A 72,089-nucleotide genomic window follows, 5' to 3' on the forward strand; every position below is an offset into this window, starting at 1 on the left:
CGACATTTTAGCATGCAAATGAAGGGGAAAACTTCAAGATATCGGCCCTAAAAATCGGCAGCACATATCGGCCATCGGCTGATCCTGACCTCTAAACATCGGCATCGGCTATAGAAAAACCCATATCGGTCGATCTCTAATGTCCAGTCTTGATTATGTTCTTTAAACTTTTACTGAAGCTATTGGTGAGCTCGTTTACAACTATTCAGAAGCCACACTATACACACACTTTACGTCTCTTCTCATATACGTCATACGTTACGTCATACATTCAGACAAAACAAATCATTATTCTATTACATCTCCCCCTTTTCAATCTCTTGTTCGCCTTATAACAAACAAATGCTTTATTGGCTACGTTCACACTGCAGGGCTCAATGCTCAATTCCGATTTTTTGAAAAAATTTGATTTTTTGCAAGGCCGTTCACATTTCCAATTAAATGCGACCTTTTGTGATCTCCTGTGTGAACGTGAAATGACCCAGAAGTGACCCGCATGCGCAGAAGAGTCTTTTTTGCGGTAGTAGCTAACGTTAAACATGGATGTCAACAACAGTGTAGTCAACAGCGGCGCTCTTTTTACAATATTAATGTTATTTTCCCAACTGAGCCAGCACAATTACAATCTTCTCGTTTTAAGAAGAAAATTAAAAAGAAGGAGGAGAGCAAGGTTTTTGGCCATGGCGTTTTGTGGAGCAGTGTTAGCAACGTCGTTACAGAGAAACGTGTGGAGTGGTGGGATACTGATGTGAGTGGCTCTTCTCGTTCCTGCCTACTTCAATGCAGAATTATGACGTTTGTAGTGTATCAATGACGTACGGGTCGGATATATGTGGCTTGGCCGTTCAGAAGGAGGTCGCATTTCAAAAGATCGGTTACGAATCGGATTCAGGACCACATACTCAAGTGGCCTGGGTCACATTTGAAAAGATCGGATCTGTGTCATTCAGACTGTCATGAAATGATCAGATACAGTTCGCATAGGGGCAAAAGAAATCTGAATTGGGTCGTTTCAGCCTGCAGTGTGAACGTAGCCATTGTTACTTCAAGCATACACGTAACATTTAGGCAAAACAATTCCTTACATATGTAGAACATACACAGTCTCTAATGAACCTGAATTAACTTGGGTTTACTGTGAACTGCATTTAACATCTCTTAACATTTCTCAGAGTACCCATACTATACGATTCGGTCTCTTATCTTTCTTCTCTCATTTATAGGTCCAGGACTTGTGGTGGTCTGCTAATCCTGCCAGACCTGGATCGCACCAGTCCGTCAGGAGATGGATTTGTTCCATATTGTTCTGGAACATCTGGTGTCTTGACAGTACTCAGTGTTGTTGGTAGTGCGGCCTCATGCTGTGGGGTATTTACAGATGTTGTTATTGGTGCTTTCCCCACTGGCACTTCCTGTAGGTGGCATCTGTTTCGGCGTAACATGCCCCCTTGGTCTGTCTCCAACAGATAAGGTCGTGGTGTGACACTTCCCTTCATCACGGTCGCCTTTATCAGCCAGGATTTTTGAGTGTCCACTTTGGTTAGGACCTGATTCCCTGGATATAGCAGAGGTAGGGTTTTCACACCATGATGCTGGTTGTAGTAATAAGCTTGTTCCTTTTTTTTGGCTGCATCATTTCTCTCGATGACTTTTTTGTTTGTCCATATAGGTAGCAGATTACTATCAAGGGTGGGTAAGGTTGTCCGAATTTTCCGACCCATCAAGAGTTCTGCTGGACTGGCACCTGTACTACTGCATGGAGTAGATCTGTAACACATCAGCGCCAGAAGGGGGTCTTTTTGCTTTAGAATTCTTTTGGCTATTTGTACGGCTGTTTCAGCATGCCCATTACCTTGTGGGTGATGTGGGCTGGAGGTTATGTGTTTGAAATCTAGCTCACAAGCCAGTTCTTTGAACTCCACACTGGTGAATTGTGGCCCATTGTCACTGACCACCTCCTCAGCTATACCATAGCGGGCAAAGGTGGCTTTTAGTTTTCTCACCTGTGTACTGGTAGTTGTGGGCATGTGTAAAACCTCTAGAAAGCGTGAGTAGTAGTCTGAAATGACAAGGTAGGTCTGTTTGTTATGTTCGCAAAGATCAATTCCGATACTCTTCCATGGCCTTTCGGGAAATGGTGTGGAAATGAGTGGTTCTTTAGGCTGAGCTCTTCTCATTTCTTGGCAGAACTGGCACGACGAGGCTTTAAGCTTAATTTGGGAAGATATACCGGGCAACCACACCGAAATGTTTTCTCTTTCCCGGCATTTGCTCAGACCCTGATGCCCATCGTGTATGCAATCTATGATCTCCGCCCTCAGTTTTTCAGGTATGATCATTCTGTTGCCCCTGGTGACAATTCCATCTAGAGTGGAAAGTTCATTTCTCACGGGGAAAAAGTCTCTGGCCATCGGATGCAGAGGTTTTAGAGGTTTGGCTATTTGTTCAGGCCAACCTGACTGAATATATGTGATTACCTTTTGCAGGCTTTCATCTTTGACAGTGCTAGACCTGATGATGCCCATCTTTTGCTTTGAAGCTGGCATGTTGTCAATAATGGATGCCACATAGCGCTCTACATCTGAGTGGGTGTCACTACAGTCCTGTAAATCGTCTGAAGGGCTCCTGGACAGAGCACCGGCCACTATGAGAGTTTTCCCAGGTGCATATTCTGCAGTAGGGTTGAATCTCATCAATCTCATCAGCAGCCTCTGGCAACGGAGGTCTTTGGCGTTTATTAGTGGCACTGATGGCTTGTGGTCACTGATCAGCTTGAACTCATTTAGACCATATAAGTATTTTTCAAATCTCTCGCATGACCAGACAGCTGCCAGACACTCCTTTTCTATTTGAGCATAACTGGTTCCATCTTCGCTAAGTTGTCTGGAGCAATAAGCCACTGGTCTCCAGTCCTTGTCATGATGCTGCATCAGTACACCACCGATTCCATAGCTGCTTGCGTCTGCGTTCCATCACTGACTGTAGTCGTTGGTCATGCTCCGCCACATCTCTTCCGTGGATGATAATGTCATCCATGTAAACGTTCACTCCCTCCAGGCCTTCTAGAGTTTCCATCATTTTCCTTTGGAAGATTTCAGGAGTGCTGGAAATTCCAAAGGGAAGACGTTTGAAACAGTTCCTGGCGAATGGAGTAATGAAGGTTGTCAGTCTTTGACTGTCTTTATCCAGTGGTATTTGCCGTTCAGTTTAGCTATGATCTCCTCTGCAGTAGGTAAAACAAACCTTTCTCTTTTGACAGCTTTGTTTAACTTCCTGAGGTCGACACATATACGCACCTGTCCAGACTTTTTAGGAGCTGGCACTATCGGTGCACACCACTCTGTGGACTCCGTTACTTTCTCTATGATACCCTCGGCTTCCATCCTGTTCAGTTCCTCCTTCACAGGTGTCATGAGGGGGATTGGAATCCTGCGCGCAGTATATACTGCATAGGGCAGTGCATTTTCTTGTAATGCAATCTTCACTGGCTCTGTTTTTAGTTAGCCAACCTCCATTACAGCACTGTGCACCTCCAGAATTCTCTTCACCAGCCCCATCTGCTCGGCTACTGTTCGACTAAGTAGGTTGCTAGGGGTAACCATAACCCCTTCGTATGTTGCAGAAGAATACAATGTCCAGTCTTGATTATGTTCTTTGAACTTTTACTGAAGCTATTGGTGAACTCGTTAACAACTATTCAGTAGCCACACTATACACACACTTTACGTCTCTTCTCATATACGTCATACGCTACGTCATACATTCAGACAAAACTAATCATTATTCTATTACAAGAATCACAAACAACAAATCCTGAGGTATTTAAAAGACTTTCAGAACAGAACTGATGAGTTATACAGAGTTATTCCTCCTCCAGCATCATGCACCAATCACTGCAAAACCCTGGATGGGTGTTTTCTGAGTAAAAACCTTGCATCTATCCTCGTTTTCCTCTTCCAACATAGCCTAGAAGATTCATAAGAAAATGAATACATAAATTACCTTAACAGTAGACAAGCATGCACAGCCATATGAATGATTATTCCTATTGCATTTTGTCATCATATACCTAGCAGTGACCACATTTTCATGCATAATCTGCACACCTAGTACAGTTCCTGTGTACATTCTGAAGAATTCCTGCCATGGCTCAGACTTTGTTCTCCATTTAGTTACACCTGAATATTGAAATGAGAATCATTTTAAAATAACATTACAAAGATAAAAATTCAGACACGTCAACAGAGAAATTGAATGTTATGGGACCATTTTAAACCTCTAGTCAGATATGTAAGAGAAAAAACATACTGTCAATCCAATCCAAGGCAAGTTTATTTATATAGCACATTTCGTACACAATGGTAGTTCAAGTGCTTTACATAAAAGAAAGTAAAATAATAATGAAGAAAAATAATAACAAAAATAAAACAAGCAATTTTAAAACTTAAAAAAAAATTACTTATTTAAAAGGAATTTAAAACAGTTAGAAAATGATTTTTACATATTATTTAAAAAAAACAGTGAAATTATAGTGCAATCAGTTCGGACATTGCACAGTGCTCATTCAATAAATGCACAGCTAAACAGATGGGTTTTGAGTCTAGATTTAAATGTGACTAGTGTTTTAGCACATCTGATCTCTTCTGGAAGCTGATTCCAACAGCTGGCAGCATAGTAACTAAAGGCGGACTCCCCTTGTTTTGTGTGATCCCTTGGTATTTCTAACTGACTCGATCCTAGTGATCTGAGTGCTCTGTTAGGTTTATATTCAGTGAACATATCTGCAATATATTTTGGTCCTAGGTCATTTAGTAGGACCTGAGGACTGGTGTGATATTCTCAGATGTTCTGGTTCTAGTCAGAATCCTGGCAGCAGAGTTCTGGATGAGCTGCAGCTGTCTAATGGTCTTTTTGGGAAGGCCAGTGAGGATCCCATTACAATAGTCCACCCTGCTGGTGATAAAGGCATGAACAAGTTTCTCCAAGTCTTGACTGGAAACAAAACATCTAATTCTTGCAATGTTTTTTAAATGATAGTATGCTGATTTAGCTACTGCTTTGACATGACTACTGAAACTAAGGTCTGTCTCCAGAATCACACCAAGATTCCTGACTTGATTTTTAGTTGTTTGACCCCTAGAGTCAAGGTATGCATTCACCTTGAACACTTCATCTTTGTTTCCAAATGCAATGACTTCAGTTTTTTCCTTGTTTAACTGAAGATAGTTCTGGCACATCCAACTATTAATTTCATCAATGCATTGGCAGAGGGAGTCAATGGGGCTGTAGTCATTTGGAGATACGGCTAGGTAAATCTAGGTACCATCAGTTTAGTTGTGATAGTCAATAAGGTTCTTTCTCATTCTTTGACTTAGAGGAAGCATATACAGGCTAAACAAGAGAGGTGCAAGAATTGAGCCTTGTGGGACTCCGCATGTCATGGACGTCCACTTAGACTTATGCTCTCCTAGACTCACATAATAGCCTCTTCCTTCTAAGTATGACCTGAACCATTTGAGTATTGTGCCCTCTTGCGGAAGGAGTCTGTATCCATCAGACTTCTGAATTTGGAAGAAACCAAAGACAGATTTAACAGTGCAGCATCACCCTCCTCCAGGACCACCTGAAGAAGAATTTCTGGAATCTTCTACCATCAAGACTCCGGTGTTCTGCACTTCTTTCTCCTGCTGTTTTGTCTCCTCCTTGAATGCTTCCAACATGGCTCATGTGCACTACTTCTTTCTAAGAAGAAAACGAACAAACAAACAAACATGTATTTTATTACCAAACATTACTTATGTAGTAAAATGTATTTTATTCACATCAGATTCACCCACCATGGGACATATCATGCTGAAAAGAAAAATACAAATTAGTAAATTGATGTTTAATATGTCAAAAAGTAATACATTTCATCAATACAGAAAAGAAAAGGATCGTGCTTACCTGAGTGAAGTCAAGCTCCCAGTTAAGCGCCATACACAATGCATACTGCCAAACAGATAACACATTAACAATTTAGAATATAAATCAAACACTTAATTTGACAAAAAAAAAAACATATCAATCTTTTTTTCACTGGGATCAGCCTGATGTCTTTTGATGACAACTGTTATGGATGTGGGGTTATGCCCAAGATGAATGTGATGGGAAAATAAAACCACTTATTAGCATTAGCATGAATACATCGCAATCCACAGATGCTGACTGTGCAGGAACATCCTGGAAAATATATCGAAATAGAACATTAACAATATTAATGTGTATGTGACGTTAATTAATATCTTATTTTTAACAAGCTTCCAAGATCCTGGAATCATATTTACTGCGATTGAGCTTAAAAAAAGGGTTTTATATTTAAATTATTTATTTACATACATACATATACATGTATGTAAGTATATATGCATATGTATGTGTGTATGTATATGTATGTGTGTATGTATATTCACATAAATATATATACACATATAAATGAGAGGGCGAGAGAATTCAGGGTCAAACCACTTAACCTTGTTGTAGGTATAGACAGTAGCAAGTTAAACTTCCTATGCCTAAGCCAGAGAACCAAATGTGGAACTGAACCACTGGACTAATATTTACAACTTCAACCCATGGGTTCACAGTCAAGGCTTAAGCTAGTCCCAGACTAAAATGCATGTTTGAGCCGTTTTAACTGAAAGCATATCTTAAAATCTGTCAGTGCCATGCTTTTGTCTCGAGATGCACACCAGTAATGTTTTTTCTAAGACACATTGTAAAAGATACTTAAAATGTTCTAATGCCCCGTCTGTGCAACCAGGCCTAAAAGTTATAGGGAATGATGAACAGTTCCATTTAATTTAGTATAGATTTGACAACGACAACCAAGTATTTTGCATTGACATGCTTAGAACTTCAACTGGAACACAGGACAGTTTTTCCCCATTAAACTTTATGGAACAGAATTAGACCGTATGTAAAGCTGAACATGGACACACAGTATCTCCATAACCACTGGGATCTGTGGAGTCAAGGATGTGTATCCTCTTGACTTTCTGCAGCAAAACCTGGAGAAAACACAAGTTTCTACAATAAAAGTTGTTACTTCTTGGTTTAGTCAAGTATACAACCTTTATCTAGATGGGGGGGGGGGGGGGTAAGCTATTTAAGATTACCATAGAAATGAAGAAAAAAAAAGGTCAGACACACCTTTGGATGAAAATTATAAATATTTTCAAAAGACATTTCCAAAATTAAAAATCACATTATTTGAAGACAACAACCTACACACAGGGTCCAGTGACTTGACTTGCACAGAGGAAAATGATGCAGTCTTTCGAGAAAGCATCATCCTGTTGGAGACACAACATAAACATGAGTTGCCCACAGACTAAACACATTTATAAAATTACATTAAGACCACTTAGTGAATGCTATCAGGACACAAGGGGACTTTCAACCAGCATAACAAAATGTTTCTGAGAATCACCTATAGCACCTTTAAGTGGATGTGGGATTTTTGTGTTTGTAATAACATCATGGCTGAATAAAAAAAAAAAGATAACATTAAGGCAGTGCATTAAAATGAAACTACAAGTTTCTAAAACCACTTACAGGCAAAGACAGAAACGGATCACAATTTAAAGTCGGTTGCCAAGTGGCCACTTCATATGAATTGACAGCGTGAACATCCTTGCCCAGGTGAAAAAACAAACATTTTACAACTTATCACAAAAGCACAAATATTATGTAATATTAAAATTTTATTAAATTAAATTTATGCATTTAGCAGACGCTTTTATGCAAAGTGACTTACAGTGCATTCAGGCTATCAATTTTTATTTATCATGTGTTCCCGGGGAATCGAAACCCCAACTTTGCGCTTGATAACGCATAAATATATATATTAATATTTATTTGAGAAATGTCCAACATATCCACATTTATAATGTTTAAATTTATACATATAACTAAGCCATGCAAACAAATATGTTGTAATAAATAAATCAATACATAAATAAATAAACATTAATTCATTAGCCATTCACTGTTCATCCAAGCACATTTCACAGATGAATTCCCCTCGAATCTCATTGGAACAATCTATATGTGCCCACTTTTGGCACCCCTCACACCTTATCCAGTCCCCCCCACTAACTGAAGATAACTCCCCACAGTTAGAGGCATTCTGTATCATCTTTCTTCTTATTCTTCACTTCAGCTGCACTTTTGCATTTAACTTTTTTTTGTGTGCCTTTGTTTTGTGCAGCTATCTTGTCCTCCAACATTTTTTCATATGGCGAGGAGGTCAGCACTGCTGAAGATTCACATGCCCTCTTTCGTGGCCTCTTGTTTTTTATTCTTGGCCTAGGAGACAGCTCTTCTAGAATCGAGGAGGGGGACTGACTCGGTCCTTTAAAAAGGAATAAAAAATACATTAGAATACAGAAACCCACTGGGGCCTATCAAAAGAACACACACACACACACATATACAAACACAAAATTTAGTGATGAATAAGATGATGACGATGATGATGATGACAATGACAGTAGCCTAACAGTAATAGAGGTTGTCATAAAAATTTAATTACCAGCTGGATTGTGTTTTCAAGTGACTGGAAGGAAATTATAGTAAGCTCTTTAAAATACATAGTTTTTCTTACCATCTTCTTACCATCTTCAGCTGGCTTGGGAGTGGGCACTAGTGCTGGGAACCACGGATGATCCTGATGATGTGGCTACTCTCTCGCAAGCAACACAGCCTCGAGGGTCTTATGCGAGTGGTGGCCATCCAATATCAGAATATGAGGCTTCTGAGGAGTGCATCCAATGGTGTCACAAAAATGCCACTGGAGAAACAGTGTACTGTCCATCCACCCTGAGTCAGTCACTCCACCAGTCGATCCTGCTGGGGCACCACACAGCAGGCGCTCATTCATTCCTTTTCTTGCAAAAGTGAGCAGTGGTGGTACAAACTGCCCAGCGGCGTTCATGGAACAGGCCGCAGTAACAGTAAAGCCTCTTTCTGCACTTGTGACTCTGCCACCTGCCTCTTCCCCTTTGAAGCAACAATTTTGTTTGGCTTCTGCACATTCTGGACACCTACCTCATCCATATTCCACAGACGGGTGGGGTCAACGTTTTCGCCAAGCCTATGGAGCTCATCCTCATAAATACGGAAGAACAGATCCACCTTCGGTCTGTTGAACCCCACCATCCTAGAAATGCTCGTCGCCTGTGGAGTCCTGACAGACAGGGTTCCTTATAGAACCAGTCTTTCCCTGCCATCTTGCGCTCTGAATTGAAACTATGGTTCAAGTCTAACCTCTCTGCCAGGTCATAGGCCAGCCTCCTTACATCAATCGGTGAAAGCCCAAACAATGCCCTCTCCATTGATTGAATGTGCTCCATTAACTGAAGCTCGAATGATGATGTAAAAACTGCTTTGCGGCCTAAACACTTTGATCCAGGCTCCAAAACTTTTTTTGGTTACTGCAGTACTAATGAATAATTCTTCATTAACACTCAAGTCACTAATATTAAGTACTAAGGAATGCGTGTTAACTAATCAATATGTAATAGCATTTTTTAATTGTGTTAAGTATCAATTAGTTAATCAGTAACTATTCAATTCAGTCATGCCTCCTTAAGAACTACAATTAAGTAACTACTAATTCAGCTTCACGAGGAATAACTATTAAGTAACTACTAATTAACAGTGATGCACAGTATCAGATCGAGGCCCTTTCTTCTTCTTTAGTACTAATATTGTTAGATAAATGTACTACTGTTATGTGTACTATATGTAAATATTCATTTACATTCACTCGCAAATGTGCCGATTAATGTTTCTGTCTGTGTGTGTCCCCACGCTATAATGTTGCAGTTCTTGCAGCATTAAATCCAAGAGAGAAAACAATTCTAGTGAAAGACTACACAGAGATTCATGAGTGCACATGCAGGTCAAAATGTGAGCGCACACGCGCAATTTCTGTGAGTCCAGTTTTGTGCGAGAGAATGGATTGAGATTCCGTTTGTAAGCAGAGATCCGTTGCTTGTAAACTTGATGTGCTCTCGCGCTACAATATTAATACTACATTAATGATGATGTTGATCATTTTTTTGTTTTTTATGTAAGTATTGTCTGCAAGCAGAAGTTCATCCCCAATCTAAGTGCCTTGCCAACATGGCTCAGTTATTTTATGTTTATGTGATACCAAATGATTTCTGTATTTAACGGCAATGACTGAGGGAAAAAATTAGAATACAGGGAAGCCATGAGTCATTAAAAAAGAATTACCAAATATAGCTGCAAGCAGCGATGGCGGGCTCAAGCCACCAATGCCATCGCCCCCCCGGTGGCATCAGGTAAACTGTGCCCAGCGGGCACATGCATTCACAATATCCCTCTGGCTGTGAGGTTTTAAAGGATATGGCAGTTAAAGGGTTAATCCGAATCATCTAGACTTTAAAATCACATTCACAGAACAATATATATATATATATATATATATATATATATATATATATATATATATATATATATATATATTTAGTAACACTTTACAATAAGATTTCATTTATAAACATTATGTTAACATGAACAATATTTATATAGCATTCATTCATGTCAGTTAATATTCCAAACTTAAACATTAAAACATTGTTTTATTGTGATTTTTTTCCAAGCACATTTTACCAATTCCAAACCATATCAATCTTAATAACTACCATTATTTTTTATTTAATCATTTATGAGTGCTATACAATAGTCCAGGAAAGCTGGAAGAGAAAAACTCCTTATATTTATGTGTGCAGAATTATTAGGCATGTTTTCTTTTACAGATGAAATGCGCTAAAAAAGAGTTTTAACTCAAACTGTTTTAACTCAAAGTCGAAAATTATGAAATACCCATGAGAAATATCAAACACAAATGCAATGCAGAAATGGATAAGTTAAGACTTGACCATTGTACAAAAATGCTGACAGGGTCATGAGGTCAGAAAAGAAGAAGAAAAAAACAGGTTAAGAAGAACTGACAAAAATAATTGCAAAATAATTAGGAATTAATGTGAAGATTAATTTTTAGTCAATTCTGCAAGACAGACTTTCAGGAAAGGAGGTGGAATAAAAATGAGCTCCTAAATCTTAATCCCAGATTCTGGAAGATATATTCCTCAAACCATCGGACAAGAGGAGGAGGTGCTGGTCCTTCACGAGTCACTCTAATCTGTTCATAAAGCCTATATATAAAGTCTTAATATATAGTATTTCACAATACTTCATGGTATTCTAATTAAATCATTTTTTGGAATCTTAGATCTCTCAGAACCTGACACATTGTAATTCTGAGACTCCAGGAAAGTGCCAGTTCTGTAAAATGTTGGCACTGGAGACTAAATACTCCCTGATAGTTTCACACCTAATTCACACACACACACACACACACGCACACACACGCACACACACACACACACACACATTACCCACAGTGACAGAGGGACAGAGTGACATCAGATGTATGATAGTTTTTTAATTTTCTATCATCCATATAGTGTTGTATAGTCATGAAACTATGCATATTTCCTCAGAATGACTTGTCTTCTATGTGTACATTTTTTTGAAGTGTTTAGAAGCTGCACTTTTAAAAAATAAAAGACATTTACTGGTTACTTTTTTACCGTTATTTAAAAAAATCACCAGACAAAACCATTCAAGCCATTCAAAATTAATTCGCACCTGTTCTGTAAGATACATTCTTTAAACTGGTAAAAGAGGATGTGGTGCTGATCCTTCAAGAGTCACTCAAAACTTATCTGTCCATAAAGCCTATAAAGAATTATTCTTAATATACAGTTCCCAATACTTCAACTTGTTATTCTAATTAAGTGAGGGTCTTTTTATCAGTAAAATACATAAAATTCATTTTTTTTTTCTTTGAAAGATTTCTATAAATGATTTAAATCATACTTGTTTCTACAATAATTATTTAAAAGTAATCCTATAGCTCCATCTGGTGGCCATTATTGGTACTAAGAATTGCAAGCTTGATTTATAAGTTATGATAGTTTTAATTTTATGCTGGCTCTTGAAAATGATAAAGCTATGAAACTTACTGTGCTTCCTTCAAATGATGACTTCTACGTATCTAAAAAATTATGAAGAGTTGGAATTAAAAATTTTAAAGATATAGTAAAATAACTATTGTATTTTTTTATGCTACTTTAATAAATTGGTATGGCCACACCATTTAAGGTATCCTAAACCCATTCGAAATTTAACATCTTCAGTATATTGGCTTCATGTTAAAACAGTTTGGTGTGAACTACTTGTGTCTTCTTGGAGGAGAATTAATTCATTTACAGGCTGATTTTATCATAAATCCACAATAACATTTCTGAGTTCTGTATCAATCTGTGTTGTTGTTTGTTTATTTTTATTTGATTTTTTTTCATAGGAAGATAACTGACCCTTTACTCTCCTTTTTAATAAATGTGCTTATAAACCAAGAACAAGCTATTTATAGCTGTATTTATAAACTGCTTACTACTGACTATTAATATTGGGACAAGGCTTTATAAAGCATGAACTGACTATTTACTAATGAGTCCAGTTATTATAAAGTGTTATCAATGCATTTGCTAATGTTAACAAATTAGACATTATTTTACAGTGTTATCAAATCCCTTAAATGATTTATAAGTGTTTTGTAATGATTTTATTGACCTAAAAGCATTTGTGAAAGTTCTGCTTGCATTACAGCTTAGTCTTGATCTGTGAGCTGAACAGATTTACTGTTACATCCATGAGATTATGTAAATTCAAATAAATATCATGTCACAGGATGTCAGAGGTCAGTATCAAATTAGTTTGAAATTATTATTTGCAGCACAAATAAGGTTTTTTAGGATTTTTAAAAATCCCTAAAACTGTCAGAAAAGGATAAGGCCCAAGATTTCTATGTGAGTGGCTAAATTTATTTGTTTTTATAACTATAATGCATAAACTATGAAATTATACAAAATGTATAATAAAGTACAACAGTTATTCTTTTCCAATGTTTTTTATTTATATACTTTTTTTTTTTTTTTGGATTTACATTTTAAAAAATTTGCCTACTGCAATCATTCTAAACAGCTTGAATAAAACCTGTTAATATTTATTATAGACCACTGTAACTGTGTATAATCTAACAAACAAGTTTATTATGAAAATAAAAGTGTGTACACCAGATAAATTGGACGATAAAGAAATTGCTAACAATAATATAATAGAGCATGTTTTAGGTTTTTAGGCATTTAAATGCAGAAATGGACAAATCAAATGTAAAATAAAATGTAATTGATTTAATTAAATATAGATTAAATTTAGCATTACTAGCCCCGGCCCGACAGGTGTCGTAATACCAGTTTCGGCCATGGGAGGCGGTATGCAGGCAACATAACCACCAGCCAACCTGCAATACACGAATAACTCGCGCGGCTTGTGGGCGTGTACTTGAACCTGATGTCAATCATGTGGAAAGTACAGCCCACTACTTCATTTCAGTTCAGGGAAGAGAGCGCCACCTGATACAGGGAAACAACCGCACTCGGAATCACAAATCAAATCCGATAAGAAAAGGAGCCGACCCAGAGTAAACATTGGCACTGTTTTCAATCGCTGGAGACAACTGATGGACCTGAAAGAAATGAGGCTCGACTCCGAACTTGCAACATTTCTAACAGTAAGTTAGATGCTTTTAGTATTTCGCTAGAAGTTTGTTTTATATGTTTGTGTATTTGTTTTCGGGAAGTTATAACACAGAAATGTATCGAAGGCTGTTTGATAAACGTGCTAATGTTAGTGATGGCTAACCGTAGCTGCGTTTGATAATTAGCTAGCTATAACTTAACGTTACCCATTTTATTATATCATAACTAACCTGCTCTGTCTAGTCTGTTGGTCTCCGTGTCCTCTTTGCTTCGTGGTTTTTCTGTGCGTGAAAAAATTGATGTGTGGAGTGAAAGCGTGTGAAAAGAGTCAATTGCGTGCGTCTCACGGTGAATGCTTGAGAGTTGGCACATTAGTTCTCAAGCAGAATAAAGGACAGGTTGATTATTGCTGTTTAGCGTTTGTATTAATCTATGATGTGTCCCTGTTTGCCTACAGGGACATAAAAAAATAAATTAAAAGTGATACGTGGACCAAGGTGTCTGAGATTGTTCATTTTAAGTAAAGGATCCTAATATTTCATCCACAACAATATTTAATGAGGTTATAACTCCTTGTGGTTAGTCTGCACGAGATCAACAAGCTTGTATGCTTTGCGGCCGCTTTAAATACAAAATAAGCATTCGATCTACGTTAGAGCGTCTGAGCGCTCACAAATCTTTCTGCAGCGTCGTGAGCAGAGAGGCAAGAACGATTTTCGACGCTCTAGACGCCGGCGGTGTGAACGCACAGTTAGGCTTCAGCTATGGCTGTAGTGTTGTTGTGAAAGTAGGGGCGGAGCATAGAGACTATGCCGTTTCTCGTTTGTTACTCTAGAGTAGACCAATTCACTTTATTGAGGCATACTGCCCCCATCTGGTATGGAATGTGGAGTATGACTTGATTTATTTTGCCAAACATTACAGATGGCACTTTTAATGAAACAGCTTTATAATTAAGCTGTTCCCACAAACTAAATTCTGAACATTTCACTTGTTACAATAAATAGGTTCTTGGTAAATTAGGTGCCATAAAATTTACAAACCGTCAACATACTGAAGTCTTGTGTATTATAGCTCTTCCATTTGCAAATGTTCAAAGCAATAAATGTAAAATATATTGAAACAGTAATAGAGTTTAGATTATTTTAAATCAGTGATACAACAATCATGTTCTAGCTGTCTGGATTCATAAATAGTTCAAAGTAAATGTTACGTATATTTTCAATATATTTTTATGTGACTATGTATGTATGTATGTTATATGTATGAGAACTTATTTTACTTTTTCAGAGAATGCAAAAGAAAAGAGGCAGAGTCTGAGCCAGATTTGATCAAATTGAACAGTTGCACCACTTGCAGCAATAATGACTTCACGGTGGTCAAAGAGGCGTAAATTGAAATCAATGATTAAGTTCACAGAGTCAGAAATACTACAACAATTCTATGAAACCAGTGCACCAAATTCTGTGTCAGAAGAAAATCATGTTGAAGCAGTAAAAGGTTATGTTGAATACCCTAAAGTTGTCATAGACTCAGCTGGTTCAGATTGTAATGATTCAGTCACAGATGAGTTCCCTGGTGGGGTGTCTGATGAGGTTCTGTGGCATCCCACCAATATACACAATGTTAATAATGACACAGTCAACTTATCAGACGTTGACTCTGATACTGAGTCAGAAGCTCCAACGAGTGAGTTTCTTTTAAAGAGTTTGCGATATTGGGCCTTAACCTTCTCCGTCTCACTTGTGCACTTTTAAGTATTTTGAGAATGTTTCATCCAGAATTGCCCACAGATGCCAGGACAATTCTTAAGACCCAAACCCATGTATCTACCATAAAGATGGAAGGTGGGGAGTATTATAATTTTGGCTTGGCAAAGGGGATATTGTCGTGTTTGAAAAGCTTAATTCTGCCTGAACAACTGAAAATAGTTAAAGTACAGTTCAATTTAGATGGCCTTCCACTTTTCAAATGCTGTACACTTCAGTTCTGGCCAATTCTTGCCATTGTCAATTGTGACTATACTAAACATCCCTTCCTCGTTGGCCTTTACTGTGGTATGAAAAAGCCCAAGTGCATATTTGAGTTCTTAAAGCCATTTATTGATGATTTAGCTGATGTTCTTATGGGTGGTATTGTTTACAATGGTCAAAACATATTGGTAGAGGTAAGCTCTTTTGAGTGTGATGCCCCTGCCAGAGCCTTTGTTCTTTCTTGGCAAAATAAAATGGCATACCCAGAAACTGATGCAAAGTTGAGGACAGATTCTGATTTTAATGATATGATTGATGAAGACCCCCACTTGAACCAAAAACTTTCTCCTTTAGCTGGCTTGGTAAAAATGGTTACCATGTTTCCATTAGATTAGATGCACTTGTGCTGTCTAGGCATCACTAGGAAACTTTGAACTTATGGATCAGAGGTAAAGCACATACTACTAGGTTGTCCACCCAGACTGTAGCTGACATTTCAGAAAAGCTAAAGCTGAGTTTAGTCGGAAACCAAGAGGGTTATCAGAAATTGACCGCTGGAAAGCTACTGAGCTGCGCTCTTTTATGTTGTACACAGGCCCTGTTATGCTTCAGAATAGCATTCAAATGCTGATGTATGAGAACTTTATGCTGTTTTCTGTTGCAGTGCATTAGCTTTTATCCTCTGGAACCCCAGAGGCGATGACTAATTGTGCTCATGAATTGCTTGTCTCATTTGTATGCCACTTTGGACAACTGTATGGTCAACATGAAATAGTCTACAATATACACCAGCTCACTCATCTGGCTGAAGAGTATCGTCTCTTTGGACCTTTGGATAATGTGTCAGCATTTCCTTTTGAGAATTATTTAGGACAAATAAAACGTCTTTTGCGCAAGACTCACTTACCCTTACAGCAAGTTGTGAAAAGGTTATCTGAGATGCCAAGTCCAGATTCACCAAAGCCTCATGAGTGCAACTTAAGTCGGACACATTTTGACGGTCCAGTGCTCCATAGTCTTGGCAAACAGTTCAGAAAAGCTGTCACTGAAAAGTAGACTCGGTCAATAGTGCAAGGAGATAATTGTGTACAAATAGTTGGCCACATTGCTATTTTAAGAAATATCATTAAGGTAGATGGAGTATGGATTTTTGTCCTGTTTCAAAAGTTTCACAATCAAGAGTCATTTTTCTCCCACCCATTTGAGTCAACCAGTATACAGTAGGTTGTTCTAAAGTTTGGGAGTTGCATGACAATCTAGATATGGCCAGGCTCCAAGATATTCAGCTGAAATATTTCCTCTGTCCTTACAAGAATATTTCCATTGCCATGCCACTCATCCATATGACATAATTAATTGTTTGTAGATTAAAACATGATTGTGCTGTTGTAAGAAAAGCTTGTACTTAACATAATTAGTTCCTGCTTTTCCATCTCCAAGGAAAAGTTTACATTTCTAATCTTGTATTGTAGGGGAGTTATTTTGTTTTAAAATATGAAGCAGTGTTGCATCGTTCAATTTCAAAATGGTGTCACAGTAATTGTGCCACACAGCTGGCTGATTGGAAATAAGCTTCTTAAGCCACCATATCCACCCAAAGACACAGCCAAGATATGGGCTGCAGTGAAAAAATATGAGCTGCCTACTGAGGAATGGTGGTCCTATAAACCTGTTAGACACCTTGCAATTCGGGGTAAAGTGACATTCAGTCTGAAGTAGAAACTGAGAAGTTTAAAAAAAAGAAAATCCAGGTAACACAATTAATGAACAACAAGGGGAAATAATAATCATAACATGAAATTTATCTGAAGTTTTATTTCTCTATTAGACACAATCCCATTTACAACACATCTGATACAGAAGAGGAAGTTAAAAAAAGAAAGCTCTGCCCAGCTCCTAGACTTCTATTTCCAGGTATAACAGGGATGTTATTTAACTAAGACTGAGTGGCACAATATATGCAAGTGTTCCATTTATGTGGACATTCCAAAATGTAATTTTGCTAACATGTAAAATCTGTTTCACTGCAGTCTCCTGTTCAATCAGCTTCCAGAGTCCAGACCTTTGTCCAGCCCTGTAATCAAATTCTGCCTAACCACCCGTCCGAGTCCTCTGACCAGATGTGCAGCAGTACCCATGTACCCCTGCCAGGAACCATCTTCCAAGGATCATGAGGGCATCCATTCCAGAAGTGCTTTGGCAGTTTTGCAATCAGACCAATATTTGCTTTGATTTTAATGTCCAGCTTCCTAATTTCAGGCAGTTTACACCACAATACTGTTACTTTATCCTAAAATATAATTGGGTTGCTAATCTGCGAGTCTGTTCACTAGCAATAGTTTTTTCTTGTTGCAGATGCAAGGGATTCTGCAATAGAGTTAATGAAAGGCAAGTGCAGAGAAGTTTTCCTACTTTCCTTATACAGTATACATGTTAAATATGTTTTGACCTGTAATGTTTTTTATTCTCCACAAGACGTTGCTTTACAAAGGAATTCTCCTCAAAGCAACCGCTGCAACCGTTGTCTGTCTCAGTCCCTCTGCACAAGAGTGATGAGCTTGAGCGTGCAGAGGAGATATTAGCATCCAGTGAAGCAAGGGCAAGTACGGTTTGTGCTTCTATGTTGACCATTTTGTTGTTAACCCATTATTTATTTTTATTTTTTACATTTTACATGTTCTCTCTGCTTTGTGTTCACATTTTGTATGGCAGGTAAAACACTTCAGCATAATTGTAGGAACCTCATTGGAAGTTAGGGTCCGTCGCATGCTTTCTTGTGCACTGACCAATGAGCTGGCATCATCACTAAATTGGGCTGGGAAGATGGTTAAAAAGCAGTCAAGGCAAAAGAGGGCATTCAAGGATACGTTCTTGAATATGTGTATATTTGGTGAGTTATTACTATCAATGATTTTAATTGTTGTTCTGCCTTTTGTGTTCTCAGAAATTGACCTTACTTCATCCAATATTTCCCTGTTCCAGTTCCTCCATTAATGTATTAAATTGCATACATTTCATATCCTGTTGTTTTTCTCTTGTTAGATGCTGTGACTTTGCAGATGGGTGTGGGAAAGGTTTCCCAGTATGAATATAGTCAGGCAGTCCAGAAATGGCTCCGATGTGCACCGTACCGTGTGGGCGGATCTGCACTTCAAACAAGTCAAACTGTTCCGTCGGTGCCTCCAGATACAAATTAATTAGCTTTTTTGTTCAGTTGTTTATTTGTTTATTGGTTTACTGTTGAGTCTGTATGATGTTTTGTTTTTCTTTTTTCATGGAATTGAGTGCTTTGAGTTGAATGAATTAAAAGATCAAAGAATGGAAAATGAAGAAGAATGTGATTGAAACAGTGTTTTTAATTTGTTATTAATATAGTTGGTTGAATATTGATTCAATGTTATGAGCATGTTGTCTTCAATATTAATAATGTTTCGAATGTCGGAGCAAAAGTGCCGTTGAAAAAACATCACTTCGTAATGTTGAAGCAATATTAACACCATTGATTTGTGGTTGAAATATGAACATTATTTCAATATTAACTGAGGGTGCAAGTGTGACGTTAAAGCAACATCACTTCCTAACGTTATTTCAATGTAATCAGCATTGACACATCAACACTGACTCAACATTGGTTCAATGGTTACATGCTATCTGGGTTGTATGTACGTACAAACTAATTACTGTGCGTGTACGACTTAAGTACAGCCGTGTTTCTTATTAGTTACTATGTACATACAGTTCAGGAAAGTACCTTGTATTACCGCACATTTGCCTGTAGGTACAGGATATTTACCGTGTATGTACCATGGAAGTGCACGTACTGTATACCCAGGTATCTCATAAACTAGATTGACTACTATAAAATATGAGCCAGGTGTTTCAGGAGTTAAAGACATATGCTTATTTAATGTTTGGTTGATGTATATTTATTTGTTAAGTTGAACTGTTTTACGAATCCGTTGTTAGATGCCGAGGCTTTTCTCTGCATACGTGTGCAAAAACTTGATTTCAAAACAGTATCATAGCTATTAAACTATCTTGATGTGTTTTTAAATATGTATTTAATGTCAGAACAATCTCCAGCAAATCTGATTTTGTGGTGATTGTGGTTTAAAATGAAATGATCACAATCCTTATTTAAGTGATGAAGGATTTGGAAAGTCTGACAGTCATTAGTTGTTGAGTGCTCTAATGTTAACCCTGGCCGGTTTACATGTTTCAAAAGATTAATGGTTGAAAACATTACATATTCTTAAAACATGTAAGCAAATGTTATCAGTTACATTAAAGAAATTGAAATAGTTACACTACCTTTTAGATTTTAAATAGGGTAATTTGTGATCTATAACCCATTGCAAGTCCATAGTAACCTTCCCAAAACGGTGTAAAATAATTCCATCAGGGTCTCAGCTGCAGCTAAACGTTGAAACTTCAGGACCTTGTTGGCAGTTTGTGAGGAGTGTGTGTGAAAGCTGTGGTGCAGGAGAGTGTTAAGCATTCTAACTGAGAAACACAACACTAGGTTTTCATTCATCTAATTAATCATTTATTTTTTTTATTTCAAACCAAACCGATTGTTCGCATTTAAAAAGTCATCAGAATGTTTATTGTGTTTTGAAAATAAGTTATGAAAGTAAGTTTTTATTTCTTTATTGTTTAACATGCTAGAACCACAATGCATTGATGAGGTTATGTGTTTCTTCTGCTTCGGTTACTGTACACATATTCAAGAGAAACAATCTTAAGCTTTTAGTCTGTCATTAAAAACATCTTAAAGACAAAAGTTTTCACGCATCTATTTTCATTTGTCTCAGGACTCTTACTAAAAACACTTGAGTGTGGACATGAATCCTACATTGTAAAGTGAGGAAGTAAGTCTAATCGGTTGTAAAAGTTCTGTAAGACATTTGTAGCAATTGTATAAGAAGCACTTTTGGTTTCAAAGAAACCTTATGACAACTCATTTTCAATCTAATATAGGTCTTTTGTGTTTGTGACCTTGTTTATTTGTTTGTATATCTGTGTACTTGAGTTTGGGGTATATTTGTGTTTGTTTGCTTGCATGTTCATGTTTTCTTTATGTTTGTGTGTGTGTGTGTGTGTGTGTGAATGTTTATGTTTGTGTGTGTGTGTGTGTGTGATTGTATGCTTGTGTTTGTGTTAGTGGTGGGCATAGATTAATTTTTTAATCTAGATTAATCTCACTGTGATCTTGAAATTAATCTAGATTGAAATGGCTCATTCGAGTTCTGCCGAAAGCATTCAGAATATGTGTTACCCAAATAAAATTGACAAACAGTAAGTCTTTGAGAAGGGGTTTATCAAGCTAGATGGTGCATTAGAAAAGGGGCTCATCTCCTGTTTCCAAAATGCATCACAAAGTGCTTGAAAAAGCTGTAAACTCATTCCACATTGCACAAGGTGCAAACAACATTACGCCTGTTTCACACCAATGTTTAAGTTTTTTTTTAAGTTTGTAGGTGTCAAGGTACAGAAACCAAATAATAGCACTGGATAGTCTTCAATGTAAAAATGAAATATACAATCAAACCTACATTTATTCAGACACCTTCAACATTTCTCACATTATTACAGTTTTGCTATATATATCAAAAATGATATCTGGTTTCTGAATAATTTTTGGTTTGACTGTTAAAACTACAAAGAAATTCAGTCAAGAGCAGTGAGTGATTTTCATTTTCATGTTCTTGGATTAACATTACAGCAGTCAGTAGCTAAATTAGGCGCGGCCACTTTAAGAGATGATGAACGCATCCAATATAATACACATCCTATTTTTTACTTTCCACATCCCAACTGTTTACTTTCACTTGAGAAATAAACAACCGTTTTTTCGAGCATAATTTCCAAGGTGGATATTTGGACATATTTTGTATGTATTTGTCGGCACAAGAGCAAAAATAAGCAAATTCGATGTTGAAGTGTTTTGAGACGCCTTTCTCTGCGCGAGCCCTGAGCACCAGAACACCGTGGTGTTGAATTGGGCTCTTTCACATCTTTTTGTTCGTTCAAACTGTGATTTGTATTTGTTCGTTCAGGAGCAGGAGGGACTTCGAGGAGAACTTCGCAGAAGAGAGAGCATCTTTCTGAGCTTTCCTGAGCATGTTTTTAGGCTGGCCTCAGTGAGTCGTTTATATTAAATATCAAGGTGAAAGTCATCATAGCTTGCTTAGTATAGACCCAGCTCCCAACCCAACTTTGAGAATAGATTAACGGCGATATTTTTTTATCGCCCGATAAGAGTCTCACGTTAACGCAGCACATTAACACTGATAACGGCCCACAACTAGTTTGTGTACTTGTTTGCATTCTCAGTACGTTTATGTAGAGGATGAAAGATCTAGTAAATACAATTTAAATAAAAATTATAAATGTAACTTATAAATGTAAATAAAATAAACAAATTAACTCAAATTAAACAACATTTTCCTATATACCATGGACCATATACAGGTCTATGTCATAAAGTGTAAATTGTCACGCTTTGATCACTGAACACAAAATGTTGAGCTTTAGCTGACCCGCAGCACACCATTTACAACACCAGAACCCCTCAAAACTAATGAGTGTACAATCGAGTAGCAAACCCCGAAAACCTTTAGTTCACGAGTTCACCCTAACATCTAATCTGAAGGCGAATAGTAGGCATATTTTGGCGTCCTGTCCTGGGAGAGGGGTCCGGGCCCGGAGCATAGCCCGAACCCAAATAACTCCCCCTATCCCTAATTTGGGATAAATAGATTAGAAGTGAGGAGTTGGGGTGGAGGAGGGATGCCGAAAAACTGTGGTGGGACAGGAGGTAGGAAGACTGGATATATATACGCTTGTGTGCTATTTAAGATGATTAGCTAAACCACATGCACCTGTGCCAAATTGGATGATTATCTGACCGTGCTTCTCCCGAACTTTGTTAATAAAACCACATATGTTTTACAATCTTTGCTGATATGGTTGTACCAGTAATCACACAGACACCAGACGCCAGAAAAACTAAATAATTTCACATTATTTTATTATTCGTTTAAATCTATCTTTGCGGCCTCCGTTATTAGGGAGGTGCTGGGGGGGGGGGCTGTTAGTGGGTGTGTTTTTTTCTTTTCTTTTTTTATTCAATGTTTTGAACATTAACACTGAAAGCATACGTGACTGGTAGATGTACAAATACTGACTGAGATTACACTCAATTTTCGTTCATACTCTGTACATCATAAAACAAAATAAATGTATGTTTTATTTTTTCTTCAGTGTTGTTTATTTATTTATTGTACATTTATGTAATATTGACAAAATAAAAGACTTATTAAAGGATTTAGGCTACTAAAGTAAGTGTGAGTGGCTTATTAAAATCAAATTAAACAACAAGGAGTTTTGTTTAGATGAAAAATAAAGATCGTATAGGCTAACCTAGTTTGAAAGTATCTCATATACACAGATGTATCTAACGATCCTGAAACAGGACACATATGTTCAGGCTCAAGGTTCTGGTATAGAATAGCAAGAGCATCTAATCATCCGTCAGTTTATACTACAGAAATTATTGCCATATTTTTGTTTCTTCAGTGGGTTGAACACGTTAATATACCTAAAGTAGTCATGTTCAGACTCATTTTCAGCATTATCATGTTTAAAGAGTGACAAATCTTCAACTAGACGAGACATTTTGTCAGACATTTTACAGTTTGTTCAGAATACAGACAAAAACATATTTATTTTGTATGGACAGCTGCACATGTAGGAATAGAATGTAATGAAGTAGTGGATCAGATTAAAAACATTAAAACATCCAGACATAGAGTTTAATGCTCAAATGAGTAAATTAGAAATAAAAGGGGTTATTAAACACCTAGTTGGGGACAATTAATTACCAGCATTTGGTTTCCTCGATTGCACAGATACTATTTAAACTGAAATGAGCTGGAAGATGACATCATTGAATTCAATGATGAACTGCATTATTGACACACTATTTCCCTATTTAATGCTGTTCAGTTGCTTTGTTACAGTCTATGAACTGTCTTTAAATGAAGGTGACTAAGACTGGACTTCTTCAAGATTTTGGACACGCTTTGTTAGATTGTCAGAAACTTGCTCAGGAAGAGAAGAGTTTGTAAATTATACATTTTTGTATTGAAATGAACAATCCTATCAGATTTTATGTTGAATGGTGTATCATATTGACTGAAGAAAGACTTTGGGTTTGTCCGTTGTGAGATGGAGATGGCACATATAACATTAAAAATGTACTCTGATAAAGTATGGGAACAGCAATGATGAAAAGTCCAAACTTATAAACCCTAATTTTAAGATAATCGAATGAAGTGGTGAATATTAAGGCCCGTTTAAGCAGAATGAATATAGAAAACCTGGCATAGACAGGTCGGCAATAGCAGCCATCATGGACACATGTTCGTTTTCACATTCCTCTTGTGGATTTACTTTCTGTGGGAATTATTAAAGATTTTACCCGTCTTTCTGATTGTTTTGAGTGCACCTGAGTGTAACAAAACAGTTATATATATATATATATATATATATATATATATATATATATATATATGTATTTATTTATTTATTTATAATGATTCCAAAGCTTTTTGAAGTTTCAAGCCTTTTTAAAACCACGTTGAACCTTGCATTCAAAGAATCTTGAGAAAATGTTTTAGGGTTTCTACAATGATATTAAGACTGCATGAAGAGAGCAGGAAAGACAGAGACAAAACATTCTTCAACTTCAAGTTCTTTTGTGTTTATTCTGTTTTAGACCGTGTGACTACAACATGGGGAATCATTAAAGATTTAATTACTAATCATTTTCCCTGATTACATCACAGAGCTCCAGAGCCTATATGGATTATGCATATTGGATATCAGATGTATAAGCATATAGATAATCAATATCACTTAAACAGAATCAATTTCAGTCCATCTCTACTATTTATCCAAATGTACTAAATCACAGAGGACAGAAGCATGATGGACTAAATATCATTACTGTTTGCTCTTGTAATGTTCAAGAAATAAATTACAATAATATAACCTCTCTTCTGATCTTTTTATTAGAGCATGTACAGCAGAACTCTTCACCCTCTGAATAACTGTTCAAACAGTCTTTAGGAAGAGAGAAAGAGGGAGAAGGTGAATGGAATGAACGAGACTGTGAGAGAAAGAGGGAATAAGAGGAGGTTGGGTGCACTTCCGAAGTGTGAGTTGGATGTTGCATTTGGAGTTATATTTGGAGTTATGTTTGGAGTTGTAGGTGGAGTTGTAGGTGGAGTTGTAGGTGGAGTTGTAGGTGGAGTTGTAGGTGGAGTTGGAGTTGTAGGTGGAGTTGTAGGTGGAGTTGTAGGTGGAGTTGTAGGTGGAGTTGGAGTTGTAGGTGGAGTTGTAGGTGGAGTTGGAGTTGTAGGTGGAGTTGTAGGTGGAGTTGTAGGTGGAGTTGGAGTTGCAGGTGGAGTTGTAGGTGGAGTTGGAGTTGTAGGTGGAGTTGTAGGTGGAGTTGGAGTTGTAGGTGGAGTTGTAGGTGGAGTTGGAGTTGCAGGTGGAGTTGGAGTTGCAGGTGGAGTTGTAGGTGGAGTTGTAGGTGGAGTTGGAGTTGTAGGTGGAGTTGTAGGTGGAGTTGGAGTTGTAGGTGGAGTTGTAGGTGGAGTTGGAGTTGCAGGTGGAGTTGTAGGTGGAGTTGGAGTTGTAGGTGGAGTTGGAGTTGTAGGTGGAGTTGGAGTTGCAGGTGGAGTTGGAGTTGCAGGTGGAGTTGTAGGTGGAGTTGTAGGTGGAGTTGGAGTTGTAGGTGGAGTTGTAGGTGGAGTTGGAGTTGTAGGTGGAGTTGCAGGTGGAGTTGGAGTTGCAGGTGGAGTTGTAGGTGGAGTTGTAGGTGGAGTTGGAGTTGTAGGTGGAGTTGTAGGTGGAGTTGGAGTTGTAGGTGGAGTTGTAGGTGGAGTTGTAGGTGGAGTTGGAGTTGTAGGTGGAGTTGTAGGTGGAGCTGGAGTTGGAGTTAAAACAAATCCAGGTGGGTTGCTGCCCATGTAAGACTTGATCCAGTCCTCATACTGAGAAACTCTGGCAAATACACTGGGAAATTTGGGATCGTTACATTTTTCTCCAGTAAAACTTGAAATGCCAGACTGAATCCACAGAGGATCGTTCCTGCTGACCACTGGACCTCCAGAGTCTTCCTATATTGAGAGACATTCAGCATTTATATTTCCAAACAACCATTACAGACACAAGTATGCAACAGTGTATCCCAGTGATAGTCTGAAGCCCGTGTGTCCACCAGAGTGGGCAAGTGTACTCTCCTCAACTGTTTGCTGTGGGAGCACTGAGCATTTTATGCTTCTCTCAAATGGGTGCTTCCTCATTTCAACACAGCATCTTGCTTTTTTATTATTTATTATGAATTTTTAAAAATCAAATTAGCCTTTATCGTTTGGTCTATAAGAGGTATTTGTACCATTAAAATGTCCTTCTACACAGACTCAGGCTGCAATGGACATCATCAGCACAATATGACAGCGGCCATTTCTGGGACATTTTAGTTTCTTTCCACAGTGGAAGGAAGTGGAGTATGAGTGGAGTATATCAGTGTAATGTTTGCAAGTGACCAAAAACTGGTTAGTAGTGTTGTGTAAATTGCTTTGAATAAAAAATGGTTCAACTGAATGACTGGTTACTTACCAGACATATACTTTTCCCTCCCTGATTTAAGAATCCAGCACAAATCATATTGCTTGTGATGCTCCCTCCATAAGCATCATCACAGTCACTGTTGCTCACGATTGGTATCATCAGCTCCTGCAGGATATCAGAGCCCTGGGTGTCTGAAACAGACCAGAGGACAGATGTTATGGCTTTAAACCATGTCTAGGCAAACTGTTGAGGTCTACAGCATTGGTGTATAGGGTTGTTCTCTCACCTTCAGATTGTAGTGGTCCCCATCCAGTGACCCAGCTCTCTGTCCCCGCAGTAAACACACTACCAGCTGCCGCCAGACACACTGGCCTGATGTGCTCAGAGAAGTCCACGGAGAAGGACAGCTCGATCAGTGCTATGTCGTTGTCATAAGTGGAATCGTTGTAGTCAGGATGACTGATGACTCGACTCGCTGTCCTGTTCGTCTCGTGAGGGTTTGAGTCGGATTGGCTCAGACGACCGAAGTACATCTCAATGTCAGACTCATTATAACTGTTAAAACTGTAATAGAGAAATCTCACTATTATTAAACATTATTACACACTATAGATTATTAACAGACTAGTACAAATTCCCAATCTATCTTAAACTCAGTGGTGGACGAAGCACACAAAGTAAAAGAGTAAAAGTACTAACACCCTGATAGTACTCCAGTAAAAGTACTCCGATTTAACTCATGGAAAAGTACAAAAGTATTGGCTCTTTAATGTACTTAAGTATTAAAATTAGTGATTGATTAATGTTTATAATTTTAACAATTACATACACATTTTTTATTGAACATGTTTATATTAAATAATTCATATAATCACTGCTCTCTGGGGAGGGGGATTGTCAAAGACTATTAAAACATTCAATGTATTTAAATATCAGTTTACGTTCCTGATACGTCATGTGTGCAAACAAGTGAAAACACAAACTATAACAGAATTTAAAAATGAGGTTTGTGGCTTAAATATGATTTTCCTTTTCAATAATCGATCCTAAAATTCGCTCTGACTGGATCTCTTGAATCAGTGTGTTGCTTAAGATCAGCTTGTTCACATGTTTTTTTCAAGCACATGTTTTTAGGAAGTGTAGTAGAGTAAAGAGTATGATGCAGTGCTGGGAAGGTAGATGTGATAGGTCACAGATGAGAAGTTACTCTATTTAAAATGAAACTAGTTAGTGAAACTATTTCAATTGCTTTATTAATCTAACTGATTACTTTGGATTACTCTTCTAAATTTCTCATTTCTGTTGAAACATGTAAAGCAGGCAGGGTTAACCTTACAGTAATACTCAACACTGATTACTGTCAGACTTTCACAATCCTTCATCACTTCACCTTCATCACAAAACTCTCTCTTACACGCACACACACACACACACACACGCACACACACACACACACACACACACACACAATGCACAAAACTCCACATTTGAACATTCAATAGCAAACACTTAAACTAATAACACACTTCCAGTATCTGATTCAGAAGCACCAGAAGCACTTGGTTCATGAAACGTTCGTCCATAAAATGCATTGCTGTTCTGTTGTAAGTAATCTTAAAGATTCCTGAATGCTTCTACTTTCAGAAGAACAAGTAAAGTGCTTGTTCCTTCTCCTAGAGACACACACATCTCCCTGACACGACTGCTTCAACACTGTGCTACTGAAACCACGCTGCCTTTCTTTGCGTGAACATTAGGGCGACGATACGCAGATATTTCCACACAGTGATGTAGACGTGTGGGGGCGTGTTTAAACGAGCTGTTTTAGGAGGGTGTGGACGAGTCTTGACTTCCATTAAGAATATCTCTTGGTATTTGAGACTTTAGTCTTTGTAACTTCACTGATCTTCTTCATGCACTGAGAGCTTGTAACACTCCAATGAGAATGACAAAATACATATGACCCCTTTAACATTTTCCTAAGTAACTGTAATTTAATTACACATTTTTCTCAGTAACTGTAACTGATTTACTTTGCTCTCCAACACTGAGTAAAGGTACAGATGCTTGAAAATGTGCATAAATACAGTAACACAGTCCACGGCTGCTTCAGGCTTTAGCGGATACCTCTGGAGGAAGCAGTGCGCTGCAGATAACACCCAGTCTCTCGTGATGAGAGTCCCGCCACAGATATGACCCACGCCGGTCAAATGAATGCTGACCTGCCACGGCCAATCACCTTCTGACGCATTCTCCCCTCCAACACCCCTGTCCCTGGGGGGGGCTCGACCACACACTGAGGAGAGAGAGAGGGTGAGAGACTAACTCACACACACACACACACACACACTGAGGAGAGAGAGAGGGTGAGAGACTAACACACACACACACACACACACTGAGGAGAGAGAGAGGGTGAGAGACTTCCTCACACACACACACACACACTGAGGAGAGAGAGAGGGTGAGAGACGTCCTCACACACACACACACACACACACTGAGGAGAGAGAGAGGGTGAGAGACTTCCTCACACACACACACACACACACTGAGGAGAGAGAGAGGGTGAGAGACTAACTCACACACACACACACACACACACTGAGGAGAGAGAGAGGGTGAGAGACTTCCTGACACGCACACACACACACACACACACACACTGAGGAGAGAGAGAGGGTGAGAGACTAACTCACACACACACACACACACACACACACACACATGTGAGAGAGAGGGTGAGAGACTTCCTCACACACACACACACTCACACACACACACACACACACACACACACTGAGGAGAGAGAGAGGGTGAGAGACTAACTCACACACACACACACACACACACTGAGGAGAGAGAGAGGGTGAGAGACTAACTCTCACACACACACACACACACACACACACACACTGAGGAGAGAGAGAGGGTGAGAGACTAACTCACACACACACACACACACACACACTGAGGAGAGAGAGAGGGTGAGAGACGTCCTCACACACACCCACACACACACACACACACACACACACACACACACTCACACACACACAGGAGATCTGTGCAGATCCTCACCTTCGAGCTGGCAGAGGGAACCTGTGTGACAGACAAACACAGAGACTCAGTGAGCGTCTGGACAGAGCTGAGCAACAATCACTCGCTCTCTTCTCACATCAGCATCGTGATGTCAGTAAAGATGCTAACATAAATCTGCTGTGAGTTAGCGTTCACACTGACCCTGTTTCTGCTACACATTACTGATGACTAAGGGATTTGGAGAACGGATGGAGCAGGACACAAATGAAAAATCAAGATATTTCTAAACAACTTGATTTGAATTTAGTGAGAATTACAGAATATAAAATAAATGTGTGCCTGATTTCTCAAACAATGTGTGAGTAGTTTGCTCATGCATTTTTAATTGCATCATACAAGTTTGGATATTATTAATTCATTTGTATTATTATCATCAGTATTTTCTGCATTTTAAAGTAATATTAACCCATCAGCATTCTAGAAAAATTAGCCTAAAACACTTAAAAAAAGGCAGACCCAAAGGAAACTGTGCTGTTCTTCAAATATTTGGAGCACATTACATGCGTGGATTTGGTCTGTTTTGAAAAGAAACACTCTGAGGTTTCTTCCTGAACATCACTGTACAATAAGCCTAATTATTATTGAGTAATAGAGCTTTGAACTCACTGGAAAATGAAAAACTCTTTTCTCTAAATATCTCTTAATAATAACGTATTTAACCCTGAAACACACAGATTATGTGCAGTGGAACACTAACAGGTTAAAGTCATCAAATCTATAAACAACATAAATAAAAGTGTGGGATTTATGTAGTGACCAGAAACCTCAAAAGTTATGCATTTGTAAAGAAATTAACGTTTTACAGAAGTGAGGAAGATAAATTGTCCACTGTCTTTTTAAGAAAGAGTTCTTAGGAATGAAAGACTTGTCAGTTATGAATCAACTGAAAGACACATTATAAATGTGATGTGATGTTAGTGAGGATACCTGCAGCGTAGAGAAGTGTGATCGCAGCAACAGTGAGAGCGCTGTGGAGCTCCATCCTCTGCTCACTTCTTCATGAGAGAGGAAGACCAGCACAGCTTTTATCTGAGCTCTGTCTCCACCCCGTCACAGTCCTCAGCACGGATCCATCTACATGAATCATCACTCCAGCTCAGGATTCAAGATATCAAATCATCTGTGAATGATATGTGTTTCTGAGATCCAGTGATCTGTGTCTGTCCATTCTGTCTCTGATCACAGAGCTCATGTATTTATTGTGTTATTAAATGTCTGGGAATGATAGATCTGGTACGATCAATAATATATTTTTCATTAATAGTAGCATCTGCTTAATGCTTGAAATGTTTATAATTCACCTGTGTTCACTTAATTGGGATTTTGTGATGATAGAACACGGACTAATATAATATCTGTCTCTAAACATCATGTTCAGTATTTTCTCCAGTATGAAGAGTGGAAGATAGAGATCTTTATAAAAGTGTTTATATTTACAACATATATTTCATGGTCAGTGAAACTTTGGAAATATTTTCCTTGTACTTTTATAAATTAAGTAAAAGCTAAAGAGAATGAACGAATCACAAATTCTTGATTTTGTTGCGTTTTAGAAAACATCCAGAACATTTTCAGGAACTGTATATTCACGAAAACTGTTCTCTCTCCCCATGACAGGAATAACCAGATCACTTTCTATCAGGAGGAAAAACAGGAGATCTTGTGCTTCTATACTGCTCTCTGTACAGAGAGGGAAACATTTTAAAACCTTTTATTAGTTTATTGAAGTACACAAAAAGTGTGCTGAACTTCAGTGATTTCTATCAGTTTAAGTTACACAAACACTTTATTCACAGTACTTCAGGAATTAAGTTGATTCTAAGTGCTGTTTTACATCAGATTCTTCAGTTTATGTCCCTGAATACCTACAATCTTAATAAAACTGAAATATTGTTCAATATGTATCTTTGTTCTACTTCTTTAATTGTGCTGTTTTCATGATTTCGTTATAAAAGGACATATTGCTGCTTTACTCCAGGTGCTTCTGGTTTTTATCATTTATGCTAATAATGTTATTTGCCTGCTAGGTAGCTAGCTAGTACAATCTCAGTCATGTGAAAACAAAATGAACTCTTGTTAAAACGACAAAAGTAATTCAGTCATGAGCAGTGAGTGATTAATTAGTGTTTTCTTGGATTCTCGTTAAGGTCACTTCCACTTTAAGATGATTCATGGGTTTCAGGTGAAGCTGAATATTATTGATTAGTTCATAATCACACTCTATAACATAGTACACTGAGCATTTTAGAGTAATTAATACATGTTAAGAAATCAAGTTTAGAAGAGAAACAGTTTTGTTGTGGAGATCACAAATAATGTGAGTAAATCTGTTTTCCCTTTTTTATTTTGTGTCCTTTTCTAAAGACCAGATTACAGATGTATAGCCTATAAGGCACAGTTCAGCTCAATATAACGTGTCTTACTGATAACTGCTGTTACTGTAGTGGTCTGTTTTACCTGTCAGACCCAGAAACCTCACAACACAAGAATCTTAAAAATGATTGATCGTTCTAGAAGTATGTGTACTGTTACTGTACATTCTGGTGATTCACATTTCATCCGTGCATTGCTACATGTGTACAGTAATCAGGAGAGAATTATGCACGTACACGCAGATCTTTTCTCTATCCAGGTAAACCAGAGCAATAGCATCTGGTCTCTGTGTTTATAATACAACTGTAGGATGTTTTATTCATTTAAGAACATTGTGCAAAGAAAGTGAGAGTTGCAACATGTTAATATGTCCCTAGTCATGGGATGTGAGGACAAATTAAAAATATATATTTGTAGGACAATACGCGCACATAACACTTAAACAGCACTGAAAAAATATATGTGCAATTTTACAGTAGTTTTACTGTTTTACAGATCTATTGGACATATTTTCTCTATATCTTTGAAATACAGAAAAGATTAATAAAGCCACATAAACAGACAATTATCAATGTCAAAAATATCATATCAAAAACAGTAACTGTGACTAACAAGAAGATTCAGCTTCAGGAACATTTTAAATAAACAAACAAACTGTTAAACCCTTTAGACTCATTCACTATTCCCTACATCAGTTTATGATATTACTGTGAGAGCAGATGAGAAAAGCAGCGCGTTTGAGTGTGATTAATGTGATTAATTATCTACTTCAGAACATGTTATTGCTTGTTAGCTCAGTGATGTGACATGAATGTATATGAAACTGAGTGAATTAAACCTGTCAGGGAACCATACAAAGTCACTTTGAGATGTTGAAGTCAGGTGAACGAATAATGTGACTGTGTTCCTGTAATAATTGCGTTTCGCAGTGCAAAATGTTGTGGGTTCGACACCCAGGGAACACACATACTGGTGTAATAACTGTATATTCTGAATGCACTGTAAGTCGCTTTGGATGAAAGTGTCTGCTAAATGTAATATGCAATTTAAGTGATTCAGTACACCAACGGAAATCATGTGAATTCAGCACACTTTATTTGTGCACTTTAATAAATGAATAAAAGGTGATGGATGAGGGATGGGTGTTTTACGAAGAGCAGTAAAATGTTCCTACTATCAGGAATGATGATAAGGGGAAACAAACTGTGCTCATCACATGCCACAGATCCTCACTGATGTCCCCCCGAGGGTTTAAATCCCCAGATATGATGTGACTTACAGGAAACGGCTGTTTCAGCAGAGTCGTCTGGTCTTACCTGTCCTGTAACTGTGGAGAAATCACAGATCTTCCACATCTTGTAAAAATGCCACTTTCATACTTTTAATTTTTTTCAAAGACTCAGAGAACTGATGATCATCTGCTCTATTATTATAGGTATGAAGAGCTTTATATAATGGAAATCTGACTCTATAACAGTTGTTTTGTTGATTAAATGCACACGTGTGTTAGCGTAGATTTGGTAGGAAGTTCAATCACAGCAGTAAAAGAATGTGTGCAGGATACAAGTCTGAATTAAATTATGAAGAATGATGGATGGGATGGGATTTTTTGTTTTTTTGTTTTTAGCCTATTTGCTTTCTGCATGCTATTTTTCAAAGGTTTTCAAAAAGTGGTGAATATGAAATCAACTTTAGCAAAGAGTGCTGGGAACATGTCCCATGCACATCCACTAAAGACACCTATGAAAAGCTGAAAAACCACCATGAGTCAGACATGAAAGTTGTGGTGGTGTGGAGACAGAGAACTCTTGATAAATGCGGAGGTACTTGCTTTCCATCTGATGATAAACCTGACAGTTTTGAGGAAACAACTGTGATAACATTAGACTGCAACAGGAAAAAGAGAAGCTGACCATAAACTACATTAACATGCTTACACTGTACAGCAGAATACTGCCAGCAGAGCTTTGTTTCTTCTCCTATTGTAACATGTTTAACAGTACGTTACTGTAGTAAAACTGTGAACACATTTCATTTAAGTCCACTAATATTGCATTAAGGGTTAGTTCACCCAAAAATGGAAATTCGTCTTTCTTCTACTCATCCTCGAGGCATCCTGGGAGTATGTGACTTTCTTCTTTCAGACAAATCCAATTGAAGTTATATTAAAAATTGTCCTAGTTCCAGTTATTTCAATGGAGGTGAGTGGGTGTTTGTTGTCAATAGTTCAGAAGATGTGTAATAAAGTGCGCACGTCTGTAATTAAACATCCCTCACATGGCTCCGGGGGGTGAATAAAGACCCCCTGTAGCAAATCCATGCGTTCTTGTAAGTTAAATATCCAGATTTCAAACGTGATAAACATTTTTTTCTCACTTCTGCTGACTGTTTTCTAGTTACAGAATCCCAAATGACTATAATGCAACATCAGTTTTCTATCCAGACCAGAACAAAGAAATCTTCCAAACATAAAAGTCCTTTTGGTTGGTCAGGATCTGTGACCCAAGAGCAGGGGCAGCTTAAGATAGCCAGAGGACCCTAAAATATTAATACTGAATATGCAAATTCAATCTTTGCCAGAATGGAGCAGCAGAATTATTGCCTTTTAACATTTATAATACAGAGGTAATATGAAAAGAAAATGCCATCAAAACCTTCCCTGTGAAAATGTTAGTTTATAGGTATGACTACACAAAACATTCATTATTCATCATTAAGTCAAGTCAAGTCACCTTTATTTATATATCGCTTTGTACAAAATACATTGCATAAAAGCAACTGAACAACATTCATTAGGAAAACAGTGTCTCAATAATGCAGAATGATAGTTAAAGGCAGTTCATCATTGAATTCAGTGATGTCATCTCTGTTCAGTTTAAATAGTGTCTGTGCATTTATTTGCAATCCAGTCAATGATATCGCTGTAGATGAAGATTGAAACTATCACTTGGCATTTTGGCAATATAGGCTCTTTGGTGGTTGCTAACAGCATTTTTATTTTGAAACATGTTAATTAATGAAATCATAGCATAAAGCTTTAGCGTCATTGCTTCTTTACTGACGCATTGTGCATCCGCTCACAGTAGATTGGTGGAACATACATACTATACAGATTGTGCGGGGGGAAACATAGACTCAACCATTCACTACATATACTACAAGCAGGAGAATGAGTGTTTGTTTGTTTATAGAATGCTGTTGTCCCTGCTGCAAACATTCAAATAATTATTCAAAATATAATTTCCCAGCAGCCAGTAGGTCCCTCCCAAGTGTAGGCCCCTGGGCCTCAGCCGGTAAAGGGAGTCACACCTGGCCAGAGAAGGGAAAACATCAGGGGTGCGTCTCAATCAGCTCCCTAGATCAGTAGTCAGGGCACTGATGAGGGAGTCTGCCATCTTAAAGGCTGTCTCAATCGTGAAAACCTTCCAGTGCACTGGAACGTACACACCCTGCAAATGGCCAAAAAGGAGAAGAAAGACCTACACGTGGTGTTATTAGATCTTCCCAGTGAAATGTTTCATATAAAGTCAATCGAGAGAGTTGGATTGTTTTCCCCCCGGTTGGGTGTGGTTTTGCTCTGTCTCTATTGAACAACCCGTTTCATTGAGGAGCGACGGGGGAAAAGATAGTGTGGCGAGGTGAAGGACACTACTCGAAGATGCAGGTGAGTTCCCCGAAGGGTGGGTTTTATTTAGGAAAGGGTGGTGAAAAGGCATTGGTGTGAGGTGGTTTGGTGCTCAGCTTCCTCTCCAATTGGTGCACAGGTGCGGTGTGGGTCCGTGCTCTCCCGTGTGAGGTGGGGCTGGCGGTCATACACTGCTCTCTGTAGAAACAGACAGAGTAAGGGGTTAGCCCAGTCTTGTGGAGTCATCTCTCACCTCTGTGTTCGTTTGCTGGGTTAAGATAACCAGAGCTTGATGAGGCGCAGGTGTGGCCACTCAGCCCGTGATGAGCAGGTGCAGGTGTGCCTGCTCAGTTTCCAGGGCGACACTGAGAGCTCGGGACACGTGTCACAATAGAGAATGGGCAACTACGTCATCGCGCAGTAGCGGCGGCCATCTTTTAGGACACGGCTGTGATAAGAGGCAGTTGGTGGCGGTAATTCTTAGTTTTCCAAACGAGGTTTGCAGGTCCTGTTATTTATTTTACCTGTTATATTTGCACTACATTGTTAGTCCTGTTATAACTATTTACTTAACATATTTACTTCAGCATTGCACTAAGTTCATGTTATGTGACACAAATAAAAAGATTTAGAATTGACATAGTTTTCCATCATTTATTCCATCATTTATAATAATAATAGTAATAATACATTTTATTTGTGAGTGCCTTTCATAGCACTCAAGGACACCTTACAGATTAAAACAGAATACATTTCAAGGAGGCAATACAATAAAAAAAACAAGACAATGTAAAGAATAAGAAAAAATAAAATAGAGAAAAAAGAAGCCGTTAAACATGAAGCTGTTTGAAGCTGAAGTTATGTGGGGTAGGCTAAATAACTCTATTAGCTTTAATAACACATGGTTAACTTTAACACATGGTATGCAACATATGCAGTTCATAAGGTTTATGGCATGTTTTATGGTTTCATGACAACACTAGGGCACATATTAGTCAAGGCACAGCACACAGACACAATCTTGTCAAGGAAAATAATGTCCTCGTCTTCACATGGGAGCACCATGCTCACAGGTATTGTCTCATTTAGTATGGTGTACTTGTTGCGTACACATCCAATCACCCTCTGCACATGGACCCTGAGGTGAGCTATCTGCCTTGTCTCCTCAACATCTTTTGCATCCAACTGGCAGCGTCCTCTTGTGAATGCAGGGACTTTCGCTTCTGCACACATAAATCTGACGCTGTCCCTGATGTCAAATCCCTGATCTGCCTACACCAAGTCTCCGGGTAATAATTTATTTAGAAGACCACTGTTCTCAGTCACATGCTTGTCACTGACACAACCTCCCCATCCTTTGGAAATGAAAGAGAGAGCTCCCTGTGGTGTAATGCCAATAAGATACTTGAGGGTGTGCCTGTGTTTGTAATGGGAAAATGTCTGTGCTCTAGCTTTCAGATTTGATGCTCTCTCAATGTTAATTTCAAAGCAGTCCACAATAGCTGAAACACGACTGCCAAAAGCCTCAACAAACTGATGTGGCATACTACCTTGCAAGCAATGTCGCTCAGGCCAGTGCACCAAAGGGCTAAGGTGTGTAAACATTGTAGCTATGGTGTCTCAGCTCAACTGCATTGTTTGGTCTCTTGTTTCAATTCAAGTTTATTTGTATAGCGCTTTTTATGATACAAATCATTGCAAAGCAACTTTACAGAAAATTAAGTTTCTACAATATTTAGTAGTAGCTTATTAGTGGTGAAAGCCAGATGATGAACATTATTAACAGCAATTATTATATGATGCAGTCACACTTGTAGCAATATTTGATAGCTCTGTTTGTTGATTCAGGGTTAGCATCATCTGAGGTCCTCTGAGGGTCAGCATCATCTCTTCTCAGGTGTTCTGGATCCAGACTGGAGCTTGTGTAAATCCTAGTTAAAACAATGTTTGTTGGCAATGTTTCTAAGATGGAAGAATGCAGTTTTTGTAACATGGGAAATATGATTTTCAAAAGACAAGTTGCTGTCTAATATAACACCCAGATTTCTGACTGTAGAGGAAGTAACAGTACATCCGTCTAGTTGCAGATTGTAATCTACTAGATTCTGTGTAGTGTTTTTTGGTCCAATAATTAATATCTTATTATGTCTTATCTGAATTTAAGAGGAGAAAATTATTGGTCATCCAATCTTTTACATTTTTAACACACTCAGTTAGCTTAGATAATTTAGAAGTTTTATCTGGTCTCGTTGAGATATATAGCTGAGTATCATCAGCATAAGAGTGGAAACTAATCCGTAATGATTGTTTCTCTTTTTCCTCTTGACAATGGGCTAGTTGCATATCTCCGCCATCTTGGATTACCGGTCTTGCGAGTGTGCGCATATATACTTTCGGTTGTGCTAAAAGCCAGTGCATAGAACTGGAGAAATCCAAATATTACCTTCTATATGTTTACAGGACTTATAATATAACATCACATGCAAATAATATCTACACTGCTATTATTAATATACTATACATTTTAACTGAGCCAATGCATTTGAATCGTATCTTCGTCTTTTTCCCTTACCAATTATTTAAATGTACATATTACTTATTTCTCGAAAATGTTTGTATTGCACTGAATTATTATTTTTTTTAATTAATGAAATATTTATCTTGTGAGACGTGGGCTGCGATTTATCTTCATAAATGTCCACTTCTCAGTTGTGCACATACATCAGTTTGTTTCATCAAGTATTGCGCATTTGAGCGGTTTGTGTTTGAAAAAAAAAATCCCTGTGGGCTGATTAAAAATGAAATAAAGCAGTCTCTGCATTGTCTCTTGATGAATTTCCACACAGAGGTTCGCAACAAAGTAGGGAGGATGTTTTATCATGTATTTGATATACCACTATTCGCTGTTTAATTTGAAAACATGTATTATATCCATCTAGCCAAGTTTCATATGTAAGTTTCCCTTACAGTAAATGTGAGCGTCGTAGGACTGGAAGTATGCACACACTCGTGTTGCCAAAGCTCACCGGCACCATGTTGTGCACTGAGCCCATACCCAATAGATTCTCTCTGGGGTTCAGGTCTGGTGAGTTTGCTGGCCAGTCAAGTCAAGTCAAGTCACCTTTATTTGTATAGAGATTTCAACAAAATACATTGCGCCGAAGCAACTGAACAACATTCATTAGGAAAACAATGCATCAATAATGCAAAATGATAGTCAAGCACACCAACACCATGGTCATTTAACCAACTTTTGGTGCTTTTGGCAGTGTGGGCAGATGCCAAATCCTGCTGGAAAATGAAATCGTCATCTTCAAAAAGCTGGTCAACAGAAGGAAGCATGAAGTGCTCCAAGATTTCTTGGTAAACAGGTGCAGTGACTTTGGTTTTCAAAAAACACAATGGACCAACACCAGCAGATGACATTGCTCCCCAAATCATCACAGACTGTGGAAACTTAACACTGGACTTCAAGCAACTTGGGCTATGAGCTTCTCCACCCTTCCTCCAGACTCTAGGACCTTGGTTTCCAAATGAAATACAAAACTTGCTCTCATCTGAAAAGGGCTGTGGACCACTGGGTAACAGTCCAGTTCTTCTCCTGAGCCCAGGTAAGACACCTCTGATGTTGTGTGTGGTTCAGCAAACTCCTTGACACGTCTGTGTGTGGTGCTCTTGATGCTTTGACCCCAGCCTCAGTCCATTCCTTGTGAAGTTCACTCATATTCTTGAATTGATTTTGCTTGACAACCCTCATAAGGCTGCTATTCTCTCAGTTGGTTGTGCATCTTTTTCTTCCACACTTTTTCTTTTCACTCAACTTTCTGTTAACATGCTTGGATACAGCACTCTGTGAACAGCAGCTTCTTTGGCAATGAATGTTATGGCCTACCCTCCTTGTGAAGGGTGTCAATGATTGTCTTCTGGACAACTGTCAGATCAGCAGTCTTCCCAATGATTGTGTAGCCTAGTGAACCAAACTGAGAGATCAGTTTGAAGGCTCAGTAAACCTTTGCAGGTGTTTTGAGTTGATTAGCTGATTGGGATATCAATATATTCTAATTTGTTGAGATTATTGGGAATTGGTGGGATTTTGTGAAATGTTATCCAAAATCATCGCAATTAAAAGAACCAAAGACTTAAACTACTTCAGTCTGTGTGCATTACACTTTTTTGAAAACACAAGTTTCACAATTTGAGTTAAATTACTGAAATAAACTTTTCCACGACATTCTAATTTGAGATGCACCTGTACTACTTTTTCTTTGAGTGCTGCCCTTAAGGGCCATATCATGGTCTTTAGTATAATTATCAATAACAAGTACAAAATAACAGTTTCCTTCTTGAGTTTTTGGTCATAACAGCCCTGAAAATTCTATGCTAACCTGTTGTCCTTGCTAGTCTTTCAGCAGTTTGCTTTCCTTACAACCTTTAGCTGTCATTAACTTCCTGCATATCTAGCATTCCTTTCTCACCTCCCTATAGTTATTTCTCCAGTTAGGGATGTTTAGATTTCTTAATCTAAGTTCCACTTGAATCATTTTTACACTGGGAAGGTTCAGCTCATTATGCAGTTTTTTAAATAACTCTTTTGTTATTTCTTGGATTTTTATTTCAGATTCATATCTGTTTATCTATGTGTCGATTCCCCTCAGCAGAGTAATTTTTCTGCTGCGTATGACTAACTTGATGATAAATTTGAGCTATTACTTTTTCTTGTAATCGAGCTATCTTTTTCCACTGTTCTCTGTGTGCTATTGGTTTACCTCTAGCTGAATGGAAGTCATTAGTTTTCCATCTATCCAGTTCTAAATTAATTCCATCAGTCACAAATTCAGTATCACTGTTTAGGACGGTTTCTTTAAGCCCTATTTCTACAGCTTACTGACATGCCCTCTCAATTGCAGTAATTTTCTCTTTCCTTTTTTGTTTAATTCTTCTCCAATCTAATTGATTGTCCCCCAGAATTTAACTCCATTGATCCCATCTAATACTACTGATATGAGCCTGGTTCATCACTAGGTTTATATTTAACCAACCAGTTCTCCAGCCGTAGAAAAAATAACTATTGGTTGCTCTTTAGCTACAGCCTTTAACTGTAATAATATTTTACTCACAGCAGCTAGTATTTATTCCAGCACTGTTTTCCTCAAAACATTTCCTGCTTCCTGCTGATGTCAGAAAGGCAATGGGTCATTCCCCTTCTGCATTCCACAGTGTTAGAGTAATTCCTCTTCTTCTTTAGAGACTTGGATTTGTAGAAGAAGTGTCTCACCTCGTCTTTCTAATATACCACTATATAGAGCCATTCTGATTAATTTAAATCTAGCCTGCTCCATTTGCTCGGTCCATTGTCATTGGGATCAACTCCCTAATATAGTTTAGGGACCCTAGCAGTGACCGCAGCTGTTTCCTGTTTCTAGGAGGCACAGACCATTCCATTTCCTCTAACTTAGTTCTTGTATTTGTTGACAGAGCTTTTGTATATTTGCCAAATTTAAATCTTAGAGAATCTACTTCATGTTTTCCAATTTGCATTCTCTTTAAAGTAGGTTTTAGGACAGCCTTTTTTAACCTGTCCAGTGTCTGTTCTAGCAGTTAAAGTGCTCTCGCTTGTCCTTTGTGAATAGCAAAATATCATCAATATATATTGTAACCAGTATTCCTGAAATTTCCAAAATTGCGCTGTGAAATTAATTGGGTGCATTCTGATAACCTTGCGTTTTCCATACGTTATGGTCACTTCCCAAAGTAAAAGCAGTTTTTAACTAACTTTCTTTTGCCAAAGAAATACTCCAAAAAACATTTGCTAAGTCAATTTTTGACAGCCAGTTTTTCTCTCTGCCTATATTTCCACACTTCACGACAGTTAATCAGGTATCTAGTATCTGGGATTGTTACTTTATTTAATGCCTTATAATTAGTAACTATTTTCCAACTTCCATCAGGTTTCAAGAACGCCTGCAGGGGCGCATTAGTACATTCCAGTTCCTTGTTTGGCAGTTTCCTGATAATACCCTGTTCTGGCAGTTCTTTAATAGTTTCACCTATTTCCTTCCCAGCTGCACTATTAATTGTGTATTGTGTCTGTGGTGGAGGAATTACTCCCTGAATCACATGATCATATTTCATCTGAACTCTCCAGCTCCCCTTTATCACCTAATTCTGACTCTCTTACTGTTCGTGCAATCTCTCTTATCTGATCCACTGTTCCTAATTTTTTCGTCTCTCTGTTTTTTTTTTAAGCTCAATTTATCATATTGGGACTTATGTAACTGCTTTTCTCTCTACTGTTCTCATTTTGGTTTTCCCTAGGTTTTGATTGATCCCTATATTTTTATCTTTAGGGCTAAATCTTTCTCCCCTTTTCTAAAAATTGTATCTGCTTTTGGCTCAGGGCGAGATAAGGATCTACTCTCCATCTCAGAGTGGTTATAGGCCTTGTTTCCACGGCTTGACCGTCTCATTTGTTCTTTAGACCTCTGTATTTTATAATCCTGATTTTTCTCTGTCTGTCTGAATTATTTCAGTTTTTCTGTGATACTGAATTAGAAATTTTTCACATTTTTCAGGAGATGTATCTGGGCCATAAACAAGGAATTATTTTGCTCCAATTAGAGTGTATCTTTTTACACCTTGAAAATGTGTCTCAAAATCCCTTCTACACCTTCTTCTGTGATCTCTTGACAGGCTGTCAATGCTCCTACCATACATCACTTTTCTTCAAAGTGTTCCTGTTCAGTTTCTTCTTTATTAGTAGGAATTGACCCTACTATGCAGCCCAAATTCAGCCAGAATATGCAAATCTACTGACTCACCTCATCTTCAACTGTTCACCATATCTGACTTATTCCCTCACTTTTCCTCCCACTATGGTATTTTTCAATTTGGCCTTTGTTTTAAATCAGATTAATCTCCTGATCTTTTCTCATTAATTCTTCCAGAGTTACTCTGGATTCCATCAAATTAATGTCAGTTCGTCTCGGAGTATGCAACTGGTTTATGGGAGTTATTGGCCTTCGTTGCCCAGGTGTCCCTAAATATATTCTTATAAATGCTGAATCAGTGCATTAATCTCAACTGGTCACTCTAGTTCTTCCTCCGACTGATACTCTGACTGGAGTTATATCTCTGAAACAGTCTCCTTGTTTCTCTGATGGGTTAGGTGTCACATTTCTTTCTGTTCTTTCAACTACAATTACGTCCTCAGCTGAATCTTCCTGATTTTCCTCTGATTCACCGTCTGAACTGTCACTTTCAGGACCTACATCAGAATAATACTCCTTGAACTGATCATTCCCTACTTTACTCCTAATCCTTCTTTCCAATGCAGCCCTGTTTGTCAAATCTTTCTGAGCCAAAATAGCTTAATTGGTGTGCTGCGTTAATGAGGTGTCTGGAAGGATCTGCTTGGCATTTCTTCCATTCAGCAAACCCCACACCTGCCCACATGTTATACCTGGAACACATTCTTCATTCACTTATTTAATCTGTCTAAAGTAGTTTCTCTTTTTATACCTCGAGCATGTGTGGGTCTATTGAATCTTTCCTCTGAAAACTTGACCATGGTGTCTCAGTGTATCCCTGACCTGATCTCTCCTCTCCTGCAGCTTGATCCTCATTCACTCTCTGAGTTACTCTTTCTATAACTATAGGGTCTGGGTGACAGATCTTCCATAATTTGGGCAAGTTAGTTCTATCTCTTTTTCTTATTAATGCACTCACAATGGCTGCCCCCATTGTGATTAGAGCTGAAGATCTCTGCCTGAACCCGACGGGACCCGATCGGACCTGAAGGATTAGGTCGGGTTCAGGCTTAGTTTATATGATATTACACGGGCTCGGGCCGGACTCGGGCTTGTGCTCCAGTTTGTGAGGTAAATGAGCAGTCGTGTGATGTGTTTCGATTAGCGTGAGAAAGATGTGAAAATGAATGCTGAGCAGGTGTAACGGAGGGATGCCTCTGGCGAACATGTTTTGGTTGCACCAGCAACTAAAGCAAAGTCTGAGGTGTGGAAAAGTTTTGATCGTGTTTATATTGAGAATAATGAGTGAATAATGATAATGACGCACCATCAGTGAGCGCAGGAACGCGCTTGAAGACATCTACAGAGGATGCAATAATTTTTCTCCACAGTTAATACTTAAGCTATGTCCCCATTTTGACCTTTCTTACTACAAAGTGTGTGTGTAACAGGTTTTCAATTTGGACCCCCAGTTTTCTGTAAAACATCGCCTGTCCTTATCAGAATCTTTCCGCGCTCTATTATTTGTCTGATTAAGCCTGACGTCACTGGCCTGCCCTTCTTCTGACGGCACCTGCTACACCATCTCCATGCTGGAGATCTTTATTGGCCGCGTTAATCAAAACAAAAGCTTCCTCCTCTAATTCCAAATATCCTTTCTTAAGAATAATTAAATTCCTTTCCCAAAATAAGTCTTAATTGGTTCTTGGCTCTCTGACTCTGACTCATCATCTGGGTTTAGAGGATCTTCCAGCTGTGGAGCACTTGAATCTAGAGTATTTCTAATGCCATCTCTGCGGGGCATAAAACTGGGGCTACCAATCCGCGTTTAGACCCTTCCCTAGTATCATCCAGATCATCCCAACTCCTCCCCATATTCATCAAACACTCTAACTTTGGGAGAACCATCTCTTTCCCCTCTGTTTGAATAAATAAAGGTAGGGATTTCTGCTCCTTCACAGATCCTAAGATTCACCTCTGACGCTAGCATTGTTATCTCATGCCATGAAATCTGATGCACACCTGTACTGTGTGGGATCAAACGAGCCTGACCATCCTCATCTGACCCATATATTCACTCTGAATTTATATTCACATTATATTCTATACACTGCAAAAACAGAAATCTAAGAAAGTAAAAAAAATCTTATTTCTAGAAAATACATCTTGTTTTTTTGCCATAAAAGACCAAAATTCTTATAAAATACATTGCGTACTAGTTCATTAATCTTAATTTAAGAAAATTAGTCTTATTCTGTCTTGATAAGTAAATTTTAACTCATTTTGAGGTAGATTTTACCAGAAACAAGTGACAGCTATAAAGTGCGAGTTTTGGTGGATGTTCAATTAGATTGTTGTGCTATTTTTAAGAATAATACCACTCCTAAAAATTCTATTTTCAAGAAAATTAAGAAAGTTCAAATCTATAAATATATTTTTCTGTTTGTGTCTGTTCATGTATTTGAAAATTAAATTAAGACAAATTGCTTGTGTGAACAAAAACACTTGGTCAAAAAGTGGTGTAAATCTGATTTACTGTATTTCATTGTATGTAGAACAATCACATTTACAAAGTAACACAGATTCATTTAACCCTGGGGCTATCAAAACAATGTCGATGAACTCAACTTGTATTGAACGCAGATTATTCCAAAATATCCCAATGGCAAATTAAATAATTATTTTGTTTGAAATTGTTATACATCCAGAATAATTCAAAACGTATTCAATCTAGAACACACCTAGCATTTACTAGTCTGCATTTACTAGTTCAGTTGCCTCTGCCAGGTTGGGAACCTCAATTTTATAAGACATGTAGTCTCTGTCAAAACAGACTGTACTGTACATCTGACATTCAAAACAATACAAAGATGAATTTATGACAAATATGTTCCTCACAAGTCCAAATTCCGGTAGACTACTACCATTTGCCATACACACTACTAATGTTTTTTCACTAATGTATTTGTTTCCATTTAAAGTAATCCACTTAACAGACACTGCATGGTCTATCTGATCAACTCCAAAGTAGTCCCTTACTTTTCCTTTCAAATACGCCATGTTTTTTACTTCTGATACTGGTCCCAATACACATTCACTGCCAAAAATCGGGTGGTTGGAACGGTTTACATTCTGACAACATTCAAACATTTGGTTGTGCTTAATTAAGGACTTACAGACATTTTTGAAATTTACTTTTGAAACCCATTTTTAAAAAAAACAATGTTTGGATTTGAACCTCATGCACATGTGACGGAGCATTGGTCCCAACAGTTTAATCTGGGATGGAACATGAATCAAGTAATGCTGTTTAGATGTAATGTTGTTTTCTGAGAAAAGATCCTTAAAATGTTTAAGATGCTGTTCAATAAGTACTTTCAACTTATCAGTAGTCTCAAGGCTAATAACAGGTGAAAACAAAATTTGAACAATCTCCAGAAGCTCAAGAATGAAGGAAAAATATGCAGTACTTTTAATCACATCCAATAGAAAGGGCACTATTTTGAGTAAAACAAGCATTTGACCAGATGACTGCTTCAGTTTGTTGTCATTGGAAGCTAATGTACTGAACGCAATAGGGCTAGGCCTATCTCTAGTATCTTGTGGAGAGTATGGGAATCCAATTATATCAGCATTGAAAGCATCAAGGACCAGTTGTCCCAAAAGCACCAATTGTTTCAGGATACACTTAATTTCCAAAGGAGCAATGCCCTCAAGAATTACATACATTATATCTTGAGGAGTTTGATGGATTAAATTAAAGGCAGGGAAATCCATTACTTTGCTCCTTCGGTTTATTCCATATGTAGTTTTAAGGCTGTTCCTGAGATATTCAGTACTGGCTTTCTCAATGTCACTACACTGTCGAATATGTCTTTCCAGTGTTCTTTGCTCAAAGTTTTCATCATTAAAAAACATTTGCATGTCTTCAAAAGAACATTCACAATGTCGGCATTTACTGTATGCAAAGCCCACACCCTCTTTAAATCCACATAACTCATGTTGAGCTAAAGTATCTCCACATACGGAAACCACTGCTCCATATATCTCATGTTCACCACATGGAAGATGAATCTTCACGCCATTATATAGCTTTACCTCATGCAATCTTGCCAATATGGCATCAACTCCACATTCTGAGAGTTCACTTTGCTTTGCAATAGCAAGAAGGCGGATTGAAGCTAATTTTGACCTGTACTTTGGATTAATGTTTCCCAAAGTGTAGTAAAACATGAGCAACTTATTCTTTGAAGCTTGAGACCCAAGTGGATTGCAAATTTCGATTTCATCTGAATAAAGAACTATCTGTAAAGCAGAGGGTCTAGAAGAAAATAAAGGGTGTGAAAGCATTAGTTCACCATCTATGATGTCATAAAAATATCCACTGCTGCATTTCTGAGATCCACCATTTATCATGGCAAAGATTTTTGGATGAGACATTAATTGTTCTAAACTCTTTATCAGGGGTATATAATGGAAACATTTGTTTTTTTATTGCGAGGTCTCTTTGTTTTTTTCTTTTCTGACGACATACTGCTAATCCGACTGAAACCTCTTCTGCTTCCACAAAATTGAATTTTTCTTTTATGACACTGTCCTGTCTATATGATGTTGAAACTGCAGCAAATGGATCTTTAAAGGAGTCAAAGAGTCCCAAAGCTTCTCGCTGTTTGTAGCTGACTCCTCAAGCTGTTCAGTAACTGAGCTTGATACGCCTGAACCTCAGCCACAACATCATTCACACCACTCTGAAAAAAATAAAAACAAAACATTCATTAGCAGGGAAATATATGTTACAGCGTTACAAACATCACTGAATGAGAACACTGATAAATCATTAACGTGACTCAGGAACAAAGTTTTTGCCAAGATTTATAGTGACAAATACTAATTTTAGAGGTGTACTTTTGAGGTTGTGAGGTAAAATTTGGAAATATTATCATTTTTAATGGTTTTGATAGACATCTCATATGCGCAAAGCCTGCATTTATTTATCAAAAATACAGAAAAAATATATATTGTGAAATATTACAATTTAAAACGTCTGTTTTCTGTGTGAATCTGTGTTAAAGTGTAATGTATTTCTGTGATGCTCCGCTGTATTTTCAGCATCATTCCTCCAGTCTTCAGTGTCACATGATCTTCAGAAATCATGATAATATGCTGATTTTATACTCTGTTATTATCGGTGTCGGAAACAGTTGCAATGCTAATATCTTGTGATAATATAAAACTTTAAAAAAATTTCCAGGATTCATTGATGAATAAAAAAAGTAAAGAACAGAATGTATTCAAAATATAAATATATTCCAACAATGTCTTTACTGTTGCTTTTTTAATTAATTTAACACAACCTTGCTAATTAAAAGTATCAATTGTTAAAACTAAATGACTTCAAACTTTGAATGGTAGTGTACATTGTCACAAATTATTTCTATTTTAAATAAATGCTGTTCTTTTAGATTTCAGATTACAACAAAAAACACTTCACAATAAGGTTTTATTAGTTTACATTAGAGGTAACACTTTATTTTATGATTATTATTAATTCATTAATTAATTATTATTAAGCACATATTAATGCCTTATTCTGCATGACCTTATTCTATATTCCTCATCCTACCCAATACCTAATGTTAAAAACAAACATATTAATTATTAATAAGCAGTAAATTAGGATTTTTGTTTTAGTTTCAAAGAAAAGTCATAGTTAATAGTAAATATGTTTCCTATACTAGAGTTTTACCACATTAGTTAACTACTACAGATAACATAAATTAAGAATTAACAACAATTATACAGCATTTATTAATCTTAATTTCAACATTTACTAATACATAATAAAAATCAAATTCTGTAGTTTTTAAACATTAGTTAATGCACTATGAACTAACATGAACAAACAATGAATAGCTGTATTTATATTAACGGACATTAACAAAGATGAATAAATACTGTAACTAAAAACTGTATTGTCAGTTCGTGATACATTAGCTAATGTGAACGAATGAGACCGTTTGTGTTATGTATTGCAACGCAACTTCATTTTACTGATACTAACCTGTGAGAGATGATGTTTCTCTCTAGCAGTCATCACAATAGCAGTGGCATGTCTGGATAGCACATCATCACTTGATAATTCGTCATTCTAAACATGAAGAAAATAGTAAAAATATTATATACTTGAATGTATAATAATTAGGGTAAATAATAGACTATGCTATGACATAATCAACATGAACTAAGTTATTAATTTACCATGGTTTGTTGGTGGAGGCATGAGGAACTTGAGTCATCAGAAGGCCTGTTTGGAATAGGTAGAGTGGGATTCGAATCTGAAGTTTCATTTAGTAGGACATCCTGTGCTTCCAGGTTCGGATGAGACCGCAAAACGGTGTTACTGCTTAAGCCAGAGAAAACTGATTCACCAGTGTCAAAAGCATCAAAATCACCAAAATGTTCCACAGGAACAAGAAGAGAGGTTTGCAAATCCACACTATTTTCCAGTGTCTTTTCATTATCCGGACTGTCACTTGACTTCCAAGTATCCTGAGCCTCCAGCGTTCGTTCACTATATGTCCACAAGTTGTTGCTGTCCGTTTTTCTAGGTTCACCGGATGCCTCGTGTTGTGCTGATCTCTCTCTCCGATGTGATCTGCTGCTACTCACGCCGTCTAGATATTGTGAGTGTGTTCGTCTGATGTGATACCAAAAAGAGTTGTAGACTCGGTACTCTTTAGTGCACCCATCTATTCCACAAACCAGACGGAAATCTGGACTACGACTATGTGCAGAATTTATGTGACTCAATAAAGATTTGAGAGTAAGAGCCACAAACACATAACAAATTATGCAGCGCCAAATCATTTTCTCCGGTAAAATCAAAGCAAGCTTTCGTAGCGACCTCAAATAAAACAGAAGAGATGTTGAGTATAAAACTAATGTCAAATGTATCTTTCTACGGTAACCAATTAACTACGTTAAAGCCTTAATAACTACTGTAACGTTCTTAACGTGCCAAATTAAAAACGTACAACACAGGAAACAAGAAAAACGCGCGAGCGTGCATGCGCAACAGTGCGTTATGGCAAGCCAAAAGGGTCAGAATTACGCCTAGATTAAACGCGTTTGCATACAAAACGCCGTTTTTTACGGCGTTTAAAACGGTATTAGCGCCGTCAAATACGCCGTCCTTATAGCAGACGCCGTAAAAAACGCGCGTAAACCGTAAAAAACGCCGCAAAAAAACGGCGTTTTAGTGTTTGTAAAAAGCGCCGCTTTTAACTCCATCGGCTTGCCACAGGACGCCGTAAAAAACGCCGTTCTGAATGCACAAAAGCGCGCGTTATTTACGGCGTTTTCCTTGTAGTATAATGAGCCACGCCCGCTGATTTCCACAGCCAGTAATAATGAACTGTTCTCACCCAATCAATGATGACCTGACTCAGACCAGACTAGTTTACATCCGAGTTCGATTGTTATTTTAATCACTCGATTGGTTGGTTGGTTGATATGAAGATGGCCAGGAGAATCTTTATTTTGCGTTGTCAGCAGAAGCTGAACAATTGCACTCGACAGCTGACAGAAGATTCTGGTGTACTACAATCAACTTTAGTGAGGTAAGGATTGCTTTGTTTTAGATTATATAAAACATGGGCGCTGTCCTGCAACCATTTTTCTTCAACCGCAATTAAACACACCTGATTCAGCTAATCAAGCCCTCAACAGCATACTGGAAACTTCTAGTCCGGTGTATTGCAAGTTGAGCTAAACTCTGCAGGACAGTGATCTTCTACGACTGAGTTAAGACACCCCTGTTTCTGAACCTTGGATTTGTGTGCTGTCTTTAGCACTAAGTTGAATGTTCTTATTCTATACTTAATTATCTCTTTTATTATATTGCTGAACATTTTGCATCCTGAAAATTCAGTACTTATAAGTGGCTTTCTTTTTTTTTAAGGCTAGAAACAATGTAGAGAAGCATTGAATGGGCGAGAGGAAGGCTGATCACTGCACCAGAAGCAGACGGGTTACTCCAAGATCTCAATGAATATATAGCAGAGGTACAAAAGCATAGGCAGCATGGACAACAAGGTAAGTAATTTCTAAACTATTTGTCTTCTCTTTAAACCTTCTAGCTATAGCTTTCAAATTGTCTGTCTAGCAGGTTCTAAGTATAAAAGATCCAATATTAACTTTTAGTGAAGATTAATTGAAATGGTGAACTGAATTTATTACATTAGCCATTCTGATGAGATTGTCTCTGATGAGATTGTCTCATCACTTTAAAAATCTTAGTACATTTTAAAATCCTTTTTTTTTCTTTTGGCCTAATATTGTATAAACTATTGTGGCCTAAAGCAGATCATAGATTTACAATAATTTATTGTTTCAGCCAGTTCCAGTTATCAGGCTCCACTCTGATCGAGGTGCACCCCATTACAGCATCACCAGAGAGCAACTTTCCTTTCTGAGGACATGTGGTTTTAGTCTTCCTTCAATAGCAGAGATTCTGCAAGTGTCTCTGGCTACCGTCAAACGCCGCATGGAAGTAAGTTTGGTTTTAGAATTAGCTTTTTATGACTTGTCATGCATGAAAAGAGCATTTAGAATGAATTGTTCAAAATTAGTTTAAGCAATAATACTTATGTTTACATGTTTGTTCCAGGAGATTCCATTTGAATCGCTCTCTGACTTAATCTGAAATAACCGATGTAGATCACAGACATTGTGGATGGAAATGACCAGCTGGGATCGGAGGCTGTCAGGGCACAGTTACGGGCAGGTGGAAATCGTGTACAAAGACACAGAGTACGCAGGAGCTTGGTTCAGCACTACGGGCCATGTCACAAAGACCACACAGAAGGTTGTACAGTGTTGCTGGTCCAAACTCCCTGTGGCACCTAGATGGCAACCATAAATTGATAAGGTAGATATCAGATTTTTTTTTTTTTTTTTTAATTCACGTGGTAACAACCCTATTATGACTAATTGAATCAAATTAAATTTAAGAAAATGGAAAATATTATTTGTTAAGGTACCAGCACAATAACACGCACAGCAAGATATCCTCTAATTATCATTAACAATAAAACCACAGAAAGTATTGATGTAATTTTGTCAATATTGCACACCCCTAGTTTTTATCCTTTCAAAGAGATTTTTAACTAAATAAAATTGTGTATGATTGAACGGATGAACCCGTCATAGATTGTCACTGGCAAAAGGGATACATTAACCTCATGATTCTGCCCCTTCTAAGGCTAAGGAAAAGCATTGCAGTGGCAATGACAGGGTTTTGTGATTACTGCATAAACTAAAGAGTTTCTGGAAAAAAAAATGTTTGGATTTGGCTGTTTTTGCAGCAAATGACAATCAAATGTTAAAGGGATTGTTCACTCAAATGAAATTCGTCACATTTACTCACCCTTAATTTGTTCAACACTTGTATGAGTTTCTTCCCTTGATCACAAAAGAATACACTAAAAAGAATGCTGGTAGCCATTGACTTCCATAGTATAAATACTATGAACTTTGAAAGTTGACTTGTCTTTTAATGTCTCTTTTATATTTATTTATTTACTTAAAAGCCATTTTTCTCTTATGTTTTAGATGGAGAATTGTCATTCATGGTGTTATAGATGGCTACAGTCATCTCATAGTCTTTCTGCATGCCTCAAACAACATCCTCAGCAGCACTGTAATGCCTTCTAGGGTCAGAACAGACCATGGAGGAGAAAACCATGATGTCTGTGTGATGTTGAACATTTTCAGGGGCTCAGAGAGAAGAGGCAGGAGCGTTCACAACTAAAGAATTGAGAGGCTCTGGGGTGACATGTGGCGGGGATTGACTAATGTATATTACAATCTCTTTCACTTCCTGGAGGCTGAAGGTATCTCTGACATAGACAAAGAAATGCACATATGGGGCTCTTCACTTTGTCTATGTGCCGAGGATCAACAGGTGTTTATCAGCCTTTACTCAACAGTGGAACAACCATGGGCTGAGAACAGAACAACACCAGACACCCATGCAGATATTTGTTCGAGGCTGCCTGGGACAACAAGGACAGCGAACCACTGCAATGGAAGAGATCTTTGGCAGAACAGCTGGACCAGCAGATGAACCTGTTCTTCAAGCACCGGCAGCCGAATCAAGCTTGCAGGAGGCACCAGTGTTTGACTGGCCAGAGGGAGTAGCTGTTCCTCAAAGTGACTTCACATTGGAGAGTGCTGCCTTAGAGCAACTTGTTGCACAAATTAATCCACTTGGTGGTTCAAGGGGACAACTCTGAGTGGATGTCCTTCAAAACATTTTATCTCTTTTGATGTCTCTGAATCCCCAACATTAAAGAAAAATAAATGGTTATTTCTGTAATCACAGATTATGGTCACCACTGACTAATTATATGGACACTGAATTTTTGGTGAGCCAACCACTGAGGTTTGTCGTGGGTGTGGAGAGATCCACTTGAAGTTATATTTTGAGTAGATGTTACAATATTTAAGTATGGTTAAAGGGTTAGCTCACCCAAAAATGAAATTTGTCATTAATTACTCACCCTCATGTTGCCCCAAACCTGTAAGACCTTTGTTTGTCCTCAGAACACAAATTAAGACATTTCTGGTAAAATCCAAGGATGATCCACATAAGCAGCAACGGTACTGCATCTTTTGAGGTCCAGAAGGGTATTAAAAGCCATTGATAGTGTTTCAACATTAATATTATAAAGTGACGTGAATAGTTTTGGTGCGCAAAAACAAAACAACTTTTTCAACTATCTAGTGAAGGACGATCTCTGAACAATAATTCACGAAGCTTCAATTCTTTATGAATCTTGTTTAGAATTAATCTCATATTTCATCTAAAATATCTATCATTTGTGTTCTGAGGACTAACGAAAGTCTTACAGGTTTGGTACATTATGAGGGTGAGTAATTAATGACAGAAATTTCATTTTTGGGTGAACTAACCATTTAGGATGGCATGAAATTTTAAAGAAACATCACCAATAGCATGTTCACCATTTGAAACTTGAAAATAAAAGTTTCTATTTCCCACATTAAGTGTCCTCTGATTTACTTGTACATCACCAGAAAATATTTACCGGAATTGTCATTTAAAAATGTAAAAATACTTTTTTGGATTATTAAAAATTATTTTTTATATTTCATAAGAACATCCATTTTATATAAAATACTAAAGGTATACTTGAGTTATTAAAGCCAACATTCCTCTCATCTTCTGTAGTTCTTGCATTCCTTGATGCAGGGGCTGGGCAGGTGGGTTTAAACGCCTCTATTTCATCTGTCAATCACATTAAATACTCAGTGATTTGTTTACAAAGATATGAACAGTAACATTTTACTTAAAGGTATAGTTTGTCCAAAAATGAAAATTCTCTCATTTACTCTCAACCCTCATAAAATTCCTTTGTTCTGCTGAACACGAAAATGTCAGAAACCAAACTAAACAGATCTTATTCCTCCATAGTACTTATGTTTCCTACTATGGCAGTCAAAGGGGGATGAGATCTGTTTGTTAAATGACATTATTTCAAATGTCTTGTGTTGAGCAGAACAAAGGAATTTATACAGGTCTATAAAAACCTGTATAGAAGGGTTTAGAATAAATGATGTGAGAATTTTTCATTTTTGGGTGAACCATCCCTTTAATCATTCAGGATTATTGAATATGACAAAATTAGTGCAGGGGTGTCCAAACTCTGTCCTGGATAGCCACTGTTCTGCAGAGTTTACCTCCAACTTACCACAACACAACTGCCTGGAAATTTCCTGTAGGTCTAAAAACCTTGATTAGTTGGATCAGGTGTGTTTAATTGGGGTTGGAGCTAAACTCTCAGGACAGTGTCCCTCCAGGAGCAGGATTGGACAGCCCTGGCTTAGTGACTTTAAAATGTTAATTAAGTTTTAGAACACTTAGCCTACACCTTCCCAAAGCCAAGAGATCCTTTTAGGGCAAGGATTTTAATTTAGTTAGGCAGTTTAAATTAGTTTAAATTTGTGTATATTACATAGCTACTATTCTGGATTGACTTCAGTCTTTGTTAAAATGTATCTATCCTTAAAGTTCTGTGTAAGTCAAAAAATGTTCTTTAGCGACTATTTGAAGTTAGACTCTTCTCATTTTAAATTTCTTCTTAATTAAGGCTACTACTACCTTGCCAAATTTTATAATCACAAATGTAAATTTTCAAAGAAGAGAGGTTAGAGTAAGACATTAAATCATTAATTCAAATGGCTGATTCATTCAATGAGGAATAAAGTGAATCATTTAATACCAAAGGCTGCTGTTGCTTGAAGAGGACATTGTTCTGCTGTGGCTTTGTTTGGACTCTTTTTGTCAAAATAGAGCAAAATGAGAAAATAGTTACAATTTTAGTTACTATTAATAGTAAACTCACTCAAAATACCGTACTTGTTATATTGATTCAGTTAAATAAACATTTGCAAAGGTCCTGCTATTAGGAAAAACCCTCTTCCTCGTGTTTTAATTAACTGTATGTCATAAAATAAATTATATTGCAATTATTTACGAACAACATTTATTTTAAATGCTAAGCCTATAACTTATTTAAAGCAAAACTAAAATCTGAACTTTCTCCTCTCATTTCCATGAGTTAATCGTGACATAGTGTAACATTTGGTTGATAAACTATATACCTATTTATTATGTAAATAATGCTTTTTACTTCTCTTGTGTACTTCTTTGTACTAACGAAGCATTTATTTCATATTAGTATATTACCCTTGTGATTACTCACTGGAGTAATCTAGATACTGTTTTTTGAGTGGCTAGTATGATCCAGCAGTTCACTTCTGGGCTGAACTCCTGTGGCCAGTTGTGGGAGGTGGTGGTTAATAATTTGCTTTTTAGCAAAAGTGCCAAGTGGAATGTTATGACCAAGAGGAGCCTACCTGAAGGATTCCATATGCTTCAACCTGTGCCCTGACTCTCTACCTGCCAAGAGGTGTGTCAGAAGAAGAGGAATTCAGGGAATTAATGCTCCTTGCAATAAAAGGATCTCTCGGATTTGGGAAGGTATAAGCGTCACCTTTTTTTTTCTTCTTTTTTTTTTCTTTCCTTTCAGCTCTGTTAAAAATTGTGGGGCAAGATCTGAATGTATTTGACTGTTAAATAATAAATCAGAAAACAAATTTGGTGTGGAAACTTGGCACTTTTATTTCACCAACATTCCAGAAGACCTAAACACAGACATTGATTCACATGACCTAAAATTAAAATGACTACTACAACATCTTAACATATTTACATATTAAAATAATGACTATTAAAGTCATTGCCACAAGCAGCACTTATTTGGGTCTATAAAAATGTAAAAACATGACCAACTTTCCCAAAAAAAAATTTGTATGTTTTGGGGACAGTTTTTTTTTTTTTTGGAGTCAAGAAATAAAAACATGAAAGTAATAATGTATAACGGGACATACTCTAAACAAACTTGAAAAGGTTAGGTCTATGTTTTGTCTATTTAATGAAAGTGAACCAGTTTCATCTGTTGGCCCAGCTCTTCTGCCAAATATTTTTTGCATAATTTATTGCATAATAAGTTGGATCCTTGATGACTCTACAAGGGGAAAGAATAAATGTTTTACTGAGAAGTTCTTAAAAAGCATGAATTCATTTTATACCATTTCTTTAAACCAGTGGTTCTCAAACTTTTTATACCAACCACTTCAGAAAATATTTGGCTCTCCAAGCAGCACCATAATGAGCAACATTACATTTCAGCAGCGTAGGCCTAACTATTCAGCTACAGCTCTGCACAGTTTTACACGAGGCAGTTTTATTTATTGTTGTCAGCCACTTCAACATTGTAAATACACAGTTTGAGCATTAACACTGTACTGTGCTTACATACCGGTAAATGAAAAAAAATGATTGAATTAAAATGTGTTGTACCAAAAGTGAAATAAAAACTGTACTGTACTTAGATGTAAAACAACAACAACACAACCAAAAAAAACAACTTTACTCAAATAAAGATCAAATTAAAATTTATTAACGTTCATTAATGTTTCATTTAGTGATTCCTCTTCGTAGCACTAGTGCTACTCGCACCACACTTTGAGAACCACTGCTTTAAACAATCTTTAATTCATTTAAATTGTACTGACATTTGCGATTATCCAGAAAACACGAACAGAGTATCACGACTCAGATTTGCTCAAAATAAAAATGTAACGGGCAAATATAAAATAATGTGGCACCGACCGAGCAGTTTTAATGAGCAGCATTACAATTGGCCGATTGGAAAACCGTTCATACGTACTGGCTGTAGGAATCAGTGGGCGTGGCTCATTATACTATTAGCAAAACGCCGTAACGCGTTCTCTGTGCAACCAAAACGACGTTTTTTACGCCGTCATATGGCAACATGAACGGCGTAAAAAACGGCGTTTTCATACACACTAAAACGCCGTCAAATACGGCGTCACTGGCGTATTTTCGCACGTTTTTTACGGCGTTTGTTATCACAACGACGTATTTTGCGGCGCAGATACTGTTTAAAACTCTGTATTTGACAGAATATTTATTTATTTTTTGTTGTTGTTTAGAACTTAATTAATTTAGTTATTTAATTTATTTTGTTGTGGAGGCAGCATCTTTATTTTCAGTTTAAGTTTTTAATCTAATAGATTTGTTTTATTTTTATTTAAATTTTTATTTTATTTCATTTGAGCCTTTAAAAAGTTTTAGCTAACAATATAGCAGCACTGACATGCACATGCAATTGTTTTATGTCACCCACATGCACTTCTCTCTGCTGTTAAAAAAAATGTTTTTTTTTATATTTTATTTATTTGAGTGACAAACGGTTTGATTTTATAATTATTAGACTATTATTATTGTTGTTGTTATTTCGTTTTGTTTGAGAAACGGAAAAATTAAATTAAGCTAGATGTTTTTTTCGTGGGTAAAAACAAATAAGCAAATAAACTATTCTTTAATATTTCTTTCACATGCGTGGGCGGCGTTAGGCCCATTTTTAGTCCGATTATTATATATTATTGACTATACATTGCTATCTTTACCTGAATCGAGCCGTGCGTCGTATCGAATCTTTGGGCATGGGGTATATTCCAGGCTTTAAGGAATAGGCTGCGCTGAGCGTGGGTGTGAGGCGAGGACAATGCAGATAAGAAGCCCAGACGCCACCGACCCTAGAAGTGCAGTGTTGCTCTTTATATGAGATCTATATTTGCAAGAAATATAGTCGCAACAGCCAAACAATATGAAGAAACGATGTGACTAAATTGCAGAGCTGTATCAGATGAACTCTAATTCTGCTTTAGGACAGACAGTGAAGACAGGCTGAGTTGAAAAGTGGCGTTTCAGGGCTGCTCACGCACAAATGCATAAGATCATTTTTATCCACAAACAAAAAAATACGAAAAATATAGCTTCATTTTCGTTTTTCCGTTTTTCAGACAGAACGAAATATTAATAATAGTGATGTAATAATAATAGAATCAAACTGTCACTCCTCTTTTTTTCTTTTTGTAACTGGTTTGATTTGATCATGTCATATCCTCTTGGTCTGAATGCAGTTATTGGATAGAATATTGTAGTAAGATTGGAGATTAATCCAAATAAGCATGACGTTACAGTAAAAATATTACTATACATTTAAAACAGTGTATTCTTCGAATTTCAGTAGCGTGCAGATGCTCTTTTATGTCAGGACCACGGCGACAGCAGCTCGGACAATCGCTTCGCTTGCTCACATTATGTAATCTATAACTGGAAAATCATACTGTTTTTTATGAAATGTTGTTGAGAAAGAAATGTGTCGTTTTAAGGACGTAACATCTCGTTATTACGAGAAAATATGCCGTTTTAACTAAACAACTCATTATTATCATGAGAGCGGAAAAAAATTATATGTGTGGAAGCAATGCCTCAACGTATATTTGTTTGTTAAACAGCAAATAAACTCCCCTGTATACCAGAATCAGTTTGGAGCGGGGCTCGAACCAGCGGTTGTAGCGGTGTATAGTGGTCAAAAAGACTAGGACCATTGCCTCCAACTTCTGTAGCTGCACAGCTTTTACACACTCTCTGGTCGACTTCCGTTATCATGTATGATTTCTTGTATTGGAAATTAAATGATTCAAAGCTAATTGAATATTTCGAACCAGCACTTATGTATATACATAAAAGGTATTTGGGTAGTAAATGATATATAAACTAGGGTTTGTAATTGTTAAATAATTAACAGTTACATTCAAGTAGGATAAAGATGTGTAATCGGCCTATGTTCAATGTTTGTAGCGATTAAAATATATAAAAAGTTACTTAATATTCCTATCAGTTCACAGGCACTTCTTCCGCTTAAACGATCTGTGGTAAATTAGTCTGGTCTGGTTCTGTTCGTCTTTGATTGGGTGAGAACAGTTCATTATTACTGGCTGTGGAAATCAGCGGGCGTGGCTCATTATACTACAAGGAAAACGCCGTAAATAACGCGCGCTTTTGTGCATTCAGAACGGCGTTTTTTACGGCGTCCTGTGGCAAGCCGATGGCGTTAAAAGCGGCGCTTTTTACAAACACTAAAACGCCGTTTTTTGCGGCGTTTTTTACGGTTTACGCGCGTTTTTTACGGCGTCTGCTATAAGGACGGCGTATTTGACGGCGCTAATACCGTTTTAAACGCCGTAAAAAACGGCGTTTTGTATGCAAACGCGTTTAATCTAGGCGTAATTCTGACCCTTTTGGCTTGCCATAGTGCGTCGATCCTGTGACGTGTTAACGTTTTGAAATACGCATGCGCAATCAGCGCGCAAAAGTGCAGCAAGGAAGCAAATGCACTTCCTCCCGCCAGTTTCTCACGATGGACGGACTCGATGAAGTTGCGATTTGTACTCTAAAAGGTTAGTAATTTATACATATTTTTTGAAAATCAGTTAATTCTATTGGCCATTCTGTGTATTTGAAGTTGAATTGTAATCTAAAATTATTCCTACCAGAAACAGCCCTCCTGTAACTGAATGAAGCTGATCATTCAGTCTTTTTCTTGAGATGTTCAGTAACTTAACGTAACGTTACATCTTTTGTCTGAAATTTCAGCCTGTCCCGTTTTGCTTTCCATCTTTTTAGTTGTACTAGTAAGTACAAATTAAATAATACTTAATTTATTAAAAGCGGCTTATATCCATGACCTCAATTTGTTTTGTGACGTCACCCTGAGGCAAATTCAATTAAACTATCACTTCTGTTGTTTTATCGTTAACACTTATAATAAATTTGTATTCAGTGACAATAGTCAACTGTTTTACAACATTTGTTTTGCAGCACTTATTGATCCTTGTGTTACATGGATTATTATTATTTTTTTTTTAAATGTGCATACCACAACATTAGTTATTTCATAATGAACGTAGGCCTACAATGAACATTTGTACAACCATATACCAATACTTTTAAATGCTCTAAAACTGTTTATTGCTTTTTCCTAATACCTAATGCATTTACTGATGCTGACAAAAATAACCTTTTTGTCAAGTGTTAAGAATATTTTATCATTATTGCCTGTTTATTTCACTTCATTAAGCCATTTCATAGATTTAACATTTCTGCCATGTTAGGACCATGTTATAAAACAAAAATGTCTCTATTTCTCTTATTAAATAGCTATAATCAAGTGAATGCATTTTCACAATATCTGAAAAAGTTATGCATACAATGTATAATGCACCTGAGCTATGCTAACTAACATATTTACATGTGTTCTAAGCTGCTAACATTGGGGAAGACATTTTACCAACTCTCACACGGGATGATATCCGAGATCTCTTTCCTGGTCCTGAGCACTTCCTGCGACGCAAAGCCATTTGGCTTATTGTTCATAAGGAAGAACAGGTAATTTTACTTAAACCCTTAACTGTCACACCATTTTTGAGAATAGACATGAATCCAATCCAAACCTAAATGTTTAAAAGTATGAAAAGTATGAAAAACTTATAAAAGTTTAAATTTACTGTAAATCAAATGTACTGTACTAAGCATTTATTTTATATTAAATGTATATTTTATCAAATATATTTTACTCTAAAATTGCTATCAAATTAAAAGCAATATGTCTATCCAAGTTGCGTTTTAAAATTGAAGTTGATGTAAAAAAAAGCCCCTGGATGTCACAGACATTGTTAATTTTTTTTCAATAGAAACAATTTACAATTTTACTATTGATACATTTTACATTTTTTATATGACTATTACAAATGTATAAATGTCTGTCCAAATATCAAAACAGTTGGCAAATATTGAACCGTGAGACTCAGACTTTTCCAACATTATTTGTTGTAGCTAAACTAAATATTGTAATTTGTAACATGACATCACCCGCTAGGGTAGGAGCTCACTAAAAGAAATGAAAGTACCATTTCCATGGTAACACCACATCGATTTCAAAAGGTTTTCAGAGGTCGGACCTAATTGTGGTGTTGATTAATAAAATATGTGATATGAAACAAGGCAATATATAAGAAGAGTGTCAAGTGTCCCATCAGTCGGATGGTGACAGTTAAGGTTAAAATATTTGATTAATGTATACATTTTGTATTTTAGGAGCACACCATTCCTGTTGAACACCAAGGTTCATCAGCTGATGATGAACATAATGGAAGTCCAAAAAGAGATGACCCCAGCACTTCAAAGTTTTTGAAGTTACCCAGCCCAGAATACGTTCTCTTCACTGATAGTGAACTACAACATGTGAGACGTGCATACTTCGAGCAGCAATGTCTTGGAAAAGAGGGTGAAGTCACCTTATCAAAGGAGCTCTTCTGCCGGCTCATCCGAAATACCATGACAAATATGATATCTATTGCAAGAGCCTCTTCAGATGACTACAAATATCCCACTAAACATGAAGTTATTGCCATGGCAAAGCGGTTAGTGGAATACTACCCTATGATAAAAGATAAGTCAACTGGATCAAGTCATGAGTGGGTGAGAGACTTCATTTGCTTGAATATTTATAGTAAAAACATGTTTTCCTGCTAACATTGTTTCAAAACTATTCATTGATGCTTCCTTCTTTTTTACAGGACACTGTTGCCAAAAAGCTCTTGAAGCGACTTTCAAATATCCGAAGTCCTGTGAAGGCCAAACACCCTCCATCCAAGAGAGCACGTCTGAATGAAGTACCATCTGCTGCAGTGGCAAGTGACTATGATGCTGATTCCAGTGCATCAACAGTTCATCTGTCACCACCTTCAAGATCAAGCACCCCACAGCAAGAAAATGACAGCATTGATGAAGCATGTATGTACATTACCATTTACAAGAAAATTCACAAGTATAGTATTTGCAGTAAGTAATAACATAATATTTGGTAATATATGTAATCCTAATTCTGCCTTATTTATTTTTATGTGGCATGGCATACATTCTTGTTCTAATTATATTGAATGCCTGAATTATAGCCGACGGTCCAGACAACAGCCTTGACAGCCAGAAAACACAGGCACGACATTACAGGACTCTACAAGAAATGTACAAAGCAAAGAAGCCAAACAAAGCTGCTGTAACTCATCTATTAGACCTGGAGTTCCAGTCCAGAAGAAATTTCATTGACTCAAATGCTTTGAAGGAGCAAGACCGACCCACAAAAATTTTACAGGCATACCCGTGCTTCAAAGAACTGGACCATGTGGGTATACACACTGAAACATACTTTAGACTGAGTGAGAAATGTCCCATATCATCTGCCTAACTGCAGACATACAGATGAATGATTTTTATAACTTTCAATATTTCTCTCAGGTAATGGATGAACTGCGGAGAATCATTGAGCCAAACAATAGCCAATACACTTCTGAGGTGAAAGGCAGGTGGGAGAACTTCTACTCCAAGGTTCAGTTTTATGGCGTCATGAAGAAAGTCATGAAGCCTCCAAGGACATTAAATGGAGGTAAAGATGTATTTCATTGATTGACCTACCTGATTTCAGTAATAATTTATAATAAGTATACAGTAATAAAGTACTTACCATTATAGTACTTACTGGTTTATATTTAATTCATAGTTATTATATTGTAGTCTCTACATTGGTAATACATTAATAGGCTATATGCAATTAGTCTTCATTCATTTTCAGTGGAATTAACAGTTATTGTTGTTTAATTAGCTCATAAGTAATAACTTAGTTAATATTTATTATGCTTTGTTTACAACTTAAAGGGTTAGTTCACCCAAAAACTAAACAAGGTGTAATTTATTACTCCCCCTCATGTTGTTGTACACCCATAAGACCTTCATCTTCAGAACACAAATTAAGATATTTTTGATGAAATATGATGGTTCAGAGAGGCCTCTATTGCCAGCTGCAATGACACTGCACCTCTCAAGATTCAGAAACAGTTCATGTGACTACACGGGTTAAACTTTTTATAACCTCTCGAGATCCATAAAGGTACTAAAGACGTATTTAAAACAGCAAAAGTGAGTTCAGTGATTCAACTTTAATGTTGTAAAGTGACGATAATACTTGTGCGCCGTTTTCAAAACACTGGTTCATTAAGTTCTGAAGCTTTCATTTCGATTCATTGGTTCAGATCACGTATCAAACTAAACTGCTGTAATCACCAGTCCCTTCAGGATTTTGCAATTCTGTGATCACTGAATTTATCACAAAAAAACAAGCAAACTCCACAATTTTTGCAAAAGCTCACACATTTTTGTAATTCCCGAAGATTTTCCCCCGTTTTTTGCCTTAGACACATCCCATGACATCATCCCAACACGCATTCAGTCAAAGAAAGGTTATTTCTCAGTTCCAAAAATGGAATGAACATCCTTGTGTTCTCATCATGACTAATTTATAAGAGCTACACTGGATAAACGAACAGAAAATGTACTGATTTGGGCTAAGTAGTGCAGACCGTTTATCTGCTCGGGCTCGGGCCACAGGCTGATCATGATCTCGGGACACTGATGTACACAGCGCTGGGAGAACGCAGTCGAATTCGCCACAGAATCAACAACATCTCAATGAAATCTTGTGAGAAGTATTCAAATTCAGTGCAGTGTTAAAGCTACAGATATCAGAACAAGTGCCACTGATGTGGAGACCACATAAAAAAAAAAAAAACTTAATGGCATTGGTGCTGGTGTCCTCAAATGTTAGTCTAGAGACCTACAATGTTTCTCGAAGTCAGAAAACTCATAACAGTGTTAGAAGAATGTTTTCTGTGGTATATTTTAACTGCAAAACAGTAAAAAATGGCGCAAATATCACCACAAATTTTGAGAAAAGTTCAGCAAAGGAGGGACTGAATCGAGTGACTTTGTCACTCTGAACCATTGATACGAATCGTAAGTCTCCAAAGCAGAGTTTTGAAATCGTCCATCACTAGATATTGTTGGAAAGTGAACAACTGAACTCACATGGACTGTTTTAAGTATGTCTTTAGTACCTTTACAGATTTTGAAAGGTTCAGTGTTATTGCTGGCTATAGAGGCCTCACTGAGCCATCAGATTTAATAAAAAAATATCTTAATTTGTGTTTAAAGATGAAAAAAGGTCTTACGACATGAGTGTGAGAAATAAATGACATCATTTTCATTTTTGGGTAAACTAATCCTTTAACCGTAAGGAGATCTCACTTTAGATTAGGTTACAGAAAATTGGAAAATGTCATTAAGCACTTTACACCAACCTTTTATAAATTAATTGCATAAGTATTAAGTGCTCCTTTTAAAAACTTAAATACTGTTTTCTGTGATGGGTAGGTTTATGGGTAGAGTTAGTGTAGGGGGACAGAATATACAGTTGTACAGTATAAATAACATTACGCCTATGCCTGGTAAAAAAGTATTTTTAAGGAACACTTAATATGAATGCAGTTAATGTCTAATGAAGGTTGGTTTAAAGCACTTAATGACATTTTCCATGACCTTTCCATGAATTTTGCTATATATCCTTAACTACGAATTAACTATAAACTAATAGTTTGTTAATGATTTTGATGTACTTTATTCTTGTATGGTTTATAATAAAGTGTTAACCTAATTCCTAAGTGCATATCAATATCGATTTCCTCTCTTGTTTTTTTTAGTTGAACATGCCATCGCAGTTTTTACTGCCCTGCCACTGCTCTTCCCATCTGGCTCTGCAGCACCCAAGAAACTGTCCCAATCAGTGAGGCTCTTTTCCACGTCCTCACGGTAAGTTTAACTTCAGTAGTGATAACTTAGCAGGTGCCTAAGATGCCTACACTGTCAATAAAATACTTGGTAAAAAAAAAAACGTCCTAATTGGGCTACTCAAAAAACTGGCCATGAAACAAATAATAATAATAATAATAAAAAAATTACCTTGACCCCGCCTTTGGTAGAAAAAATACCCATAATAACCAGTCATTTAGAAGGGTGTAAATGCTGTTAAGTGTAATTGAGCTTTATTTATATGTTTTATATTAGATCCATTTTTACCCGGGAAGAGCTTCAAACTTGAAAAAGATGTTTCCTTTTCCTCATTAACCGTGTCCACCCAACAACATATGAAACACAAACATTACTTACTTTGCTTTTTTTTGCTGTGTTTGTAGTCTAAATTCTGTATTTATTTGGTTTTCTAGCCCTCTGAGGATCCTGATACCTACATCCACCGGCGTGTGCTTTCTAGTCCTGTCTTGCTGATTGGTGAGCAGAACTGCATTGTGGTTGTAGGTACAACTCCAGTTGTAACTTTTGAGAAAGATTTGCTCTACGAGGGACCTCTCTACCTCCTGGCCTATTACTATGCATTTCACCTGACATATCCCAAGTGCATTGCCACACTCTTGTCTGTGTTACAAACACAAGTACTTGGAGATGTCATCCACGAGCAGGATGCAACCTCCTCGTACAAGAAGGCCATTCATGAATGGAAAATGTTTGTTGAGTAATTTCTTTTCTAACATGTTTGTAATGATATATAAATCTCCATATTCATCGGGAAGAAGGAGGCGGGAACCGGCGCACAATCAAAACTCATTTTAATATTCAAAAGTAAATACAAAACGGCGCACCAGCCCCTCACGGACGACTGGTGCGCATAAATAAAAAGCAAACATAAAATAATGTCCCAGGCCTGGTCCTCTCTCGTCCTTCACGGTCGTCACTCTAGTTTTATATCCTTCCATCTCCTACGTGGGACTCGATACTAGCGGTGGGGCTCAGGTGTAGCTCATCTCCAATCACTACACCTGGCCTCACTCCTCGTTCCCACGCCTCTCGGCCCCGCCCCACTCGCCACAATGTTGTATAGCTAAGGTAGTGAGAGCCGCAGGTTTTTTTTTTTTTTTAATTTCTTTTGCACTTTAACTGTGCTATTTTTTAGTTTCTCCCAGTTTTCAGTACTGTTTATTGAATTTGCCATAAATGCAATACATTCATTGAGTAATTGCTGTTTGAGGTTATAGTGAATGCAGGTTATAGACTGATGCTATCTCTTTGTGCAGAACATTTGCTGTTGATGTATGTGTGTGTGTGTGTGTGTGTGTGTGTGTGTGTGTAAATGTGTCAGTTGAATAGCCTTGGAATCAGTTCATCCTGCTTATATGCTCCATTTGTTTAAGACGAGTTTTTTTAATAAATGTTCAGCAAAATGTAAGTTGTTTGTTTATTTATTTAGTACATTTTAAGTTTCTTTATTGGGGTGTTTCAAGAATTTGTATCTATTTTCAGGTTGAGCATTGTTAAAAAATCAAAATAAGATAAATTTAAGGTTAAATATCTGCATTAATATTACTTATTCAGTTCTTATAAAAAGTGAAAGTTACATAATTATAAGCATGTTTGTCTAGTTATAAGACCTAACAGTATTTTTAGTGACTAGATTTAAGTACAATATTCTAGTTTTAATGCAATTTTGACTAAATTTATTCATTATTAGATTCTTATAAAAAGAAAATACTGCATAGCTTTAAGCATTTTTGTCTAGTTTTAAGATCCAATTGCATTTATTAGTGACTAGAGATTTATGCTATTTTCAAGAATTCTTATCAAGTCAGTTTTGCTTACCCCATTGGCAGATTTCTTTGCTTGATTTTAGTACACTTTGACTGGATTTAAGCACATCTTGCTTGTTTCAAGGGGGGTGTTTTTTTCGCAGTGTATTCACTGAATTTTCCCTGGATTTATATTTATTTCTTAGCAAGATCTCTTCTCTTGCTTCTAGCTCACCGAGCTCTTTGTCTTTCTATTTCAGGTCTGCGCATGCGTTTCAAAGACTAAAGTCCCAGGTATAGTCCTAGTTTCTTAGGTTAAGTACTTTAAGCTTATTGTTAATTTTAAATGATCCTTCTCCTATATCTGAGCACCACATGTTTGGGCGCCATGTTGTAAAAGTATTCTGACTAAAGAATATACAAAGCTCTATTCACATCTATGTTTCCCACAAGCAAAGTCAATGTATAAATATGGCTCTCACCTCTGTTATTTCTGCGATGCAGTAGAGACTTCAGTACTTCTTCCCATCAGAGTCCAGATCAGCTCAGTTGAGTCCATGCCGCTGTGGAAGTCCTGGAATAAAATAAAAGAATAACTTTACTATTAATAAATTACTCAGAGACTTGTTTAAAAGAAGTTGAAAGCATCACGTCTTTTCTTTCCAGATGCCTTTTTCGGTGGACACACGCACATACACAGGTTGCTATGGATACAGGAAGCATTCACCTAGCAACCTCTCAGTGGCACAAGTTCAGATGAAGTAATTGCTGCATCATTTTTAATAAACCAAATTAATATATCCCTAGTTTTAATCTAAACAATGACAGCATCTTAAACCTGTGGCCCTCTTCATTTAGGAGTCACACTTTGCTTCTTCACGGTCAAAAGTGACCGAAGCCTTGAAATGTAACTTTTTTTTCTTCAGGAAAACCAATGTAATATATTTTTGTTCAATAATATTTTTTGATTATTGTTTATGATTTTTAGGGACTTTTACGATACTATGCAATATGCAATATACAATTTTAATGAGCTATTTTCTCTTTATTCATTTACTGTTTTTTTAATAAATGCAATATTTCACATGGAAATAGAGTAAAAGTATTTAAAATACATTTTTTATGTGAGAATTGGAAAATCTGGAGGTATTAAAAAATAAAAACTTGTGTAATGTTGCATGACCTCTTGTATTAGCGCCCACATACAGAGGCTTTTGGATTCCCATCATTTTTTAGACCTCATCTCTTCATTTTTTAGGTTTTGCATTTAGATCTATATCTAGACATTCTAAAAGATTACTTTTTGTCAAAGTTTAGATATTTTTGGTTGGATAACTATCAGGTTTTACATTACAGTCAACATTAAAATCTTGTTAGAAAGGGAAAGCATTTTTGTTACTCATTATTTGATAATTAAAAATCAAACAAAATAAGGAATGAAAAGTGATCATTCAAAACACTATACAAACATTTTGTAATTAATTTAATATTTTATTCAATGTACTTCAATAAATGTTAATGTTGCAGTCTAAACGGTTCATTTCTATGCGAGTGTGTGTGTGTGTGTGTGTGTGAGAGAGAGAGCCCCTTTTGTATTTTTCCATTTATTGATTGGTGTGTATTTTGCACTCCTGATATTCTGGAGAGTAAAGTGCTGCACTCTTTGTTCCTGACCAGTGGCTGATTTGTAGTTTGTGCCACCAAAAGATTCACTGAGTTTTCAAATGTTTTCGTATTTCTCATTCATTTCCTATGTCGGTCATTTTTGACCACGAAGAAGGTAAGTGTGACTATTTTTTTTTTGGACTCTTTAACATATCCAAATCATGTCCATGATTGTTTTGTGTGCTCATATTGCTAATGTGACAAAAGTCACCAAGTGTCATCTCATTCCGATAAAGCTACGATTTTCTAAGTTTCGAAATATAAAATTTTTCGGTCAAAAATGACGGGAGAGGGCCAGAGGGTTAAAGGCATAGGCTAAGCAAGCTATTTCTAAACTGCACAGCATCATTTATTTTATGATAAGATAAAACATATCATAATACAGCACTTTAAGAAAGACGGTCTATGTCGTTGCACACATCATACAGTCAGCAAACCGCATACATACATGGCAGTCTGAGGGAATTCTAACAGAATGTATTTCTCATTACTGCCTTTAAAGGATTTTCAGGTTTTGTGGCAGATGTTTGCAATCTCAAAGCTCTGATATCATTTGTGAGAGATTGCAACTCATAATTAAAGTTAACCAACTCAATCATTTCTTTCAGCATTCTCATTCTTTTATTTAATCAAATCCTTTTGTTTTCACATTAGTTGAATTGTTCTTCTTATCCTTTTGTCTTTTGACTTCTTTGTTCCAGTTCCTCTGAATCCCTTCTACAAGAAGATCATCAAAGTCGGGTTTAATTGACCTGGATCATTATCACACGTACCACGTGAGAATCGATTGTGAATGAGAAACTTGATAACGAATCATTAGATTCTACGACAGTATGAAAGGGAATGTGATGAAGCTTTAGTCCTCCATCCACACCGGCCTGTCCAGTCTTCAAAGGGTCAAAGGTCAGAGTGTGCTTGTGAAGCTTCCTCCATCATGTCCTGCTGCAGTGGAGCTCAGATTACTGTATAAAGATAAGATCAGTAACCGTACAGTGTCTATGTGTCAGACTACACTACAGTAAGTGTGTCAGCTCACTGAACATCATTCAGAGACTGTAACTTCAACTCTGCAGTTTAATGTAATGTTGTTCATGCCTACAACAATGTGCTTAAACATGAGGGTCAGGGTGAATACTTATTATTCAAACCATTTATGGATGCAACCAATGTTTGCAGAGTATTGTAGATTCAGTCAGCTCATTTAGCACATCACATCTGCTCAGGATTCACTGCGTTTCTTTATATTTAGCTGTGCACCTCACATGCTGCAAATACCACCGACTCAGCAAGATGGCAATGAGATTTCATTTGTTAACGTTAGTTAATAAATATAATAAAAATTAGTTCACTTGTTATAGCGTTTTATATCATTGCTCTTTTGTTGTTTTTGATTGCTTTTATCCTCATTTGTAAGTCACTTTGGATAAAAGCGTCTACTAAATAACTAAGTGTAAATGTAAATGTAGTTAATGCATTACACGATCTAACCATCAATAATGTTAAATGTTTTTATAGCTCATATACAAGTCACTGACAACAGAGAGATGGACTAATAAGTGTTGCCCAAAAGCCTGTTGTGGTATATTTGGCATTTACATTAATATGAAAAAAAATAATTCTAAAAGATTTATAAATATAATAATACATCATCAAATTTATAATAATAAATGAATTAATAATCATTATTAACATCAACATAATGTTAAGTAAATAATAATTGTTGTATAATAATTAATGTGCATACACACACATTAAAATAATAAAAAACAATGTTAGTATTAATTAACGTTAATTAATGATGAATCATGATTAATGTAGATGTTAATGTACAAAAAACTAAGATAAAATTAAGAAAAAATAAAACTCAAGGGAAAAAAAAGTCATGAAATGTTATTATTTGTGTCCTGATGAAACATATCAATGAATTAATTTTCTGGTATCTCTTTATGGGCTAAATTAAATATTGTTCAGCAATAGTCTGGGTCAGCGTGAAATATCAGCAGAAGTATAAAGTATAAAGTAACGTTATTCATGTTTATTTAACGAAGCCTTTTTGAAAATCGATCAGTTTTAAAATTGTGGCGAGTCTCCAAAAATAAATAAATGTATGGAAACACATCCCGCAGCACAACCACCTGAGCCCATCATCAGTCTACTCATCACCTTGACTTTAACTGTGTTTGTAGAAGGCACCGCAGCCAGACCGATGTACACAACACAGACCGGACTTTAACTTCGGTCCAGGCGCGTGCGCCCGATGAACCCCGTCAATACATCACCGAAGAACTATATTTAATGAGAAATACATCCTTCAGGTAACACGTGCGTGTTCACGGCTGTTAAACTGTAGTCTATAATTAACTCTGTCTCACTCATCAGGTTATCATTTAATCCAGTGATTCTTTATTTGGTTAAAATAACCTTAACTTGCTTAACGTTTTAGTTTTCAGAGTGTAGTTTTCAGCCTTTCACCATGGCAACAAATCAAGGTGAGTGATCCTGACTCAGTGAATATAATGGTATAATGTATAATATGTTATTATGTATACTATAATGTTATAATGTATAATATCATGTTATTATGTATAATATAATGTTATAATGTATACTATCATGTTATAATGTATACTATAATGTTATAATGTATAGTATAATGTTGTAATGTAGATTTTAGATACACCGTCTGGTGCACCTGGACATATCATCAGTCTGCCAGTGTTCATAACTTCATTTCATCTGCATAAATGGACCTTTACCTGATCATCTGTGAGCTGAATGTTATTTCAGTGAATAAGAAAGATGAGTACCTTTTAATTTGGTTAAAATGCAAGTTATTTGCTGTTTAATGAAGGTCAATGTGAGTTAAACATGAACCATGTGAAACATTAGTGAATATCATATCCATATCTTTCTGAAGACACGAAGGACAAACAGTTTGCTCTGATTAAAATAACGAGTAACCATTGTGAAAACTTCATAAGATAAATGATGAGGATGTGTGCGTTTACAACTATTTACATTCGACACTAAACTTATTAAAAATACCACAACTAGGAATTAGCATGTTCATTTCTGTGTGCACTATTTACATTGTGTTTGTGTGTGTGTGTGTATGTGGAAGTTTAAAATTCACATTTCACAGCATTTATTCAACAAAAGGTACTATATTTGCCAGTTTGTGAGAGTTTTGCTGTGTTTAAGCAGACCTCGGGTCACAGAAGAGTCAGGGAGCAGTGTCCAGGTCACGGTGAGGATCTGATGATGAAAAATGATATCCCCTTCTGCACTGCATACCAGGGATGACAGATTGATAAAAAGACATGATATTTGTGACTAGATGAAGTTTTGATGATTTGTGGTAAAAGTGTCTCTCTGATTAACTCTGTCCTATCAGTGCGGCTCTCATGAAGAAAAGACCTCTGACAGTCTTACAAACATGTACAAACTGTGTCCAGAATGATAGGAATATCATGATAGATTTGATGTTATGTGATGTGTTTTCAGTGACAGCGCCTGCAGCTTGACTTTTTGGCTGTTTGTTCCTGATTGAACTTTAACCTCAAGGGGGTTATCCAGATCAAATCCCAGAAGGGAAAATCAACAGAATAAAGTTAAAACTTGTTTTGAACTATTTCTTTGTCATCTGAATATTGATTTTAATTAGGAAGGAAAAAGATCGGTTTAAATCGTAAATCTGACTTTTGTGAAACAATCTTGTATTTTGTATTTAGGCCGTATCGCCCAGCCCTACACGATAAATGATAAAACTAATGTTGAGCGTCTTTAGAAAAGCCTTAAAAATGATTATCATGCCATCCAAAGTCCTAACGAGGGTTTTCTTCATCTATTTCCCAGGTGGATGGGTTTGTTGAGCTGGCTGAAGGTAATGTTGTGATGCTTGTTCTAGTGTTCCTCTCACTGATACTATCTCAATAAATACAAGTGTTTAAATCTAATGACTATTATAATATTAATCAACTGACCCATTTAAGATTTACTTGTGAACTATGTGATTTTCAATAATTAATAAGTAATTTTTAAATCTAAAATTGAGTGCTGTATAATAATTAAAAATAATATTTTTAGTTTAATTTATAAAACCCTCTGGTGGTGTCTTCATTGCGGGAAAAACTCAATAATTCCAGAATTCAATAAATGAATGCACTAGATGTTAGTTTGATAATGTTTTTCATTTAATATTTTTGTGTTTTTAAGGGATTTTATGGTACTATTTTATATTTATAGAATACTGTAGTTATGATCCATTGTTATGATCCGTCCAAATATTGAAGAGTGGTCT

The 72,089-nt window shown here is 37.0% G+C and overlaps 3 protein-coding genes and 1 long non-coding RNA gene across 5 annotated transcripts; 2 read left to right on the forward strand and 2 right to left on the reverse strand.

Moving 5' to 3' along the window:
• Positions 1-5,829: 5,829 nt before the first annotated feature.
• LOC128026621 (serine protease 30-like) lies at positions 5,830-30,380 on the reverse strand. The gene is made up of 8 exons (XM_052613863.1): positions 30,326-30,380; positions 29,378-29,398; positions 28,424-28,592; positions 26,583-26,851; positions 26,345-26,487; positions 25,669-25,842; positions 5,947-5,991; positions 5,830-5,853 (listed from the first exon to the last, which is right to left on the reverse strand). The coding sequence occupies exons 1-8, from the start codon at positions 30,378-30,380 to the stop codon at positions 5,830-5,832; spliced, it is 900 nt and encodes a 299-aa protein (XP_052469823.1).
• Positions 30,381-44,743: 14,363 nt separating this feature from the next.
• LOC128026689 (uncharacterized) lies at positions 44,744-49,166 on the reverse strand. Of its 2 annotated transcripts, none has more exons than XM_052613946.1 (3): positions 48,401-49,166; positions 48,204-48,290; positions 44,744-46,890 (listed from the first exon to the last, which is right to left on the reverse strand). In XM_052613946.1, exon 3 carries the CDS (start codon positions 46,580-46,582, stop codon positions 45,353-45,355), a length of 1,230 nt encoding a protein of 409 aa, XP_052469906.1. In that variant the 5' UTR covers positions 46,583-46,890; positions 48,204-48,290; positions 48,401-49,166; the 3' UTR covers positions 44,744-45,352. The 2 variants fall into 2 exon arrangements, with proteins under 2 accessions (XP_052469906.1, XP_052469907.1); XM_052613947.1 differs by having other exon boundaries at positions 45,592-46,890.
• A 56-nt stretch (positions 49,167-49,222) lies between these two features.
• Positions 49,223-50,963, forward strand: LOC128026705 (uncharacterized). The gene is made up of 4 exons (XR_008186482.1): positions 49,223-49,761; positions 50,103-50,236; positions 50,538-50,693; positions 50,811-50,963. It is a non-coding gene; the product is annotated as an uncharacterized LOC128026705 (long non-coding RNA).
• Positions 50,964-58,990: 8,027 nt separating this feature from the next.
• LOC128026688 (uncharacterized) lies at positions 58,991-64,965 on the forward strand. Its single transcript, XM_052613945.1, has 8 exons — positions 58,991-59,059; positions 59,923-60,047; positions 60,756-61,139; positions 61,238-61,454; positions 61,616-61,842; positions 61,956-62,103; positions 64,250-64,358; positions 64,772-64,965. Exons 1-8 carry the CDS (start codon positions 59,020-59,022, stop codon positions 64,830-64,832), a joined length of 1,311 nt encoding a protein of 436 aa, XP_052469905.1. The 5' UTR covers positions 58,991-59,019; the 3' UTR covers positions 64,833-64,965.
• Positions 64,966-72,089: the final 7,124 nt, after the last annotated feature.

Source organism: Carassius gibelio, chromosome A13, assembly GCF_023724105.1.
Source record: "Carassius gibelio isolate Cgi1373 ecotype wild population from Czech Republic chromosome A13, carGib1.2-hapl.c, whole genome shotgun sequence".
Lineage (NCBI taxonomy): Eukaryota > Metazoa > Chordata > Actinopteri > Cypriniformes > Cyprinidae > Carassius > Carassius gibelio.

What these genes read in the sequence shown, in the direction of transcription:
- LOC128026621 (XM_052613863.1), bottom strand. Translation starts at nt 30,380, where the DNA reads ATGGAGCTCCACAGCGCTCTCACTGTTGCTGCGATCACACTTCTCTAC. An exon ending in TTCCCTCTGCCAGCTCGAAG is followed by an intron (nt 28,593 to 29,377) that starts GTGAGGATCTGC and finishes CTCTCTCCTCAG; the next exon opens with TGTGTGGTCGAGCCCCCCCC. An exon ending in GCGCACTGCTTCCTCCAGAG is followed by an intron (nt 26,852 to 28,423) that starts GTATCCGCTAAA and finishes CAGTTTTAACAG; the next exon opens with TTATAATGAGTCTGACATTG.
- LOC128026689 (XM_052613946.1), bottom strand. Translation starts at nt 46,582, where the DNA reads ATGTCTCATCCAAAAATCTTTGCCATGATAAATGGTGGATCTCAGAAA.
- LOC128026688 (XM_052613945.1), top strand. Translation starts at nt 59,020, where the DNA reads ATGGACGGACTCGATGAAGTTGCGATTTGTACTCTAAAAG. An exon ending in TGCGATTTGTACTCTAAAAG is followed by an intron (nt 59,060 to 59,922) that starts GTTAGTAATTTA and finishes ATGTGTTCTAAG; the next exon opens with CTGCTAACATTGGGGAAGAC. An exon ending in TCCAAGGACATTAAATGGAG is followed by an intron (nt 62,104 to 64,249) that starts GTAAAGATGTAT and finishes TGTTTTTTTTAG; the next exon opens with TTGAACATGCCATCGCAGTT.